At 47.3% G+C, this 51564-nt stretch overlaps 1 protein-coding gene, 1 non-coding gene and 1 pseudogene across 2 annotated transcripts; 1 reads left to right on the top strand and 2 right to left on the bottom strand.

Moving 5' to 3' along the window:
- Positions 1–658: 658 nt before the first annotated feature.
- ST6GALNAC1 (ST6 N-acetylgalactosaminide alpha-2,6-sialyltransferase 1) lies at positions 659–18323 on the bottom strand. Its single transcript, XM_030827922.1, has 9 exons — positions 18032–18323; positions 5440–6139; positions 3670–3838; positions 3322–3493; positions 2556–2694; positions 2193–2296; positions 1910–1999; positions 1723–1822; positions 659–1431 (listed from the first exon to the last, which is right to left on the bottom strand). Exons 1-9 carry the CDS (start codon positions 18160–18162, stop codon positions 1234–1236), a joined length of 1803 nt encoding a protein of 600 aa, XP_030683782.1. The 5' UTR covers positions 18163–18323; the 3' UTR covers positions 659–1233.
- Positions 18324–25537: 7214 nt separating this feature from the next.
- On the bottom strand, positions 25538–26229 carry LOC100601922 (annotated as a pseudogene).
- Positions 26230–33492: 7263 nt separating this feature from the next.
- On the top strand, positions 33493–33595 carry LOC115838530. Its single transcript, XR_004033545.1, has one exon. It is a non-coding gene; the product is annotated as a U6 spliceosomal RNA (small nuclear RNA).
- The last annotated feature ends 17969 nt before the right edge of the window (positions 33596–51564 follow it).

The raw sequence follows: 51564 nt of genomic DNA on the forward strand, positions 1-51564 counted from the left end.
GAGCTGGCACTGCACCCTTTTAGTGCAAAGCAAATCCCTGTCCCATTGGTCCCCACCTTCCCTGACCATGAAGTCTAAAGGGAAGCTCCCCTCTCTCCCTTCCACTCTCCTACCAAGCGTCCTTTATTCTATTTATTTATTTATTTGTTATTTTTATTTTTGTTATTTTTTGAGACAGAGTCTTGCTCTGTCGCCCAGGCTGGAGTGCAGTGGTGTAATCTTGGCTCACTGCAACTCCACCTCCCAGGTTCAAGGGATTCTCCTGTCTCAGCCTCCCAAGTAGCTGGGGTTAGAGGTGCCCGCCACCACGCCTGGCTTACTTTTGTATTTTTAGTAGAGACGGCGTTTCACCATGTTGGCCAGGCTGGTCTCGATCTCCTGGCCTCAAGTGATCTGCCTGCCTTGGCCTCCCAAAGTGCTGGGATTACAGGCCACTGTGCCCGGCCACTTTATTCTATTTAGAATTGTTAGGGTTGTCCCAGGCTCCAGTGTCCAAATCCTGCAGATAGAGCTCAAAGGGTAAGGTGAACTGAAACGTCTTTGGCTTAGCTCAATTCTCGTCGTGGGGGTTTGAGAAAGAAAGCAGGTTAATGGGGAGAATAGAAGAATGAAAGGGACCACGTGCAAAACCGGTCCCTATCCACGGAGTAACAACTAGTTGCATCTTCGCTGTACGAAATTTATTTGCCTTTCCATGGACAACAATCATTTGTATTATTACCAGTTTTCTACAACACGTAGAGCTGTCAAATAGCTTAAAGACAAGGACAAGTATAGACCCTTCTAGAATCAGATAACCCCTAGAAAGGTCTTCTAGACAATCTGTAGTGAAGTTAAGTAATACCTTCAAGATTTCACCACTGTAAACTCGATCTGGAATTCAAACCAGATCTATATGTTTCTGTAAATCCAGGCTCTTTTTTTCTGTATCAAGAAGCCTTTGGACTGGGAGAGCGTTTTTCAGCAGGAATTGTGGTATTGACCACTCATCACCCCATTTAGTTAAAAATCCCTGGCCTCAGGCCCTACAGCAATGTATTGAAGAACTTCAGAACCTCAGTTAGCCATCTGCCATCTTGACAGAGTCTTGTCCGCAGTTCAGGTGGTCCCTCGGAACTCCTGAAGGGCTTGGAGCTTGGTCCGAGCCCTGGGGAATGGCCGAAGAGCCTCAAGATTCCCACTGTACCCTGTGCCTTGGAGCAGGCAAGGAGACCACGGCAGCCCAGGCCCGGGTCAGTTCTTGGCTTTGGCAGTTCCGGGACCGGGACGCTGGTACAGCTGGATTATCCCTTCATCGTGTAGCCGCTTCCAGACTTCTCTCTCCAGTTTGAAGTCATGGTTTATGTAAAAGATCAGCCGCTTCCATGACGTATCATAGTAGTGATCAGAAAAGCGCTCGTGGCCCTCAGTGATGAAGCCATAAGCACTTACCTACATCACGGTTGGAGGAGAAACACGGCCTTTAGTTGCTGTTGCCCAGGCTTCTTCTCATGGCTAATTCTGTGTTGAGGGGTGGGGGTTCTTTTCCCTGGCTCCAGCCCTAGCGGTCTGGGTGCAGGTCCCTGGATACGCATGCATAGCTGCATGCACCCATACTCATGGCCACCCTCCTTCCCACCAGAGGTGTGCACCCAGCCCATGCATTGTCCTACACTCAACAGGCCCAGGAATAGCCTCAGAGCTGTTTCTCCAGGTATTTCTGCAGCTGCAGTGGAGCCTTACCTGGTCACAGAGGTGAAGGGCAGTGAGCAGCAGGAGGGCCCCAGTGGTGGGGCGGTATATCCTCCAGTGGGCACCATCCAGGGTCTTAGACCTCAGAAACCTGTGAAATGCCCCAAACCCCCAACTGTCAGGAGGCTGCAAGGATAACAGGGACCTGGGCTACGTGTCACGTGCTTTCTGCTCTAACCTGTTCTTCGTGTATCGGAGAAAGTCTGGGTGCAGCAACAGGTACCTGTCCATGTGCAGGGCTTCCCGAAAAGCTTCCTGGGGTCTGTGCCTGTGGTTAGGAAGGGGTCGTTCAGACTCAGCTTCCTTACCTGGCCTGGGGTGGGCCAAGTCAGGGTCATGAGCATGACTGGTATCCCATCTCCAGGTGATAGCTAAGGCTGTCCCCACCTGTCCAACCCTTTAGAGCCACTCACGACATGGCTCAGCCTGGGATAAGGGGATGGCAGGAGGACAGTGGGTACCTGAACCAGAAAAGGTTTTTTGACGTCACCGTCTGATTCATAAGCAGTGCTTCCAGCCACTCATAGTCCCGGGTGCCTTCCAGGAAGTGCAAGTAGCGGACGTCCTGAGGACCAAGGACAAGGAGTGGGTCCAAAAGTACTGCCTTCAGGAGCACCAGCTGGGGGGGCCCAGCTCTGACTTCAACTGCTCACTTGCTCTCCTCTGGACTGGTCTGACTGTCCTCCCCACTCCTGCCCTTATAGGAGGGGAGCCTGTACCAACCACAGACTCCATCCGGATGAAAGCCTGTCCTCTCCCTTCTCACCTGTTGTGCTCCCTCATCCAGAGTCTGGGTGTGACCAGGCTCCTTCCTCTTTGCTCACCTTCCCGAGAGGCACGTTCTTGAAACCCCGATTGCCCAATATAAGGAGTGACTGGGTCAGGGAGAAGGCGGTAAAGCCGTAGAAGGATGTCCGAGTCCCCACATCCTGTTCGTAGCCTTTAATGAGAGCTCCGCTCAACCTGTGCAGAAATACACACTCAGACGGAGCAGGTGAGCAGAGGACAGAGATTTGTGTAGGTGGATGGGGAAAGGAAGGAGAAATGGGGGAGGCAGCAGTTCTGTGGTGAATCTCTGGAGAGCCTAGGAATTCCACCTTCCAGATGCAGGCATGGAACACCCTATGGGTCTCTCAGAAGAGTCCATGTCTGCAGAAGAGGGGCAGGAGAGGGGCAGGAGAGGGGCTGGAGGGGGCAGGAGGGGGGCTGGAGGGGGCAGGAGAGGGGCAGGAGAGGGGCTGGAGGGGGCAGGAGGGGGGCTGGAGGGGGCAGGAGAGGGGCAGGAGAGGGGCTGGAGGGGGCAGGAGAGGGGCTGGAGGGGGCAGGAGAGAGGGGGCAGGAGAGGGGCTGGAGAGGGGCAGGAGAGGGGCTGGAGAGGGGCAGGAGAGGGGCTGGAGGGGGGCAGGAGAGGGGGCAGGAGAGGGGCAGGAGAGGGGCTGGAGAGGGGCAGGAGAGGGGCTGGAGGGGGCAGGAGAGGGGGCAGGAGAGGGGCTGGAGAGGGGCTGGAGAGGGGCTGGAGAGGGGCAGGAGAGGGGCAGGAGAGGGGCAGGAGAGGGGCTGGAGAGGGGAGCTTGGGTGGGGACAGCTTACCGGAACACGTAGTCATGACTGTCTATCTCCTGGCCCATGTGGGAGTTGTTCAGGATGCCCCCATTGCCCACCACAGCACAGGTGATGCACCGGAGGCTCCCAGCGGGGAGGCTGGCCAGGAGCAGCTGCTGCTGGGGCACTGGAGGGAAGCGTGTCACGACCTTCTGCACCACTGGAACAAGAGCGGGGGTGCTCCATTCAGAGCCCTGAGAGGGACAGGAGTCCGACCCATCATTCCTCCCAGGTCTGGCAAACCCCAGGGAAGAGGCAGACCAGAAAGCCAGCTGCCCTCTGCCCTCTGCCCCGGCCTACTGTGCACCCACACCTTCCCCTGGGGTAAGGACTCACAGGAGTAGTTGAGCTCCATGAAGCCAAAGGGTGGTGCAAAGTGTTCCAGGCGGTCCCACTCACTCTGGTTGAAGTGTCTGGAGTCCAGGAAGAGAGTGAGGTTGGCCAGAAAGAGTTTCTGGAGCCACAGCGACTTGGAGGCTTTGATCTTCACAGAGTCAGGGCAAGTCTATATGCAGGAGGACGAAGTCAGGAAGGGAGAGACCCAGAAAGGCCATCGACCAGGGGCTGCACCACTGGAGCGAGGGCTGGGGCTCGCGGTTTGGAAGGCACGGCCTCTGCTACCTCTTCCATCCTGTTCTCAGGGTCTGCTCACCCTCCCCTCCCCATTGTCTGGGCTCACTGTGGTCCTGAGGTTTCCGGAAAACGGGTGTTCTCGGCTGTGAAGGCAAATGCATCTAGGCTGGGAGCAGTGGCTCACACCTGTAATCCCAGCACTTTGGGAGGCCGAGGTGGGCGGATCACAAGGTCAGGAGATCGAGACCATCCTGGCTAACATGGTGAAACCCCATCTCTACTAAAAATACAAAAAATTAGCTGGGTGTGGTGGCAGGCGCCTGTAGTCCCAGCTACTCAGGAGGCTGAGACAGAAGAATGGTGTGAACCCGGGAGGCGGAGCTTGCAGTGAGCCGAGATGGCGCCACTGCACTCCAGCCTGAGCGACAGAGCGAGACTCCGTCTCAAAAAAAAACCAAAAAAACAAAAAACGCAAATGCACCTTTGTAAGTGTGAGAGGGGCCACATTCTGGGAATGTGGCATGTGTCCAGTGTGCTCTCAGGGCCATGCTTGTAGTCATATGTGTGTAAATGTGTGCATTTTGTGGGCCTTCTCCCTCCCTCCCTCCCTCCCTCCCTGCTTCCCTCCTTCCCTCCCTCCCTGCTTCCCTCCTTCCTTCCTTCCTTCCCTCCTTCCCTCCTTCCCTTCCTTCCCTTCCTTCCCTTCCTTCCTTCCCTTCCCTTCCTTCCCTTCCTTCCCTTCCTTCCCTTCCTTCCCTTCCTTCCTTTCCTTCCTTCCTTTCCTTCCTTCCCTCCCTCCCTCCCTCCCTCCCTCCCTCCCTCCCTCCCTCCGACAGGGTCTCACTCTGTTGCCCAGGCTGAAGTGCAGTGGTGCCATCATAGTTCACTTTATCCTCAAGTGATCCTCCCGCCTCAGCCCCCTGAGTAGCTGGGACTACAGGCATGTGCCACTATACGCAGCAACATACACATTTTGGATACTGCCCCTCTGTGCAAGGACAGGTGAGAAGGACCATGCGGGTGGGTGTGGTTCAGTCAGACTGTTTCCTTAGGATTGGGAGAGAGTGAAGGTTGTGGAATTGACTTTGCCGGGAAGACAAGGCATTCCTGGAGGACAGAGCTGGGCGTGAGGTTGGGGTGTCCTTGTCTGTGAGTCCCTCCCCTGCAGCCTCTGCAAGAGGGTGGGGATTGAGGGGCCAAGCCCCAGAGTAGATCACACTCTGTCACCCCAGATGGATGACCTCCAGGCCTCAGGAGCTCCAGGGCAGGCCCCATCTCACTCACCCCTCTTAGGCTGTTCACACCAGGGGTCCGGGGCCTGCCTGCTCCTCCTCCGCCACTGTGGCCATCATTGGAAAGACAGGTGGGGCAGAGTCTTGTAGGGCTGAGCTCTGCCTCATAGTGAGCTTGGGGCAGGATAAGACAAAGTCTAGAAGCAGAGCCCAGGAGGTGAGGAGAGGGTGGGCTGGGCTGTTTCTCAGGAGGGGCTTCAGAGCTGGGAGCCAGAGGGAAGGGATGGTGGCAAAAACTCACCGTCTGAAGGCCCCCCGTTTCGAAGCTGTATTTTTCCTCAAAATCCCACCGAGGCTCAGACTTGAAGTTGGCGGCCTTCAGTCTTCGGTTTCCCTGCGTCGTGGGGCCCTGGGAAGGGGCAGGCGGTGGGGTGGCCTGAGCTTTCTTCCCCTTGGGTGGGATGACTGCCGTGGTCACTCCTTTCTGTCTCGTCCTTGTTGACACTGCTCCTGTGGGAGCCAGCATTCTGTGCCAACTTTTGGGAATGAGCGTCTTGGCTGTGGTCGCCGCTTTGCCCTGGTGCTTCACCGACACCGTTCTGGAGGCCGTCAGCTTCCTGGTCTGGCCCCCATTTCCTTGGGTCGTCTTTGTGTCCTGGCTCTTCCATGATTGTGCCTCTGTCCTGCCAGAGGCCATCCCTGTGTCTTGCCCTCTGGGTGACAGTGTGTTCACCATGGTTTTCTCTTTCTCTGGGCTCTTCCATGCTGCCCTCTGTGCTGTGTCGGGCGCCTTGTCCTGCTCCTCCGGCGGTGCCTGGTTGGCCTCCTTTCCTCTGTCTGTGGCGGTGTGGGCCTTGGGCTGCATTTGTGTGTTGAGGGCATTGTTCTCTGGCTCTGGCTCTGCATAGATGGTTGTCCTCCTTGCTCTTGCGGGTGCCTGGGACTTAGGCTTTGCCAGGGACTGTGGAGACCTTTCTTTAATGTTCTCTGTGTGTTGATGCCTAGGGACAGAGATAACCTTTGATGAAGGCTGAAGATTGTGGAAACAGGTCAGAAGCATAAGTAGTTGTTTTTTTTTGTTTTTTTGAGACAGAGTCTTTCTCTGTCACCCAGGCTGGAGTGCAGTGGTACGATCTCAGCTCACTGCAACCTCCATCTCCTGGGTTCAAGTCATTCTCCTGCCCCAGACCCCTGAGTAGCTGAGATTACAGGTGCCCACCACCATGCCTGGCTAATTTTTGTATTTTTAGTAGAAATGGGGGTTTCACCATGCTGGCCAGGCTGGTCTTGAACTCCTGACCTGCCCAGTGATCCACCTGCCTCGGCCTCCCAAAGTGTTGGGATGACAGGCGTGAGCCACCATGCCTGGCCAGAAAATAGATTCAAACAAAAGCGGAATAGAATTTGAGATATGTACATAGGACATACCGGAGAGCATCTCATCCAACAAACGTTTACTAAATGGCTATTCTTTTATTATTATTATTATTATTATTATTATAATACTTTAAGTTTTAGGGTACATGTGCACAATGTGCAGGTTTGTTACATGTGTATCCATGTGCCATGTTGGTGTGCTGCACCCATTAACTTGTCACTTAGCATTAGGTATATCTCCTAATGCTGTCCCTCCCCACTCCCCTGTGCAGTGTGCTGTGCAGGCACCGGCAATACAAATTTGAATAAGACACAGACCTTGGACCTATGGAATACACGATTATTGTTATTCAAGGCAGGAAACAAAGGTCTTTGCTCACTGGAGAAAGGCAGGGCCGGCCAAGGCAATATGGGAAGCAGGCTGATTACCTATGCAAGCCCTTCCTCCATTAGGGCCTCCCAGCCTGAGCTGCGCTGACCCTGAGTGGTATTTCCAGCCTTTCTCAGCCTCAAAGCAACACATTTATTCAGGGTTTCCAGTGGGGGCACTCTCTATTCTGACCTTGAAACTGAAGCCTAAATTTCCCAAGGGTGTTAGGAAAGGGCTGACAGTTCTTCCTCCTTACCTCCCAGGGATCCTTCCTGCTTGAAACATATTTTTTTTTTTTTTTTTGAGACGGAATCTGGCTCTGTCGCCCAAGCTGAAGTGCAGTGGCGTGATCTCGGCTCACTGCACCCTCAACCTCCCTGGTTCAAGCAATTCCCCTGCCTCAGCCTTCCGAGTAGCTGGGATTTCAGCGCATGCCACCAGGCCCGACTATTTTTTTTTTTTTGTATTTTTAGTAGAGATGGGGTTTCACCATGTTGGCCAGAATGGTCTTGATCTCTTGATCTCGTGATCTGCCCACCTTGGCCTCCCAAAGTGCTGGGATTTTACGGGCGTGAGCCACCGTGCCCAACCTTTTTTTTTTTTTTTTTTCTTTAAGAGACAGGGTCTTGCTCTGTCGCCCAGGTTGGAGTGCAGTGGCACAATCATAGCTCACTACAGCCTCAAACTCCTGGGCTCAAGCGATCCTCTGGCCTCAGCCTCTCGAGTAGGTGGGACTACAGGCATGCAGCACCATGCCCAGCTAATCTGTGTGTGTGTGTGTGTGTTTAGAGACTGGGTCTCACTCTGTTACCCAGGCTGGTCTCAAATTCCTCACCTCAAGTGATCCTCCGGCCTTGGCCTCCCAGAGTGTTGGTATTACAGGCTTGAGCCACTGCGTCTGGCCTAAACACACACATTTTTAACTGGACTTGCATAGAAAATGCCTCTGCCTTTGTTATATGACTCAAAGACGTAGCTTGGATGAGAGCTATTTCTGACTAGAAAGGAGAGATGGGCCTCAGGGCAGGGTTGGACTGAGATATGGAGCATCCCGAAAAGGCTAATGGGCTTCAAACCCTAATTCTTTCTGTATTTTTCATTTTCAACTAAGCAAAAGAAAAGGAAAAATTTATTATAAGAATAGAAAGCATTTCAAGGAACCCAAGAGCAGGAAGTAGTTGAGCCTCTGGGAGGGCTTGGAACCCGGAATCTCTCTCTAAGGCTTTGTCTCCATCTCACCTCTCCCTCTGAATCAGCTTGCTTCTACTCTTTCTTTCTGCCTCTGCAGACAGGCCTCCTCTGCTCTCCAGCCCACAGGCTGGTGGAAGACTGCCACTCATAACACCTGTGCTGGGGACTGTGGACTCTCTTTGCTCCCAATTTTTCACTCTAGCAGGAGAAGACTGTGGCCCCCTTGGGTCCTATCTCCATCCCTTTCCAGGGGTCTTGGTCACATACTACGTGACATTCTGGGGCCCACTCTGTGCATGGGAGGAGGACACTTTCAAGAGGAAGAGGGGGTTATTGGTTCATGAACTGGGAAGAGACCCCCAAAGTATCCATTCTGAAAGAATGCCACTCAACACAGAGTGAAAAACCTGAGTGAGTGAAGAACACACTCTTGATCAACTCATTCCGCATTTGCCTAGTAGAAGGTCTGGGTGCTGTGCGGGTGGGTGTGAGGCTCACCACTCCCCTTGGTCTGACTACTCAGTGTGAGCTCCAAGCTCGTGTGGGCCATTCAGCAAAAACCAAGCTGTTCACCTGGTTTAACAAACAGCTCTTGTTACCCAGCAAAACCTCTTGGTGGATTCACCCTGACCTCCACTTCCCAACCCCCAGCCTCAAGAAGTCTATGGAAACTTCCCTTCCAAACTCCGGCAGCACTCTGCAGAGAGGAATTCTGCTGAATGACATTTTCTGTATCTCGAACATTTTCATGGATGTAGCTGCCTGGCTGGCAGGCACCTTAACTTGGCCGCGGCGGGGAGAGATGATGAGGCAGGGCTGGTTTTTGACATCACACATCTCAGGCCACATAGCATGGACAGCTGGCCGTCTGCTTAGTGGCCACGCTGACCCTGAAGAGGTAAGGCACTCCTCTCTGGAACCCTGTCTAGCAGCAGGAATGGCGCAGTGACTCCTGGAAGGCCTATTCAACCACAAATCTACAATTGATTGATGACTCGTTTAGGTTTTGCAGGAAGTCACAGCAATAACCCAGGTAGTGATAAAATTATGTAATTAAGTTTCATTGAATTCCCTATAATTACATACACCTATGATTGCTAGGGCTGTGGGTGTCGAGATAGGCATTTCCTTATTCTCATGCATGGTATTTACTAAATGCTCAAATTGTATCCTTATGCTGAGTGCCCCATATTCAACGCGTTCGGCCCTGTGTGGTCCTGACCCTGTGAGCTGGGCTGGGGTGTGGGAAAGCTTTCTTCTATTAATGACTTCTAGCCCAGAGGCACAGGCAAATTAATCATGGATCATACCGAAACAACAAGCAACTTAACTGCATAATTCTGATCGACTAAGGAAGTAAAAATATAAAATGTTGCACTTTAAGAAATGAATTTATTGGCTGGGTGAGGTGGCTTATGCCTGTAGAGCCAGCATTTTGGGAGGCCGAGGCGGGCAGATCACCTGAGGTCAGGAGTTCAAGACCAGCCGGGCCAACATGGCAAAACCCCGTCTCTACTAAAAATACAAAAAAAATTAGTCGGGCATGGTGGCACACACCTGTAATCCCAGCTACTCGGGAGGCTGAGGCACGAGAATTGCTTGAACCTGGGCAGCAGAGGTTGCAGTGAGCTGAGATAGCACTACTGCACTCCAGCCTGGGTGACAGAGCAAGACTCTGTCTCAATTAAAAAATAATAATAATGGCCAGGCGTGGTGGCTCACGCCTGTAATCCCAGCACTTTGGGAGGCCGAGGTGGGTGGATCACCTGAGGTCGGGAGTTCGAGACCAGCCTGACCAGCATGGAGAAACCCCATCGCTACTAAAAATACAAAATTAGCTGGGCATGGTGGTGCATGCCTGTAATCCCAGCTATTAGGAGGCTGAGGCAGGAGAATCGCTTGAACTCGGAAGGCAGAGGTTGCAGTGAGCTGAGATTGCATCACTGCACTCCAGCCTAAGTGATATAGCAAGACTCTGTCTCAAAAAAGCAAAAACAAAAAACAAAAAACAAAGTTTATTTTCCTTGGAAGATCCTGAAAGTTTTCTAAAAGTGAATGAATGCTTGATTTTTATGACTTTACTTTGATTTTAGATGTGTCTATACGCTGCTTCCATGACTAAAAGCTGTATGATTGCCTTAATTCTCTTTGTATGCTGGAAAAAAATGGCAGAAATCCATATTCTCTTGTTATTCTGAGTATTCTTTTTTCAAATCAAAGCCTGTGTGGTGGTTTTCAGCCACCTCAATCTTAGTGGGGAGATCCTAGTGGGGATGTTATGTTCTGGGACTCGAGAGAAAACAGAGGGAAGATGAGTCAGTTGCTCCTCATCATACTTCAGTGGCTGGATCCAGTTTCCAGAGCTCCCCCTGAACAGACAGGTCCCCAGCATTCTCAGAGATGCCCTTCGCCTAGCTGAATTCACTGTGGGCCAGAATGCCAGTCAGCTGGTTTGAAAGTTAGATGTCCTCTCCCCGTAAAATACACAAACAGGCCAGGAGTGGTGGCTCATGCCTGTAATCCCAGCACTTTGGGAGGCTGAAGCAGGCGCATCACTTGAGGTCAGGAATTCAAGACCAGCCTGGCCAACATGGCGAAACCCTGTCTCTACTAAGAATACAAATATTAGCCGGGTGTGGTGGTGCACGCCTGTAATCCCAGCTCCTCGGGAGGCTAAGCCAGGAGAATTGCTAGAGCCTGGGAGGTGGAGGTTGCAGTGAGCAGAAATCGCACCACTGTACTCCAGTCTGGGCAGCAAAGACAGACTCTGTCTCAACAACAACAACAACAACAAACCAACTCAATGAGACATCTTATGGAAAGTTCTACGAGAATTTGAAAACACAATGCAATGTTTATTCTGCAATATTCATTGAGTGGCCATGACATGACAGGCATTCAGAGGTATCTGCTAGAGATTAAAGATAAAAAAAGCAATGGTCACTGGTTTTAAGAGGCTCACAGTCTATCAGAGAAACAGACATGAGTATAAGCAGCTGCCTTAAAGTGTCATCGGTATGATGATATTAGTTATACGTATGCGAGGCAGTGTGACAGCTTGGGGAGGCAGTTCTGCTTGGGGGGATACTTTGGTATGTAGGGGTTACCTAAGCTGAGTTTTTTTCTCCTGAGTCTTCAGAAGTGAACTTTTATGAATTTTTATTATTATTATTATTATTATTTTTTTTTTTTTTTTGAGACGGAGTCTCGCTCTGTCACCCAGGCTGGAGTGCAGTGGCGCAATCTCGGCTCACTGCAAGCTCTGCCTCCCGGGTTCACGCCATTCTCCTGCCTCAGCCTCTGCGAGTAGCTGGGACTACAGGCGCCCGCCACCACGCCCGGCTAATTTTTTGTATTTTTAGTAGAGACGGGGTTTCACCGTGGTCTCGATCTCCTGACCTCGTGATCTGCCCGCCTCGGCCTCCCAAAGTGCTGGGATTACAAGCGTGAGCCACCGCGCCCGGCCGAATTTTTATTTTTATAAAAGCAATGTGTGCTTATTGCGGAAAAAGCAGAAACTGCCTTCAAACATGAAAGGATAGCAGCCTCCTATTATCTCAGTCCCTTCAAAGAATCTACTGTTAGTACCTCAGGGCATGAACAGCCGGATCCCTTTTCTACGCCTGTCATAGTTTTGAATATATATAATATTTTGAAATGTTACTTGTTTCCTTCTCCACCCTACCCCCATGCCCCCAGCAGTTAAGATTTGGTTTCATGTTCAAGAGGTAGTAAAACAGATCAATCTTGGAGAAGTTATGAGGAGGAAAGACTTTACGACTTCTTACTACCATTGTCCTTCCCCTGGAAAGATTTACTCTGGTGGGTGGCGGAAATGAGAGAAGGAGGGATCTGTGAGTTCCAAGGCCGGAGGACTCTGCTTCCTGGCAGTGTTCCAAGGGTCTAACAAGACCCCTGAAAAAAAAAAAGACTCCCGAGCCTAGGAAGAGAGGACCACAGACAGAGTCAGAAAAGTCTCACACCAAGCCGAGATCACGCCACTGCACTCCAGCCTGGACGGCAGAGGGAGACTCCGTTTCAAAAAAAGAAAAAAACAAGAAAAGTCTCTCACACATAAACCAGGTGGACCTGAAAGAGCCAAGGGGCAGGAACAATGGCTGTTTCAGCAGCTACTCTGTAGCTAAGAGTCAGCGTCCCACTCCTGTGCCTTGGCACCGCATCAGATGTCCTGGAGCCCTTGATACCATCCTGCAGAGGAGCAAGAAGAGCTAAGATTAAGTTTTCCTGAAGCTTGGTGGATGGGAGTTCAGAATCAGAAATCAGGAGGTGATAGAAAATAAAGTTCTGTTCTTTTCTTCTTGGACACAGAGGCTCACTCTGCCGTCCAGGCTGGAGTGCAGTGACATGATCTCGGCTCACTGGAAGCCAGTGCCCAGGTTCAAGCGATTCTTGTGCCTCAACCCCCTGAGTAGCTGGGATTACACGCACGTGCCGCCGTGCCCGGCTAATTTTCATATTTTTAGTAGAGATGGAATTTTGCCATTCTGGCCAGGCTGGAGAAAATAAAGTGACAACAAGAAAATGACAAACACAACCCATAGGTCTGTTTTTACAGCTCACTCTTTTTTTTTTATAGAATGCTTCACGAATTTGTGTGTCATCCTTGTGCAGGGGCCATGCTACACAGCTCCCTCTTAATTACCATCTCTAAAGCTAAAACAAGCATAGATCTTCCAAAACATATTTATACCAGACTACGGAACATCTGCACATCAGTGAACAAATGATGCACGTGCGTGTGTCTTAATATGATATGAGAGATGGCCCAATGGGTGTGAAATCATAGAATTGTCTTTTTTATTTTTTTTGAGACAGAGTCTTGCTGTGTCACCCAGGCTGGAGTGCAGTGGAGCAATCTTAGCTCACTGCAACCTCTGCCTCCCGAGTTCAAGCAAGTCTCCTGTGATAAAAGTGATAATACTCAGCCTCCCGAGTAGCTGGGATTACAGGCAACTGCCACCACGCCTGGCTAACTTTTGTATTTTTATTTATTGATTATTAGTATTTTTTTGAGATGGAGTTTCACTCTTGCTGCCCAGGCTGGAGTATGGTGGCGTGCTCTTGGCTCACAGCAAGCTCCGCCTCCCAGATTCAGGCAATTCTCCCTGCCTCAGCCTCCCAAGTAGCTGGAATTACAGGCACCGGACCATGCCCGGCTAATTTTTGTATTTTTTAGGAGAGACAGGGTTTCACCATGTTGGTCAGGCTGGTCTCGAACTCCTGACCTCAGGTGATCCGCCCACCTCGGTCTCCCAAAGTGCTGGGATTACAGGCATGAGCCACCGTGCCTGGCCTCATAGAATTGTCTTGAAATGCTTCCACTACACTCCTCCCACCATCCTATTTGTTGCCAAGTCCAGCTGATCTGACTTCTTCTCAGTCCTTTCTTCCTATTCACGCTGTCCTTGCTCACGGTCTCATTAATGCTATCCTAAATCATTGCAATGACCTCTAAACTATCCCCTCTAAAACCATGTTCCCCCGATCATCCATCCTGTAATCTATCGACAGAGTGCTCTGCATAAAGCATGAATTTACTCCAGCTAACTCCCTTATGCTAAAGTTTTTGAGAGCCATAAAGTTTAAACGTTTTGGCATGTTTTTTAAGGTGACAAATTCATTCTTTCATTAACAAGCATTTATAAAGCACCTCCACTGGGTCCAGGCCCTGTTCATAGCACTGAGGAAACACAGACAAATAAGACAATGCCGGCTGGGTGCGGTGGCTCATGCCTGTAATCCCAGCACTTTGGGAGGCTGAGGCAGGTAGATCACTTGAGGCCAGGAGTTCAAGACCAGCCTGGCCAACATGGCGAAACCCTGTCTCCACTAAAAATACAATCATTAGCTGGGCGTGGTGGCGTGTGTCTGTAGTCCCAGCTACTCTGGAGGCTGAGGCAGGCTAATTGCTTGAACCTGGGAGTTGAGGTTGTAATGAGCCAAGATCGCGCCACTGCACTCCAGCCTGGGCGACAGAGCCAGACTCCATCTCGAAAAATAAATAAATAAAAGAAATTACATAACTCATGTAATCTCACAAATTCATATAATTACATGATACACACACACACACACACACACACACACACACACACACACACACTAGGTGCCTACCTACCTCTAAGCTCTTTTATTCCACCAAGCCAGCCAGGCCAGAGCTCAGACCTTGGCTGCTGGAGGTGGGGAGTGGGGGTGGGAGACGTGGGGGATGAGATGAGGGGGAGATTGGGGAAGCTGGGGAGAGGGGGGCAGTAAAAATCATAGGCACCGAGCAAACTCCCCCTCTTTTTTCAAGTCGTGACTCCTCCGGTATGGTTACTTAAGTGAGCGCCTGTCTTGGAGGGTGGGGCTGGGGCGTCCCTGCCTGCCCTGAGGTTCATTCGGCTTCTGTCTGATGTTGGGGGCCCCTGTTGACTTGGTGATCTCTGCACATTAGTAAATGTGGTTTCTCTGGGGAGGGGTTCTCCTTTACACCGAGAATCCCCGCAGGAGGGTCCTTTCTAGGATCACGTCTCCCACTGCCCCCTGCGGCATTTGGTGTCCCCAAACACTGTTCTGGAGTGAGTGACCCATTATTGCTCCGGCAGGTAACTGGGCAGTTGAGGGTTCTGGTCTCTGCCCACCCACCAGGAAGTGCAGAACTTCCCTTCCACTGCCTTCTGGGCTGTGAAGACCTGGGAGGGAGGGGCAGGGTGGTTCTGTCTCTTCCCAGGTACATTACATCGTGGACAGTTCCAACAACTTCCTGCCTTCAGAAATCTCTAGACCAGAACCAGACACTGCTCTACTTAACATTTGCCCCTTAACTCCAGGGCATGTGGCATCTGCTGGGAAGGCCAGGCCCAGTCACTATGAGTGACTCTCGGGCAGCCCATTCCCACCCCAAAACATCGCCCCAGGAGGACTCTAACCCTCTGAGCTCCTCTCCTCCCCTGTCTTCTTATCTAAGCTAGCTTATCTTGGGTTTTTGTCAGTTGCAATCAAGTGTTCCAACAAATACAAACCTATATTCACATCATACACAAAAGTAAATTTCTGATGGGTTCTTATTAAGCTTAAAGAACAACAGTACAGAAATATTAGTAGAAAGTGTAAAAGAACATGTATATAATGTTAGGGGTGGGAATGACCTTCCTAAAAATTGCACAAAGTCCAGTGACCACAAAGGAAAAGATGGACAAATTTTATTGATGTAACAATTACTTCTGTATGACATAAGATATCACAAACAATGAAATAAAACCAAACAAATATCAGGCTGAAGAAGATATTTTGAAACAGGAATTAAAAGCAATTAAAGAACGTGTAAGCAAAAACTCAGATGTATGTAAAAAAACCCAATTCCCCCTAAGAAAGAAAAAGAGGTGGAATCCTTTAAAAATTAACTGCCTGTTTTTCTGTCTGTGGCCAGTGAGCCTTATCTCTCCCTTTCCCAGGCATTGTGAAGACCTTGTTTCTCCAGCTGTGCAGCTGCAAGGTCCCTAGGCGGATAAACTCAAGTCGTAAAACACATTTTTCCTTGAAAAGTAAGAAATGATGTAATGCATGTCTCAATTGAGTAACTGTCTTTGTTTCTTGCTTCTGTAATGTGCTTCCCCCTGCACAGATCTCCCCCTGCCCCATGAAATGCTTAAAAGGTAACCTGACGCTTTGTTCGGGCTCAGTTTTTTTGGATGTTAATCTGACTGGGCCGGTGCACCTTAATAATGATAATAAATCCTCCTCAACCCCTCGGTCTCTCTGATCCCTAAATTATCCCACTGCATTTAGAAGTATTGTAACATATATGATAAAAAGGTTAATATCCCTAATACACAAAAAGCTCCTACAAATATGAAAAAGATAAATAACTTAATAAAAAGGAAGAAAAGATATGAACAGGTCATTCACAGAAAAGTACAAATGACTAATAAAGTTAAGATTCTCAAATACATCAGTGATCTGAGAAATGCAAATTAAAAAGAGAAACACTTTCACCTATCAGATGATTAAGACTTCAAAACCTTAATGAAAGCCAGTGTGGTCCGGGGAGGTAAAGTGAACTCACACCTGTCAGTGTAGCATTCTGAGAGAACAATTCAAGGGTGTCCATTGGCATTTCATGTAAACATACCCATTGTCTTGGCAATTCCACTTCAAGAAATCCACCCGGAAATCACTTACGCAAGTGCTCAAAGGTATGTGAGAAACTTGATAGGGGTTGGTTAAGTAAACAGTACCTACCCTGTGGAATGCTAAGCAACTGTTGAAAGAAGGGAGTAGACCTGTATGTCCCGACACGGAAAGATGTCCATGATATAGTGTGACTTACAAGGTCAACCTGTGGAACGATATGTAGCATGAGATACATATATACGTATATACATATATACGTATATATACATATATATGAGATATATATAGCTCTCGTGCATATATATGTAAATCTATGATATATGTGTGTATATATCTATATCTCTCTATATATACAATATATCTATATATACATATATCTGTCATGCTACATATTGACATATAGTATATCAATATATAGCGTATATATTGTATATCTATCTCCATACTATATATAGATATCTGTATCTCCATCTATCTATCCATCTATCTGTCCATCTAGCTGCCTGTCTATCTCTCTCTGTCTCTCTCTCTATCTGCCTGCCTATCTATCTATCTATCTATCTATCATCTGTCGGGCTTGTATAGCATAAAGGTAATGAGCACAGGGTATGGCACCAAAATGCCTGGGTTTGAATCTTGGCCCTGCCATATACTAGCAGGGTGATCTTGGGAGAATCACTTCAGTTCTGTGTGTCTCAGTGTCCTCCTAATAATGAGAATTAGTGAGTTAACGTACATTAAGCATTTAGAATAGGGGCTAGCTCGTAGTAAATACTATAGCAGTGTTAGCTACATAATAATAGAATTCTGTGTACCCTCAAGTGTCAAGAGTGGTCACCTTGAAGAGTGGATAGAGGTGGAGGTATAATAGGGAGACCCTCACTTCCTGCTTCACCTTTCTGTATTTTTTTTAACTCCATGAGAACCTGCATTACTTTCAACGTTTAAGAACAGTGAAATGAAATTATTGCTGGGCGCAGTGGCTCACGCCTGTCATCCCAGAGCTTTGGGAGGCCGAGGTGGGTAGATCACTTGAGGTCGGGAGTTCAAGACCAGCCTGGCCAACATGGTGAAAACCTATCTCTACTAAAAATACAAAAACTTAGCCAGGCCTGGTGGTATGCAGCTGTAGTCCTACCTACTCAGGAAGCTGAGGCTTGAACCTGGGAGGTGGAGGTTGCAGTGAGCCGAGATCACGCCACTGCACTCCAGCACTCTGGCAACAGGGTGAGACTCCATCTCAGAAAAAAAAAAAAGGGCCTCTCACTGCTGGAGATGTGTGTATTTTCTAAGAAAAATGGTCTAGAAGGTATTTTTGAAGGATTAACTTGGCGTCCACAATTGAAACTGCCTCCCTAAGAGGGAGGCTCTCCATTTTACCAACAAACTTAGGGTGAGTCCGCGTCTAAAGCAAGTGGAACACACAGGATGGCTCTTTTGCTTCAGGACGTAGAGAATGGTATGTAAGAACTAACACAACGCTGCTGCCATTACTCACAGTCCCTGAGGGGAAAGCAGTCACGTCTTCTGTCTGCACTCTGCAGACCTAACCCATCAGTTCTCAAACTCCTGTACATGTCCCACGGTATCTGGACATGTCCATCCCATGGTGTCTTGGTTCCCCACCGCCACCCTTTCTGTTCCCTGCAAGTCTTCCCATTAGTCTTTCTTCCCAGTGGTTCTTGAGAACATTCCTGACCCCTGACACTCCCATGTGGACACACAGGTAGCTCAGACTTCCCCAGTCCTCCCTGGGCTATCATTTTTCTGTTTCCTCAAATGAATGAAATAAGAGGAGTGGAAAGGACGAGAATCTTACCTGGAAGGCTTTGTTTGAGGCTCCTTAATAAAGGAGGGCAAGGCGAAGAGAAAGAAGACCAGGACAGCCAGGAGCAAGGACCACTGGACGCCTTGGCTCAGGTGCCTGCATCTCCACAGGCGGGACCTCATGGTGGTGGGTCGGGTTCTAGAGGAAGGTTCTGCATGTCCCGGGGCCTTGATGTAGGCAGCTGGGAGTCTCACCGCTCAGGTTTCCTGACGGGGAAGTGCACACCCTTTGTCTTAACAATGAGCCACTCCGGCAAGTACCGAGTTTATCAGTCTCTGCCAGGGAAGGGAGGAACCGCCTTCACTGCTGTATGAAGGCTTATAGGCTGGCGTGGCTTGAAGGAAGGGAAACTCCTTGTGTTCAAACTTGTTCACCTTCCTTTTTTGTCTCTGAAGCCAATATCTGAAAGTCAAGCTTTATGAGAAATATAACCACATTATATGCATTCTCATCTTGGTCAGGTTACTTAACCCGTCTGCTGCCATATAAATGGAAAAAGGCAGTTATCTTCCTTGTGGGATTATCATGAAGATGCCTTGAGGCCACCATGCACAGGGCTTTGTCTGTGGTAGGCACCCAACACACATGTTCAACACTTTAGCTCAACCTTCCCTGTTTCTCATCTGAAATCATGACCCTTACAACAATGACCAGCACGTATGAGGGCTCACTCTGAGCTGGGCACTGGGGAGTCTTCACAGGCACTCATGGAACCCTCACTGCCACTCTAGGGGCTGGGTACTGTCATCACTTTCATTTTACAGAGGAGGAAATGGCCTCCAAGAACAAGCCCAAGATCACACAGTGAGCCACTGGCTTGGGGTCCAGATCCAACTGACCTAGAGATTGCATTCTTTTTTTAAGAAATAGAGATGGGTCTCAGTATGTTGCCCAGGCTCGTCTCAAACTCCTGGACTTAAGTGATCCTCCCACCTCAGCCTCCCAAAGTGCTGAGATTACAGGCATTGGCCACCATGCCCGGCCGTGATTGCATTTTTCTTTCTTTCTTTTTTTTGAGACAGTCTCGCTCTGTTGCCAGGCTGGAGTGCAGTGGCGCAATCTTGGCTCACTGCAACCTCCGCCTCCCGGGCTCAAGTGATTCTCCTGCCTCAGCCTCCTGAGTAGCTGCGACTACAGGCGCCCGCCACCACACCTGGCTAATTTTTATATTTTTAGTAGAGACGGGGTTTCACCATGCTGGCCAGGATGGTCTCGATCTCCTGACCTCATGATCCACCCGCCTCGGCCTCCCAAAGTGCTAGGATTACAGGTGTGAGCCACGGGGCCTGGCCGATTGCATTCGTATCCACTGCTTAGTAGCACCTACGAGAAATCATTAACTCTACCTTGATCAAAGCAATGCAACACAAAACCCACATAATTCTTGGGAAAAAAAAGTACACCTCAGAGGAAAAACATCAAGACCATTTGTAGAAAACTTTAAAAATTCAGAGAAGCAGCCCTCCATAAAGCACTGTGGGTTAGTAATTCTATAAAAATATTGTCCAGGGTGTTGAACTGTGGGAGAGGTTTTGGGGCCTGGGCTCGCTGTTCATACCTGGCAGTGGGCATTTCTCCTAATGTACAGTTTTCAGTTCTGTACACAAGGCTCTTGGCCTTCACCCATGGCATGCACCGATAAATGATTAAACCACCTTCCTCAGGGAGGACGAAAAAGGCAAGAACATATGTCTGAGCAGCTGAGAGTAATACAGACGACTGATGGTTTCCTTTATCCCCTACTATACACTGCAACTTACAGCACTGTTCCAAGGCATGGGCTGGTAGCAAGGAGAAACATCTCTATTAGTACTGATTCAGCCTCTCTCTTTCTCTCTCACCGTGCCTAACCTACAGATGCTCGTATGTTAACTCTATAAACATTTTCTGAATTGATCTGTATCAAGTCATAACTCTTTGTCCTAACTGGCCCCTTATCTTGAGTTCCTTTATGCACTTGACATGTACAATTATATTGCTGTATCCTGGTGCCTGCTTGCAACGCTATGCAAATAAGTGCACAGTGAAAAGGCATTTTCTTACCCACAGCACTGGTGTGACTAAACAGAGTATCTCTTTCATCACGCCCTATGTTCTGAAGAAGGCACTGGCTGTCAGGGCTCGCTGCTTTCCGCAGGGCATGGAGATCCAGTTGAGCTCCTGGGTGCAAGCTAAGCTACTGTGGACAATCTGTCCCTCTCACCACATTAGAGGCAGGTTGAACTTGAAGACCTTGAGGCCAGCTGGTGTGGCAGGATAATCCAGAGTCCTAGTTTCCTGGTTCTCAGGTTCCAGCCCACTGCTGCTGTAGCATGTGCCTGGGCAGAATGCGGGATCCAGAGGTGTGTGTTTTAGGAGAAACTGACTTTCCAATTATTTTGTTTTTGCTTTTTGAGAGAAGGCCTCTTTCTGTCACCCAGGCTGGAGGGCAGTGGTGCAATCATAGTTCACTGAAGCCTTGAATTCCTGAGCTCACAAGATCCTCCTGCGGCAACCTCCCTCCAAAGTAGCTGGGATTACAGGTGGGTGCCACCACACCTGGAAAATTTTTTTTTGTAGAGATGGGGGGGTCTTGCTATGTCGTGCAGGCTGGTCTTGATCTCCTGGTCTCAAGCGACCCCACTTCGGCCTCCCAAAGTGCTGGGAACACTTCGTGTGAGCCGCCATGCCCAGCTGCCAGTTATTTTTTAAACATCATCACAATTTTGTGTTTGGTAAGATCTACCTTTCTATCCTTTTTATTATTTTATTTTATTTTATTTTATTCTCTTAAGCTCAATGGCAAAAACTTTTTCTCCTTTTTAAACTAAAGCTTTGAACTTTAGTCTACATCAGCTGATGGGACATGTAAGAACTTACATGCATATAAGAGTTGTTAAAAGATAATTTTCAGTAAAAGGTAAAATCATTACTCAAATAGACATAAGACATAAAAATGTGCTAAAGATTTGATTCTACTCATGGGAGGACCAGGCAGATATAATAACCAATTCAAAAGAGAAGTGCATGAGCACAAAGTAATTTAGATTGTTTTTCTTTTGCTTCTTTCAAGATTTTTCTCTATCTTTGGCTTTCAGTATTTTGACTATGATGTGTCTGTATGGGTCTCCTTGCATTTATTCACTTGGAGTTTCTTGGATCTATGTATTAGTGTTTTTCAACAAATTTCAGAAGTTTTCAGGTATTATTTGTTTGAATATTTTTTCTCTCTATCTCTGCCTCTTGAGCATTCTTTCCCAGGATGAGTATGTTGGTGTGCTTAACAGTATTCTACATTTCTCTGAGGCTCTATTCATTTTTACTTATTATTTTTCTTAGTGTCCTTCATCTCTATTAATTGAGCTTCATGTTGGCTGATTCTTCCTTCTGCCAACTCAAATCTACTATTGAGCCCCTCTAGTGAATTTTTCATTTTGATTATTTATTTTTTAACTTCAGAATTTCCATTTACTTCATAATTTTTTTCTATCTTTTTAGTTAACATTCTCTATTTCATGAGTCATTATTATCATGCCTTTCTTTAATTCTTTAAACATGGTTTACATTAAAAACTTTTTTTTTTTTTTTTTTTTTTAGAGACAAGGTCTTGCTTTGTCACTCAGGCTGAAGTACAGTGATGCAATGATAGGTCACTGTAACCTTGAACTCCTGGCCTCATGTGATCCTTTCTCCCCAACCTCCCTAGTAGTTAGGACTACAGACTAATTTTTATATATACATATATTGTAGAAACAGGTTTTCACTGTGTTGCCCAGGCTGGTCTTGAACTCCTGGCCTTAAGCAATCCTCCTGCCTAGAATTCCTGAAGCATTGAGATTACAGGCGTAAACCACTATGCCTGGTCTACTTCGATTTATCATAGCTGCTTTGAAGTCTTTTTCCAATGTGTCCAACATTTAGGTCCCTTCAAAAGCACTTTTTATTGCCTGACTTCTTTTCCTGTGTATTTGTCACAGTTTTTTTGCATGTCATAATTTTTTGTTGAAAAGCAGACATTTTAGATAATATATTGTAGCAACTCTAGATGCTGAATTCCCCACTACATTGGGGCTTGTTGGTGGAACTGTTGTTTGTTTGGGCATTTGTTTATTTAATTCTGAACTAATTCTATGAAGCCTATTTCCTGGTTTGTGTGCAGAGTGTACAATTTCTGATGTTTCTGCTGAGTTTCTTTCTTTTCTCCTCTTTTTTTTTTTTTTTTTTTTTTTTTTGACACAGAGTCTCGCTCTTTCACCAGGCTGCAGTGCAGTGGCGTGATCTTGGCTCACTGCAACCTCTGCCTCCCGGGTTCAAGCGATTCTCCTGCCTCAGCCTCCCGAGTAGCTGGAACTACAGGCGCGTGCCACCACGCCCAGCTAATTTTTGTATTTTCAGTAGAGACAGGGTTTCACCATGTTGGCCAGGATGATCTCAATCTCCCGACCTCGTGATCCACCCACCTCGGCCTCTCAAAGTGCTGGGATTACAGGTGTGAGCCACCGCACCTGGCCTTCTGCTGAGTTTCTTAACCACTGTGTCTGGTACAGAGTTTCCACCCTACAAGTGGGGTCTGGGTCGGGGAAGGGAGCCCCAGCCCTCTTGGCCACACCTGCATGGAATACAGTTTTTGCAACACAGAGCTGGAAGGGATGAGAGACACCAGTGACACACCCTTCTTAGAGTGAAACTGCAGCCTGGAGTGGAGGCAGAGGGAGCCCCCCATCTTCTTGGGAAGCCACACCTGCTTGGGAAGAAGACAGGAGTGGGATGTGACTCAGGTGCCACAGACTCTTTATTCTTACGGGATTCAGGAGATTTTCTTGAATAAATATTTCTTCATTTGCTGTATGTCCTTAGGACAACATAATTTTATTTTAATTATTTAAATAATTTTCACCAATTAGGTCAGGTGCAGCAGCTTACACCTGTAATCCCAGCACTTTGGGAGGCTGAGCTGGGAGGATCACTTGAGCCCAGGAGTTCGCAACCAGCCTGGGCAACATGGTGAAACCCTGTCTCTACAAGAAGTACAAAAATTAGCCAGGCGTGGTGGTGCATACCTGTAGTCCCAGCTACTTGGGGGGCTGAGGTAGAAGGATTGCTTGAGCCTGGGAGATCAAATCTGCAGTGAGCTGAGATGGCACCACCGCACTCCAGCCCGGGTGACAGAGCCAGACCCTGTCTCAAACAAACAGACAAATAATTTTCACCAATTAAATGGCTGTTTTGTAGGGAAAGGTCTGCTGAGTTCCTTACATAGCCATCTCAGATAGTCTACCCATAACTCTTGTAGTGAACTGACATGAGCATAAAAGAAGGCCACGTGGCCTATTGTTCCATGAAGGGGCCGTATCTACAAAGCAACCTCCAAATGCTGAAGGAGCCAATCAACCAGAGGAGGAGGCAGACAAATCCAGTTTGTCGGCATAGGATGATTTACTGGGTAAATTTACAGATAGAAAAGCATGGTCTTGGGGGCTGCAGACATGTAGATCTCTGCAATGCAACCCCTCAAATCTAGGGCTTCTATCTTGGGGAAAAGTATATGTGCTCTGGAAGGAATGTGTAGGTGGCTATGAGTATCACTACACCTATGATGTCTGCAGCAGCATCTCGGATTGTCTTGGAGGAAAAGTGAAAGTTAAAATGAATAGGTGTTCCTACCTAAAGAGTAATACATCAACTACACATTTGGAAGGTATTCTCGGACTCAGGGTCGGTCAGGCAGATTAGCGTTTAAAATAAAGTTGCTCTTGTCCCCGCACATATGTTTTAGCATATAAAAGTTACATAGTGAATTTTAAGTCAAAGTTACTTAAATAAAACTGAAATTTTACATTTGATTTTGAAAATGTAATTAAATATTTTAAAAGCATACCTTGGAGATATTGTGGGTTTGATTCTAGACCACTGCAACTGCAGCAAAGTGAGTAACAGAAATTTTTTTATATAAGATATGTTTACACCATAATGTTTTCTTCCTTCCTTCCTTCCCTCCCTCCCTCTTTTTCTTTCCTTCCTTCCTTCCTTCCTTCCTTCCTTCCTTCCTTCTCTCTCTCTCTCTTCCTTCCTTCCCTTCCTTCCCTTCTTTCCCTCTCCTTCCTTCCTTCCTCCCTCCCTCCCTACCTCTCTCTCTCTCTTTCTCTCTTCTTTCTTTTCTTTTTCCTTTCTTCCCTCCCTCCCTTCCTTCCTTCCTTCCTTCCTTCCTTCCTTCCTTCGACTGAGTTTAACTTCTGTTGCCCAGGCTACAGTGCACAATCTTGGCTCACTACAACCTCTGCCTCCTGGGTTCAAGCTATTCTCCTGCCAAAGCCTCCCAAGTAGCTGGGATTACAGGTGTCCGTCACCACGCCCGGCTAATTTTTGTATTTTTAGTAGAGACAGGGTTTCGCCATGTTGGCCAGGCTTGTCTCAAACTCCTGACCTCAGGTGATCCACCCGCCTCGGCCTCCCAAAGTGCTGGGATTACAGGCGTGAGCCACCGCACCCGGCCTACAAAGTGTTTTGAAATTAACATATGTACATTGGTATTTTAGACATAATGCTATTGCACACAAAAGAAACATATACGTGTGAAACAATGTCTAACAATAAACAGAAATTTTATTTAGCTGAGTTCTAAAAAAAAAAATGAAAACAAAGAATAAATAATATTACATAAACTTAGTTCATAAAGCGGCAGCAGGGTTTGAGAGGATTTACTTCAATTTTGAAAGAATTTCTACTATGGATGGGCAAAATGGCATAAAACATCACGTTACAGAGAAAACTTCCTTTTTTTTTTTTTTTTTTTTGAGATGGAGTCTCGCTCTTTCGCCCAGCCTGGAGTGCAGTGGCGCGATCTCAGCTCACTGCAAGCTCCGCCTCCCGGGTTCACGCCATTCTCCTGCCTCAGCCCCCCGAGTAGCTGGGACTACAGGCGCCCGCCACTGCACCCGGCTACTTTTTTTTTTGTATTTTTAGTAGAGACGGGGTTTCACTGTGTTAACCAGGATGGTCTCGATCTCCTGACCTCGTGATCTGCCCGCCTCGGCCTCCCAAAGTGCTGGGATTACAAGCGTGAGCCACCGCGCCCGGCCTTTTTTTAAAATTTTACTTTAAGTTCTGGGATACATGTGCAGAACGTGCAGGTTTGTTACATAGGTATACATGTGCCATGGTGGTTTGCTGCCCCTATCAACCTGTCATCTAGGTTTTAAGCCCCGCATGCATTAGGTATTTGTCCTAATGCTCTCCCTCCCCTTCCCCGACCCCCCACCCCCGCCCCGAGAGGCCCCGGTGTGTGATGTTTCCCTCCTTGTGTCCATGTGTTCTCATTGTTCAACTCCCACTTATGAGTGAGAACATGCAGTGTTTGATTTTCTATTCCTGTGTTAATTTGCTGAGAATGATGACTTCAAGCTTCATCCATGTCCCTGCAAAGGACATGCACTCATTCTTTTTTATGGCTGCATTTAAAGTACTTTGAAGAAAAAAAGCAGGCCTGGGAAGTTTTGGTTCTTTTTTCCTCCCTTGTTGCAAATTCTCATGGTTTGAGTTGGGTGGTGGAGAGCACGTGTCATCTGCGGGCGGTCTCTCTACTTGAAGGTGACTACGTTTGGATTCTGAGACAGGAAGTGGAGAATGACTAGGTCGCAGTCATTTTTTTTTTTTTAGTTTAATTTTTCCTTTTTTTGCTGTCTAGTTGTCCTCATCAATCTTCTGCTTCTTGGTATTGACATCATCATCCTCATCATCTTCAGCTGCTCACTTGCCCGTAGCAAACTCAGCTTCCTTGTCTTTATCTCCATCCTCTTCCTCACCATCACCTTCTTCCTCTTCATCTACCTCATTGTCAGCCTCCTGCTCCCAGTTTTCCTCATTAGTGTTCCCATTAACAGAGGCATCTCTTCCATTTCTGCCTTCTCCACAACTTCCTTCTTCTCCTTTAAGTCCTTGGTGGTGATCTTGGAGCTGGTGTCTATGGCTACACCTGACATGATGGGGCATGCCGGTGATCTGATGCAGGGGATTAAAAACGAATCGAGAATTCGAGGACTCTGGTAATAAAGCTGCTGGAGTCCATGGAGGAGGAGCCAAGGAGCTAGATGAGGAATAACGCAAAGATGCCTTTCAGAGCAGCCAGCGGGGGCTGTTTTCATTTCAACAGTGTTCACAGGAGTATAGAAACCCTCTTGGTGCATGCATAAGAGAAACTTCTAATTGGTAGAAGTTTGATCATGAAATTGCAGCAACTCAGCCACATCTTCAGGCTCCACCTCGAATTCTGCTTCTTTTTTTTTTTTTTTTTTTTTTTGGAGACGGAGTCTTTCTCTGTCCCCCAGGCTGGAGTGCGGTGGCGCGATCTCGGCTCACTACAACCTCCACCTCCTGGGTTCACGCCATTCTCCTGCCTCAGCCTCCCAAGTAGCTGGGACCACAGGCGCCCACCAACACGCCCGGCTAATTTTTTTGTATTTTTTAGTAGAGACGGGGTTTCACCGTGTTAGCCAGGATGGTCTCGACCTCCTGACCTCGTGATCCACCCGCCTCGGCCTCCCAAAGTGCTGGGATTACAGGCTTGAGCCACCGCACCCGGCCGAATTCTGCTTCTCTTGCTCTTTATACCACATCTGCGGTGGCTTCTTCTACTGAAGTCTTAAGTCCCTCAAAGTCGTCCACCAAGGTTGGAACCAACTTCTTCCAAACTCCTGTTAATGTTGATATTTTGACCTCTGGCCACGAATCATGAATGTTCTTCAGGGACTCTAAAATGATGAATCCTTTCCAGAAGGTTTTCAACTTACTTTGCCTAGATCCATTAGAGAAATCACTATCTATGGCAGCTATATCCTTACGAAATATATTGCTTGAATAATAAGACTTGAAAGTTAATATTACTCCTTATTCCATGGGCTGCAGAATAAATGTTGTGTTAACAGGCATGAAAACATTAATCTCCTTGTATATCTCCATCAGAGCTTTGGGTGACCAGGTGCATTGTCAATGAGCAGTAATATTTTCAAAAGAGTCTTTTCTTCTTAGCAGTAGGTCTCAACAGTGGACTTAAAATATTCAGTAAATCTGGCTGTGCTTGGTGACTCATGCCTGTAATCCCAGCACTTTGGGAGGCTGAGGTGGGCGGATCATGAGGTCAGGTGATCAAGACAATCCTGGCTAACACTGTGAAACCCATCTCTACTAAAAATACAAAAAGTTAGCCGGGCATGGTGACATACACCTGTAATCCCAGCTACCCAGGAGACTGAGGAAGGAGAGTCAATTGAATCTGGGAGGCGGAGGTTGCAGTGAGGCAAGATTACACCACTGCACTCCAGCCTGGGTGACAGAGTGAGACTCTGTCTCAAAAAAAAAAAAAAAAAAAAAAAAAAAAAAAATATATATATATATATATATACATATATATATTCAGTAAATCATTCTCTAAATGAGATGCACTGTCATGCAGGCTTTGTCATTCCACTTCTAGAGCACAGGCAGAGTAGCTTTAGCATGATTCTTATGAGCCATAGGATTTTTGGAATGGTAAATGAGCACTGACTTCAACTTAAAAGTCACCAGCTGCATTAGCCCCTAACAAGTCAGCCTGTCCTTTGAAGCTTTGAAGCCAGGCATTAACTCCTCTCTACCTAGAAAAGTCCTGGATGGCATCTTCCAATGTAAGGCTGTTTCTTCTAAATTGAAAATCTGTTATTTCCTGTAGCCACCTTCATCAGTGATCTTAGCTAGATCTGGATAACATGCCACAGGTTCTACAGCCAAACTTGCTGTTTTACCTTGCACTTTCATGTTATGGAAATGGCTTTCCGTAATCTCTATGAACCAACCTCGGCTAGCTTCTAACTTCTTTCTGCAGCTTCCTCACCTCTCTTAGCCTTCATGGAATTGAAGAGAGTTCCAGCCTTGCTCCAGATCAGGCTATGGCTTCAGGGAATATTGTAGCTGGCTGGATCTTCTATCCAGACCACGAAACTTTCTTTGTAACAGCGATAAGGCAGTTTCACTTTCTTTTTTTTTGAGACAGATTCTCGCTCTATTGCCCAGGCTGGAGTGCAGTGGCACGATCTTGGCTCACTGAAACCTCCACTTCTCCAGTTCAGGCAATTCTTGTGCCTCAGCCTCCAGAGCAGCTGGGATTACAGGTGTGCACCATCACGCCCAGCTAAATTTTTTTGTGTTTTTAGTAGAGACGGGGTTTTGCCATGTTGTCCAGGCTGGTCTCGAACTCCTGACCTCAAGTGACCTGCCCACCCACCTTGGCCTTCCAAAGTACTGGGATTATAGGTGTGAGCCACTGTGCCCAGCCAAGCTGCCACACCCAGCCATGTTTCACTTTCTTATCATTTATGTGTTCCATGGAGTGGCACTTTTAATTTCCTTCAAAAATTTTTCCTTTGAATTCACAGCTTGGCTAATTGGTGCAACAGGCCTAGCTATTAGCCTGTTTCAGGTTTCTATATGCCTTCTTCATTTCTAGCTTAATCATTTCTAGCTTTTGACTGAAAGCAAGAGACGCATGACTCTTCCTTTCACTTGAGCAGTCAGGCTACAATATTTATTAAGTTTTGCTGTCTTATTGGGCATGGTTCCTGGTGCCCCCCAAAATTACAATAGGAACATCGAAGATTACTGATCATAGATTACCATAACAAATAGAATAATAATGAAAAAGTTTGGGCTGGGCACTGTGGCTCACGCCTGTAATCCCAACACTTTAGGAGGCCGAGGCAGGTGGATCACGAGGTCAGGAGTTCAAAACCCACCTGGCCAAGATGGTGAAACCCCATTTGTACTAAAAATACAAAAAATTAGCCAGGCGTGGGGACAGGCACCTGTAATCCCAGCTACTTGGGAGGCTGAGGCAGGAGAATCACTTGAACCCAGGAGGCGGAGGTTGCAGTGAGCCAAGATGGCAACATTGCACTGCAGCCTGGGCGAATAGAGTGAGACTCCATCTCAAAAAAAAAAAAAAAAAAAAAAAAAGCAAAAAAAAGGAAAAGAAAAAGAAAAATGTTTGGTGGCCGGGCGCAGTGGCTCATACCTGTAATCCTAACACTTTGGGAGACGGAGGTGGGCAGATCACTTGAGGTCAGGAGTTCGAGACCAGCCTGGCCAACAGGGTGAAACCCCGTCTTTACTAAAAATACAAAAATTAGTCAGGCATGGTGGCATGCACCTGTAGTTCCATTTACTGGGGAGGCTGAGGCCGAAGAATCCCCTGAACCCAGGAGGTGGAGGTTGCAGTTAGCTGAGATCACGTCACTACACTTCAGCCTGGGCAACAGAGCGAGACTCTGTCAGAAAAAAAAAAAAGAAGCAGCAGAAAAGAAAGAAAAAAAGAAAAAAGAAAGAAAAAGTGTGAAATATCGCAAGAATTACCAAAATACGACACAGACATGAAGTGAGCACTTGCTGCTGGAAACATGAGGCTGATAGACTTACCTGATGGAGGGTTGCTATAAACCTTCAGTTTGTAAAATTGCACTATCTGCAAAATACAATAAAGTGAAATGCAATAAAACAAGGTATGCCTGTAAAAGTATTTTTATAAAAAAAGAAACTGTCCACAATTTTAGTGTTCGATGTCCATCTAGTTGCCAACATAAAGAAATGGCATCACATTTCACACATGTTATGTCTAGATCCAATTTATCCAAACCTAGGAGCAATATGAGGTTTTTACTATTGCAAAATTTAGTTTAATTTAATTTTTTAAATTTTTGTAGCAACAGAGTCTCAGTAGGTGTTCCCAGGCTCGTCTGGAGCTCCTGGGCTCAAGCAGTCCTCGTGCCTTGGCGTCCCAAAGTGCTGGGATTACAGATGTGAGCTACCACGTATAGCTGCAAAATATTCTTTAGAACTGTGACAAATAGTGCACTGATTTGGGAGTACCTCCAGAATCAGGAATTGGACAATCAATACAAGTGGGAAAATGTGGCCGATTGCGGTGTCTCGCGCCTATAATTCCAGCAGTTTGGGAGGCCAAGGTGGGCAGATCACCTGAGGTCAGGAGTTCGAGACCAGCCTGGCCAACATGGTGAAACCCGTCTCTACTAAAAATACAAAATTAGCCAGGCGTGGGGGCGCAGGCCTGTAATCCCAGCTACCTGAGAGGCTGAGGCAGGAGCATCGCTTGAACCCAGGAGGCGGAGGTTGCCATGAGCTGAGATCATGCCATTGCACTCCAGCCTGGGCAACAAGAGCAAAACTCCCTCTCAAAAAAAAAAAAAAAAAAAAAGTAGCCGGGCTTGGTGGCAGGCACCTGTAATCCCAGCAACTTGTGAGGCTGAGGCAGGAGAATTGCTTGAACCCGGGTGGCAGAGGTTGCAGTGAGCCGAGATCATGCCATTGCACTCCAGCCTGGGCAACAGAGCAAGACTCTGTCTCAAAGAAAAAGAGTAGGGAAATGTATGTTGTTATGCAAAAATCAATTGTATTTCTGCTCTCTGAAAGTAGGAATTGACAAGCTAATTAATTAGTCCTTTTTATTACCAAGCACCTGTGCTGCTCAAATTCTTCCCATATCTTGAGTCAGTGCTTGCCTCTGAAGAACCCACAAATCTACATAGCATCCAGACACTGTCATCTTTGATTTTGAAGACACAGGGCAAGTGATGTGGAGAAGCCTTTCTTGGGGACTTGAACAGTGTGAGTCATAAATGCCCGTGTTGAAGGCTCTAGATTGAGCTGCACTATCACTGTTCACCAGATCCAAGCAACATAAATGCCTGTCGTTCTTTTTTTATTTTTTATTTTTTTGAGACGGAGTCTTGCTCTTTCATCCAGGCTGGCGTGCAGTGGTGCTATCTCGGCTCACTGTAAGCTCCGCCTCTAGGGTTCACGCCATTCTCCTGCCTCTGCCTCCCGAGTAGCTGGGACTACAGGCACCCGCCACCACGCCCGGCTAATTTTTTGTATTTTTAGTAGAGACGGGGTTTCACCGTGTTAGCCAGGATGGTCTCGATCTCCTCACCTCATGATCCGCCCGCCTCAGCCTCCCAAAGTGCTGGGATTACAGGCGTGAGCCACCGCGCCCAGCCAGGTTCCTGTTGTTCTTTAGTAATTTTGCATTTGTACATTTGTGATTTGGGGCTTTCTAAAGAGCGAAGTCCAGGAATGGCACTCTTCTTGTCCAAGTATAAAGGTGAGATAGTTTTACACTCCTCTTCGGCCAGTGTTTTCTTTTTTCTTGTTTCCAACAATTCTGACAATGCCCCTGGCTCCTAAAACTGCAATATTTGTCCTTGTAACAGGCTCAACAGGCATATCTATTTCTTAGAACATTTGCACAGTAACACAAAGGCAAAAATAATGCCATTTGGTAAAAAGAGAAAAAAAGTTAATTTATGACTCTGTTGTTTAATAAAGGAGTAGAGGATTAAGGTGCCCCAGGCAAGGATTCAATATTAAGTGAGCTTTCTGGTATTTCCTCCTTATCGACTGTTCTACCTCCTGGATGGTCGTGATTGGCAAGTGTAGCTGACTTGGAAGACGGAGCCTGGGCTGGACGGCGGATTGAGGTCGCTTTGGGCTGCAGCAGCTGTTCTTTCTTTCTTTTCTTCCTTCCTTCCCTCCCTCCCTCCCTCCCTCTTTTCTTTTCTTTTCTTTCTTTTTTTTTTGACAGAGTCTTGCTCTGTCGCCCTGGCTGGAGTGCAGTGGCGCAATCTCGGCTCACTACAAACTCCGCCTCCCAGGTTCAAGCCATTCTCCTGCCCCAGCCTCCCCAGTAGCTGGGACTACAGGCGCCTGCCACAGTGCCTGGCTAATTTTTTTGCATTTTTATTAGATACAGGGTTTCACCGTGTTAGCCAGGATGGTCTCAATCTCCTGACCTCGTGATCCGCCCGCCTCGGCCTCCCAAAGTGCTGGAATTACAGGCGTGAGCCACTGTGCCCAGCCCAGCAGCTGTTCTTTCAGGTAGCTGAAAAAGTCAGACAGGCCCTAATAGACTTGTTTGACAACATTTCTTTGGTCTCTGAATACAACTGCCATATATCTTGTTCTCCTAAGGCTCTAATAATGACCAAAGAACCCTAGTTCATTTTCTCTTTTTTTGAGACGGAGTCTCGCTGTGTCACCCAGGCTGGAGTGCAGTGGCATGATCTCAGCTCACTGAAACCTCCTCCTCCCGGGTTCAAGCGATTCTTCTGCCTCAGCCTCCCAAGTAGCTGGGACTGCAGGCACACGCCACCATGCCTGACTAATTTTTGTATTTTTAGTAGAGATGGGGTTTCACTGTGTTGGCAAGTCTGGTCTTGAACTCCTGACCTCAGGTGATCTGCCCACCTCAGCTTCCCAAAGTGCTGGGATTACAGGCATGAGCCACCATGCCTGGCCTCATTTTCTTTTTTTTTTTTTTGAGACAGAAGTCTCACTCTGGGCCAGGCGCGGTGGCTCACGCTTGTAATCCCAGCACTTTGGGAGGCCGCGGTGGGCGGATCACGAGGTCAGGAGATCGAGACCACGGTGAAACCCCGTCTCTACTAAAAATACAAAAAAAATTAGCCGGGCGTGGTGGCGGGCACCTGTAGTCCCAGCTACTCGGAGATGCTGAGGTAGGAGAATGGCGTGAACCCGGGAGGCAGAGCTTGCAGTGAGCCGAGATTGCGCCACTGCACTCTAGCCTGGGTGACAGAGCGAGACTCTGTCTCAAAAAAAAAAAAAAAAAGTCTCACTCTGTTGCCCAGGCTGGAGTGCAGTGGTGCCATCTTGGCTCACTGCAACCTCTACCTCTCGAGTTCAAGCAGTTCTCCTGTCTCAACCTCCCAAATAGCTGGGATTACAGGTGAGCACCACCATGTCCAGCCGATTTTTGTATTTTTAATAGAGAAGAGGTTTCACCGTGTCGGCCAGGGTGGTCTCGAACTCCTGACCTCAGGTGATTCGCCCAGCTTGGCCTCCCAAAGCGCTGGGATTACAGGCATGAGCTACCATGCCCGGGCCCTAGTTCATTCTCTAAGTTTATAGCCAACCATTTTCTGAGACATGGGAAGTCCTTCCACCTTCCCATGTACTCTCCTTTTGGAAGAATGAGTTTGATAGCAAGGGAGACCTACACCACAGCCCAGTATCGTGGTAACGGGTGCAATCTAAAAGAAATGTGACACGAACTCAAAAGGTTTTGCTTGTGAATTAATTCAGTTCACATTTCCTAAGAGTTTACTATACACTGACTCCTGGGCTAAGTACTGTAAACTGTTGTGTCAATGAGTGACAGAAAACACACGGGGCCAGTAGAGACACAGAGGAGGGGCACTTGGCCAGCTGAAGTACTGGAAGGTTCCCTATCCAGTGTTCCCTACCTGACCAGTGAGGCTCACGGAGTAACACAGGGCATCAGCACACGAAAGGCAGAGGGTGAGATTCTAGCAGGAAAACTCTACCCTGGCCACCAGTCCCCAGAGAGGAAGGGTTGAAAATTAATGGCCACATTGCACTTAGCCAGCCTGCAATATTAATAACCTGTGCTGTGCCTGCTTCAGCAGCAGATATACTAAAATTGGAACGATACGGAGAAAATTAGCATGACCCTTGTGCAAGGATGACACGCAAATTTGTGAAGCACTCCATATTAAAAGGTAGTAACAATCATACTAGCTGTTGTGCTGAAGGCACCTTTGTGGAGAAGTTTTCTGGAGTAGCAGGAGACTTATTTTTAATGATTATTTCTCCAACACCAGGCACTATTGGTGCCATGGACACAGTGATGAACAAAATATAGCAGTCCTGCCTTCACTGAGGTAAGCTCCTAGAATAGAGACAGTGGAGAATCAATTAAACAGATAATAATCCATGCTATGAAGAAAAAGGGCGCCAAGGCTCACGCCTGTAATCCCAGCACTTTGGGAGGCCGAGGCAGGAAGATCGCTTGAGTCCAGGAGTTTGAGACTAGCCTGGCCAACATAGTAAGACCCTATCTGTACATAAAATTTTAAAAATTGGTTGGGTGTGGTGGCTCGTGCCTGTGGTCCCAGTTGCCGGGGAGGCTGAGGCAGGAGGATTGCTTGAGCTAAGGAGTTGGAGGCTGCAGTGAGCTGTGATCGAACCATTGCACTCCAGCCTGGGCGAGAGAGTGGGACTCTGTCTCAATAAATAAATAAACAAATAAGAAAAAGGAAGCATAGAGTAAGAGCTGTGGTCACGGAAGTCCTCTCTGAGGAAGTGACCAGGTAAAAGGAGGAAGTAAGCCATGAGAAATTTATAAAGGCTGGGTAATGTATAAAGAAAAGAGGTTTAATTTGCTCATGGTTCTGCAGACCGTACAGGAAGCTTGGTGCCAGTATCTGCTTCTGATGAGCCCCTCAGGTGGCTTACAGTCATGGCGTAAGGCGAAGGGGAACAGGCACATCACGTGGAGAAAGCAGGAGTGAGAGAAGGCGGAGGTGCCAGACTCTTAAATAACCAGATTTCTTTTCTTGTTTTTTTTTTTTTTTTTTTTTTTTTTTGAAATGGAGTCTCACTCTATCGCCCAGGCTGGAGTGCAGTGGCGCGATCTCGGCTCACAGCAACCTCTACCTCCTGGGTTCAAGTGATTCTCCTGCCTCAGCCTCCCAAGCAGCTGTGACTATAGGCGCCTGCCACCATGCCTGGCTAATTTTTGTATTTTTAGTAGAGACAGGGTTTCACCATGTTGCCCAGGCTGGCCTCGAACTCCTGACCTCAGGTGATCTGCCCACCTTGGCCTCCCAGAGTGCTGGGATTACAGGCGTGAGCCACTGTGCCTGGCCAAAAACATGTCTTTTGAGGCCCCTAGTTTGCTCTTGTCCTGGACATACTAGCCTTCTTACTGATTTTAAAAAGGGTGTAAATGATTTGGTGTGTCTTGATAGGTCTCATTTTATCTTGCTTCAAAGGCCACAAGCTATAATTATCATTGATTTTTGTTCTGTTGAAAAGGTCTTTGTTAATATCCCTGGAGGTATACAGCTTGTGAAAATCATCCAAGATGAAAAGAATGTCTGCCCCCTTGATATTTACTTAGGGAGTGAGGACAGTGATCTCTTTGCAACTGATAGTCTGCTTCAGAATATCATTTCTACCCAAATCAGACCAAAAAATCATTTGTTTTTTTCTTCAGGCTTTCCATCTGGGCCCTTTGTACCCACCTCTTTTTCTATGTGACGATTTGCCAGTAGAATACTCCATTTCAACAAACAGGTCTATGGAAATAAGCAAACTAATTACATGCAGCTTCTTTTATGCCGGTGGCCCAGATTTAGGAGTTCCAGACCAGCCTGGGAAACAGATTTAGAAATGGAATCAAGTATTGACAGTGCTGTGATTGCTGAAGGCAGTCTACCTATCCACCAGCGCCGCCCATATGCTGGCAGGGTTCGAAAACCTTGTCTGAGTTGAGGAACAAGAAGGGGGCACCCCCACGCCATCTCTCATGACCTTTGGAATGTGCAGAAAAGCCTCGACGTCTCCATAGGAAGAAGCACAAAGTTGAGAGGAAGGGCAGGGCTCACACGCTGTCCAGGTGGCCTCTGAAGCAAATAATAGGGCCCTCCCTTTGGAGATTGGAAAGTGGATTTCCTGGTGGGGCCAGGGAAGACTAGGCTGGGTTTTCTGAGCAGGGCTTCGTTAAAGAGGGGACACCATCTGTGCAGAGTCCACCCTCTATCCTCAGAGGCCAGCAGCAATAGATGGAACCAAGTCCAGCTGGATCTGGGGCCGCTTCACCTTGGACCTATTGCCAGCTACATTAAGGCACCTCTGCTGTCTTCTTCCGTGTCCTGACCACTTCCATTTCCTGCTCTCCACACCAGGGCAGCTACGAAGCAAGGCTTGTAAAGAGAGGAGGCAGCAGGTATCACAGAACTAGACCAGGCCCACTCCCCAATCTCCTCATTCTCCCAGCAAGCAGTGTGAGTGCCCAGCTTGTGCTGGGAAGAGCAGGTGAAGCACTGTGAACCAGATATGTGAGTGGGGCTTGAAACAGGGCTGGCCTGAGCTTTACCAGGCTAAAGTGATGAATCTGCCCAAGATATTGCTAAGGGACCAAAGGGAGTTGGCATAAAGTGATTGGAAGCAGTGATTAGAAAATAGAAAATAGGCTGGGCACCATGGCTCATGCCTGGAATCCCAGCACTTTGAGAGGCCAAGGAAGGCAGATCACTTGAGCACAGGAGTTCGAGGCAAGCCTGGGAAACATGGCAAAACTCCATCTCTTGTTTTTTTTTTTTTTTTTTTTCTTTTTTGAGACAGCGTCTCACTCCAGCACCTAGGCTGGAGTGCAGTGGCGTGATCTTGGCTCACTGCAACCTCTGCCTCTTGGGTTCCAGCAATTCTCCTACCTCAGCCTCCTGAGTAGCTGAGATTACAGGTGCCCACCGTCATGCCCAGCTAATTTTTATGTGTTTAGTAGAGATGGGATTTCACCACATTGGACAGGCTGGCCTTGAACTCCTGACCTGAAGTGATCTGCCCACCTTAGCCTCCCAAAGTGCTGGGATTACAGGGGTGAGCCCCCATGCCCGGCCAAAACCCCATCTCTACAAATACAAAAATTAGCCAGGCATGGTGGTGTGTGCCTTACTACAGGTACTTGGGAGGCTGAGGTGGGAGGATGGTTTAAGCCCAGGAGGTGGAGGTTGCAGTGAGCCAAGATCACCCCACTGCACTCCAGCCTGGGCAACACAGCCAGATCCCATCTCAAAAAAAAAAAAAAAAGAAAAAGAAAATGGTTTCATGTTGCTACCTCAATGAGGTGAGGCTTCTCAAGAAAACAACTGCACTTACACTCCCGTATGGATTTATTTCCCCCTCTCCTTTGATGTCCCCAGTCTGCCTCTTCTCTGACACTGGCAGTTCTGTCTTGAGGCCCTCTTCTCAGACAGCCCTGCAGCACTTTCTGCTGCCCTTCTGTTTGGAACACTCAGAAGCCAAAGGTGCGACAACCTGTTGTTGACCTTTTCCTGCAGACTCCCCATTTCCTTGGGAGCTGTGGTCCAGGAATCCCGTAGTGGTAGGAATCTAGCCCCAAGACTGAAGATCACTTAAGAGTTTCTTCTGTGAGAACATTCACAAAAATCAGAGACAGGATTTTGCCAGTGAGTGCAGCCATTCCCTGTGAGTCAGTAACCCTCTGCCCTGCATCCATCCCCGCAGGAGGGACCTGCCAAGAACAAATCACCTCCATGGATGAGCAGCCACCCGCACCGCCCGGGACAAGGCAAGTCCTCTGCGGCACGGTGCATTCACCATGGAATTAAGAGTCTGAGTTGTTTTGCTGAGTCACCCTATGTTTATCCCATATTTTGACACTTCCTTGACAGCATGCGGATGCCCAAATTTTGTGTTTGCCCTGCTGGCGGTTTCAGTAAATCAATAATAGTAGATAAGAAAAAACAAGTAAACCTCTCAAGCCCTAAAATGCAATAAAATCTGTCATTAAAAAAAAACGGGTAGGAGGAAATTTGAGGGTTATCCTGCATGAGCCACACCCAGAGCCATGCAGGGAACGAGGTCTGCAGGTCCCCCTCTCTACGTTGGTATCACCCAGGCATTTGAGAAACTCATCCACAGAGACCAGCCTGAAGCTGCCATTCCCCAGAATGAGGAGTCTCCAGGGCTGGAGGAGAGGCAGTCCCGGGATGCTCGGCTGGTTGTGACCCCTGTCCCCATTTGCATCTCACCCCAATCAATAGCACTATCATCAGGATTCAGGTACTTTTGTGTTTTTTTTTGAGACAGAGTCTTGCTCTGTCACCCAGGCTGGAGTGCAGTGGTGTGATCTCGGCTCATTGCAACCTCCACCTCCCAGGTTCTCCTGACTCAGCCTCCTGAGTGGCTGGGATTACAGGTGCCTGCCACCACGCCCGGCTAGTTTTCGTATTTTTAGTAGAGACAGGGTTTCATCATGTTGGCCAAGCTGGTCTCAAACTCCCGACTTCAGGTGATCTGCCCGCCTCGGCCTCCCGAAGTGCTGGGATTACAGGTGTGAATCACCTTTCCTGGCCTCAGGTCCCATTTCTTTCCCATGCAAGAAATGGTCGTTGAGAATCAGGACCAGGAAATGTACATGGGTGTGGGCATCCTGTTATGTCAGAAAGCGACGAAATTATCAAAGACAAATTTGTTCCAGGTTCACAGATTCTATTAAATAACTGGCCTGTATTCTTAGGAAATGTCAAGGTCACAAAAGACAAAGAGACTGAGGAGCTGTTCCAGATTAAGTGACACTAAAGAGACAGAGATAAATGCAGTGTTTAATCATGGATTAGATCCTGGAACAGACTTTTTTTTTTTTTTTTTTTACATTAAAGACATTGCTGGTCAACTGGCAAAGTATGAATACACTCATAGATTAAATAATAGAATTGTATGAATGTAAGTTTCCTAATATTGATCATTGCTCACGATTATTTGACAGTATGTTCTGTTCTTTACTGCAATATTTACAGGAAAAGGACACTGTTTGTGATTCATTCTCAAGTGGCTAAAGCGATGTATATATGTATGCCTATATATGAGAGAGAAAAATAATTAAACAAATGTGGTAAAATGCTAACTACTGGGGAATCCGGGTGAAGGGCAGATGGGCGTCTGTTGTACTAGCCTTGCAACTTTTCTGTAAGTTTTATTTCAAACTAAAAAAAAATTACCAAAGGAGGCTGAGTGTGGTGGCTTACGCCTGTAATCCCAGCACTTGGGAGGCTGAGGCAGGCGGATCACCTGAGGCCAGGAGTTCGAGAAATAAAAATACAAAAATTAGCTGGATGTGGTGGTACATGCCTGTAATCCCAGCTACTCAGGAGGCCAAGGCAGGAGAATTGCCTGAACCTGGGAGGTGAACTTTGCAGTAAGCTGAGATCGTGCCATTGCACTCCAGCCTGGGTGACAGAGTGAGACTCCATCTCAAAAAAAAAAAAAAAAAAAAAAAAAAAAAAAATCCAAAGGAAAAAGAAGTTCCCAGGAGCCAACACAAAAGCTCCCCTTTCCATACAAACTATATTTTAGTGAAACCACATAACCAATGAGGGAAAATTCTTTATAGAATGTATACAGTTCATTGCAAGAGGAATAATAGAATCAGAAAACCATCATTTTACCAACTCCTATGACAATGATCATAAATGAACACTAAGACCTTACGGCAGAAGCTCAGGTTGATGGAGGGAACAGGCTGACTTCATTGGCCAATCCCAGTGTCATCAAACTTGGGGTGACAAATATAGCCCTGTGAAGAATTGTGGTCACAAATTTGAATGCATTTGAATACAGTCCAGCCTTTAGAGCTAAGTGCAGGAAGCGCATCGCGTGGGGGAATAGGAGACACTATACCCTGACCACCCCCTCAGCCAAATCCAGGTGAATATTCTGTAAGACCTGGCTTCTCTAGCAAATCAATGTCAGTTTTTTTAAAAAATGAGAAGACTTGGCTGGGTGCAGTGGCTCATGTCTGTAATCCCAGCACTTTGGGAGGCTGAGGTGGGCAGATCACCTCTGGTCAGGAGTTCGACACCAGTCTGACCAACATGAAGAAATCCCATCTCTACTAAAAATACAAAATTAGCCGGGCATGGTGGCATGTGCGCCTGTAATCCCAGCTACTCGGGAAGGCTGAGGCAGGAGAATTGCTTGAACCCGGGAGGTGGAGGTTGTGGTGAGCCGAGATCGCACCATTGCACTCTGGCCTGGGCAACAATAGCAAAACTCCGTCTCAAAAAAAAAAAAAAAAAAAAAAAAAGATGAGAAGACTGTTGTGGAATAAAAGAGACTTGGAGGCACAACTAATTGCAGTGGGTGGCTCTTGTTTGGATTCTGATTTGAACAAACCAACCAATTTCTTATTTTTTAAATTAAAAAAAATTTTTTTTTCAGACAGAGTCTCACTCTGTCACCCAGGCTGGAGTGCAGTGGTGCAGTCTCGGCTCACTGCAACCTCTGCCTCCCAAGTTTAGGCGATACTTACGCCCCAGACTCCCAAGTAGCTGGGACTACAGGCACACACCACCATACCTGGCTAATTTTTGTATTTTTGGTAGAGGCAGGGTTTCCCCATGCTGCCCAAGCTGGTCTAACTCCTGAGCTCAAGTGCTGGGATTACAGGCGTAAACCACTGCGCCCTAAACCAACCAATTTCAATAATCAGATATTAAATAACATTAAGGAATTGTTACATGCATTAAAGGTGACAATGATATGGTAATTATGTTTTTTTAAAATGCTCTTATTTTAGAAACAGGGTCTCACTCTGTCACCCAGGTTGGAGTGCAATGGCTTAATCATCGCTCACTGCAGCCTCAAACTCTTGGGCTCAAACAATCCTTCCCCCTCAGCCTCCCGAATAGCTGGAACTACAGCAACACCACAATATCCAGCTAAATTGTTTATTTTTTGTAGAGATGAAGTCTCACTTCATTGCCCAGGCTGGTCTCAAACTCCTCTGCTCAAGTGATCCTTCTGCCATAGGCATGAGCCACCACACCCCACCATGACTGCAATTTAGATGATCTTATTTCCCTTATTTTTTTTATTTTTTATTTTTGAGACAGAGTCTTACTCTGTTGCCCAGGCTGGAGTGCAATGGCGTGATCTCAGCTCACTGCAACCTCCACCTCCCGGGTTCAAGTGATTCTCCTGCCTCAGCCTCCCAAGTAGCTGAGATTACAGGCATGTGCCACCACGCCTGGCTAATTTTTGTAGTTTTTAGTAGAGATGGGGTTGCAACGTGTTGGCCAGATCTTGAACTCTTTTTTTTTTTTTTTTTGAGACTGAGTCTCTCTCTGTCGCCCAGGCTGGAGTGCAGTGGCGCGATCTCGGCTCACAGCAAGCTCCGCCTCCCGGGTTCACGCCATTCTCCTGCCTCAGCCTCTGCGAGTAGCTGGGACTACAGGCGCCCGCCACCACGCCCGGCTAATTTTTTGTATTTTTAGTAGAGACGGGGTTTCGCCGTGGTCTCGATCTCCTGACCTCGTGATCCGCCTGCCTCGGCCTCCCAAAGTGCTGGGATTACAAGCGTGAGCCACCGCGCCCGGCCAAGATCTTGAACTCTTGACCTGAAGTGATTTGCGTGCCTTGGCCCCCCAAAGTGCTGGGATTACAGGCATGAGCCACCGCGCCCAGTCTAAATTCTCTTATTTCCAAATACGAATTCGGTCCTTTTTTTCCCACCAGTCAAGGCTTTAGAAAATACGGCTGCCATGTCCTTCTCTGTCCTTGCCTGGTGGTCTGGTGTCTGCTTTGACCCCTCCCGCCCCGCCAAACCCCATCACCTGCCCTTCAACAAAAAGTAACTCAATATGTGGCCAAGACCTCCAGCTTACATAGCATGGTCAAAAAAGACCAATAAAGTTGTAGATAAGTGATAGGACAAAAGTAAGTGGCTGTAGGCTTTTAAGGGTGGGAAACTGTGGGAGAACACGAAAGGAGGAAGGAAGGTTTGTAGATTCCTCTGGTGCCCTCTCTGGGCTGGTAAGTCTCGAGTGGTCTCCAGTAAAACAGAATTTCTATGCCTGTCTTTAGGCAAAAAAGGGAAGGGTAGAGAAAGCTTTTCCTGTGTTTGCCGCTTTTGTTTTTGTTTGGAGATGCAGTCTCACTCTGTCGCCCAGGCTGGAGTGCAGTGGCGCCATCTCGGCTCACCGCAACCTCCGCCCCCTGGGTTCAAGTGATTCTCCTGCCTCAGCCTCCCGAGTACCTGGGATTACAGGTGCCCACCACCACGCCCAGCTAAATTTTTTGTATTTTTAGTAGGGATGGGGTTTCACCATGTTGATCAGGCTGGTCTTGAACTCCTGACCTCAGGTGATCCACCTGCCTCAGCCTCCCAAAATGCTGGGATTACAGGCGTGAGCCACCACACCCAGCCTGTTTGCTGTTTTTTAATTGCCTTTAGCTCAAAATAATTTTTATGCCACAGTGGCATATGTCGGGGTATAATATTCTGGTTTCTTACACTTGCAAGTGTCGTTCCCAAGTGCGCGCCCCACTAAACTGCTTGTGCACAAATCTCCATAAGGCCTGTTTCCAGGTGACTCAAGCTCAGGCACTCAGTCCCAGGAGTGGACCTAACAAACAGACTCTAACATGGGATTTGAAGCTGGATCACCCTCTGACAGTGAGGACCCCATCACTAATCTATGTAGGGTACTGATAGCCCGAAGTTGTCAAAACTTTCCCTGAAGGTAGCCTGGATGGAATCATGGTGGAACAGAACCGACTATCTCCAAGGCCTCCAACAGGAGAGTCATTTTATACCTCCTTATGCGCCAGTGTGGAGTGGAAGAGTCCGGACACATTCCAGGATAGGGGGAGAGGACACAGTACCCTTGAAATTTGTTTATTTTGATGACTGAAGGAAGACAGGATTTATATTCTCAGGGTAAAAAGTTCAAACATTAGAGATAAAGCTAAAGCCTTTTCCTTCCCTCCCTCCCTCCTTCCTTTCTTTTCTTTTCTTTTTTCTTTCTTCTTTCTTTTTCTTCTTTTTGAGACAGGGTCTTACTCTGTTTCCCAAGCTGGAGTGCAGTAGTGCAAACAGGGCTCACTGCAGCCTCAACCTCCTGGGATCAAGGGATTCTCGCACCTCAGCCCCCTGAGTAGCTGAGACTGTAGGCGTGCACCACCACAGCTGGCTAATTTTTAAATTTTTCTTTAATTTTTACTTTATTTAATTATTCGTATAGAGATAAGGTCTTGCTATGTTACCCAGGCTGTTTTTGAGCTCCTGAGCTTAAGTGATACTCCCATCTTGGCCTCCCAAAGTGCTGGGATTACAGGCATGAGCTACTGAACCTGGCCTTTTGATTTTTCTGTAGAGACGAAGTCTCACCATGTTGCTGAGGCTGGTCTCAAACTCCTGGATTCAATCAATTCTCCCACTTTTGTTGTGGTAAACTGAGGAACAGAGAGACCAATATGGCCTCCCAAAGTTTAAAGCCTTTCTTTACTATCACACTTGTCTTTAAGGGTCGGGGGGAGAGCCTTTCTTGGCAACCATTTCAACCCCACTGTTAGTAGTATGTTATATACCCCTCTCTATAGAACTCTCTAGGTAATATTTATGAGCGTGTAACATAAATGAGATCATATTACACCACTGCTGTGCAATTGCTTGTTTTACTTAACCGTGTGTCTTTTTTCTTTTTCTTTTCTTTTCTTCTTTTTTTTTTTTTGAGGCAGTGTCTTGCTCTGTCGCCCAGGCTGGGGTGCAGTGGCACGATCTCAGCTCACTGTAACCTCCATCTCCTGGGTTCAAGAGATTCTCCTGCCTCAGCCTCCTGAGTAGCTGGGACTACAGGCACCCGCCACCACACCCAGCTAATTTTTGTATTTTTAGTAGAGATGGGGTTTCACCATGTTAGCTAGGCTGGTCTCAAACTCCTGACCTTTGGATCTGCCCACCTCGGCCTCCCAAAGTGTTGGGATTACAAGTGTGAGCCATTGCACCCGGCCAACCATGTGTCTTAAGGATCTTTCCTTGTAGGTAGGCAGCATGGCTTCATCCCTTTTAACTGCTGCTAACTGCTGCATAGTAGCCTGTATGTTAGGCTGTTCCTAATTTTTCTTATCACACAGATGTTGTGAACATCCTTGGACATATTTCCATGGACTCCAAAATATTTCTCTAGGGCAGATATAGGTAGGATTATTGCATCATAGCATATCTTGTTTAAATTTTAATAAATTATATAAAATTGCTTGACCATTTATTAAAGTTATTTGATACAATGTTAATAATTATATCATATTACTATTAGCGGAGTATAATATGACTTTCCCTATACCCTTGACAAAATATGACATTATCAACCTTTCAATATTTTGCTGCTCTGATAGTTTAAAAATTTTTAAAAACATTATTGCTTTCAGTTGCATTTGTCTGATTACTGAGGTTGAGCATCTTTTTCATATTTATTGGCCATTTGCTTCAATGAATTTTCATACCCTTTGCTATGTTCTTTTCTTTCTTTGCAATTTAAAATAGAAAATAAAACACCTAGGTAAACAAAACCTAGAAATTTTTGTGTGTGTATAATTTTTTTTTCTGTTTTGATAAACTGCAACTGCAGTTTCTCAAATGCCTTCAACCTGAAATAATCAATTTACTAAATCTGCGTTTTTCTTTTTTGAGACAGGGTCTCACTCTGTCACTCAAGCTGGAGTGCAACTGATCACGGCTCACTGCAGCTGTGTCCTCCTGGGCTCAAGCAATCCTTCCACTTCAGCCTTCCCAGGTAGCTGAGACTACAAGCATGCGCCACCACGCTCAGCTAATTAAAAAAAAAATTTTTTTTTGTAGATTTGGGGTCCCTCTATTGCTCAGGCTGGTTTTGAACTCCTGGGCTCAAGTAATCCTACTGCTTCAGCCTCCCAAAGTCTTGGGATTACAGGCATGAGCCACTGCACCTGACCCCGATCTGCATATTTTCAGGTTGATCACCCTTAACTCCTTCAGCGGACAGCATACATTCACATTGTTGTGCAACCATCAGCACCATCCATCTCCAGAACTTTTTCATCTTCCCCAACTGAAACTCTGTAGCCATTAGACAATAACTCTCCAGGCCAGGTGCGGTGGCTCACGCCTGTAATCCCAGCACTTTGGGAGGCCGAGGTGGATGGATCACTTGAAGTCAGGAATTTGAGACCAGCCTGGCCAACATGTTGAAACCCCATCTCTACTAAAAATACAAAAATTAGCCAGGTGTGGTGGCACGTGCCTGGAATCCCAGCTACTCTGGAGCTTGAGGCACGAGAATGGCTTGAACCCGGGAGGCGGGGATTGCAGCGAACCGAGATCACACCACTACACTCCAGCCTGGGCAACAGAGCAAGACTGTGTCTCAAAAAAAAAGATAATAACTCTCCAGTTTCCCCTCCTCTCAACCCCTGACGATCACCCTTTAACTTTCCGTCTGTATGAATTTGTCCAATCTAGATACCTTGTATGAGTGGAATCATAGAATACCTGTCCTCTTGTGTCCGGCTTATCTCGCTGAGCGTAAGATGAGGGCTGCTTGCTTTTTGGCAGATCCAAAGCCTTGCAGGTTGTGGAGGATCCACTGGCCTGATACCTCTAGGAAGTGGGCAGTTGTCCCAATGGAGCCATGCTCCAGGGACCCCTCACTCCCAGCTGTGCAGCCCCCCTGGAGGGGGACCCCTCACTCCCAGCTGTGCAGCCCTCCTGGTGGGGGCAGTCCTCTTCAGTATGCCTGGAGAGGCGTTCCCTTCTTCATGCCTCTCAAGGACTCCTCAGGGTGGAAGCAGTACAGCCTCAAAGCTAAGAGCCCCCAGTTCTGCACCAGGCAGAGTGGATTTGAATGCCTCCTGCTTCTTATTCACTAAGTTGGGCTAGTTACTTAGCTTCTCTATGCTTGGATTTTCTTACCTGTAAAATGCAGAGGTCAGGTGTGGTGGTTCATAACTGTAATCGCAGCACTTTGGGAGGCCGAGGTGGGAGAATCACCTGAGCCAAGGAGATTGAGGCTGCAGTGAGCTGTGATGATGCCACTGCACTGCAGCCTGGGCGGTGGAGCAAGGTCCTGCCTACAAAAAAAAAAAAGGCAGATGCTAACACTAATAATCATAGTGGATACTTTGCTGTGCCACCCATATCTCTCATTAGGAATGAAGGATCTTTAAGGATCTTTCCCCCCATTCTTGCAGTGCTGTTGTCAAAAAGGCTCCACTGTCAGCATCTATGGGGGGGTGGGGGTGCTACTTCACTGGGGAGAGTAGCTTCACAACTACTCCCCACAGTGTCTGCTCAGCCTCTCCTGAGACTGCATCACAGCTCTCCCTCCTCCCTGCGCTGAGTCCCTCCCTTTCCTCCTCCTCCTGCAGGTCTTGACCTGGGAGCACCCCTAACAAACCTCTTACATGCCAACCTCCACCTCCGTTGGTTTCCTGGAGACTTAACCTGCCACATATCATGTTTCTCACAAGGACTAAATTACATAGAACACAAAGTTCTTTTTTTTTTTTTTTTTTTTTTTTTTGAGACGGAGTCTCGCTCTGTCGCCCAGGCTGGAGTGCAGTGGCGCGATCTCGGCTCACTGCAAGCTCCGCCTCCCGGGTTCGCGCCATTCTCCTGCCTCAGCCTCTCCGAGTAGCTGGGACTACAGGCGCCCGCCACCACGCCCGGCTAATTTTTTGTATTTTCAGTAGAGGCGGGGTTTCACCGTGGTCTCGATCTCCTGACCTCGTGATCCGCCCGCCTCGGCCTCCCAAAGTGCTGGGATTACAAGCGTGAGCCACCGCGCCCGGCAGAACACAAAGTTCTAAGCTGGGCGCTGTGGCTCACGCCTGTAATCCCAACACTTTGGGAGGCAGAGGCGGACAGATCACTTGAGGTCAGGAGTTCAAGACCAGCCTGGCCAACATGGTGAAACCCTGTTTCTACTAAAAATACAAAAATTAGCCAGGCATGCCTGTAATCCCAGCTCCTCAGGAGGAGGATGCACGAAAATTGTTTGAATCCTGGGAGGCAGAGGTTGCAGTGAGCCAAGATTGCACCACTGCACTCCAGCCTGGGCGACAGAGACAGACTTCATCTCAAAAAAAAAAGAACATAAAGTTTTTACCCCGGAGCCAGACACAGCGAACAATAAACATTAGTTGGTCTCATTGTACCTTCTTTTCTCTTGTGGTTACAGATGAAAAAATAAATAAAATTCCTCTCAAGAGGCCAAAGGGGGTTGGGTGTGATGACTCATGCCTGTAATCCTAGCAATTTGGGAGGTGAAGGCGGAAGGATCACTTGAGGTCAGGAGTTTGAGACCAGCCTGGCCAACATGGTGAAACCCTGTCTCTACAAAAAATACAAAAATTAGCCAGGTGTGGTGGCATGTGCCTGTAATCCCAGCTACCTAGGAGGCTGAGGCAAGAGAATCGCTTGAACCTGGAAGGCGGAGGTTGCAGTGAGAGGAGATCGCACCACTGCACTCCAGCCTGGGTGACAGAGCGAGACTCTGTTTCAAAACAAAAAAAGTCCCAAGGAGAGACCACAATATGTGCTCATGATGCCATTCTGACTGGGATCTTTTATCTTCAATGCTATATACATGTATATACATAGGTATATATACACTTTATTGAGATATAATTAACATACCATACAATTCATCTATTTAAAGCATACAATTCAATGGCTTTTTATATATTTAGAGTTGTGCAACCATCACGCTAATCATTTTAGAACATTTTCATTACCTGTCCTCCCCCACCAAAAACCCCTGTACCCATCAGCAGTCACTTCTCTTCCCTCCACCCCGCCCCCAGCCTCTGGCAACCATAAGTCTACCTTCTGTCGCTATAGATTTGCCTGCACCTTTCATGTAAATGGAATCATACACTATGTGGTCTTGTGTCTGACTTCTGTCACTTAGTGTGATGTTTTCAGAGTTCATCCATGTTGCAGAATGTATCAGTACTTCATTCCTTGTTGCTGTTGAATATTCCATGATGTGGATAGATCACATTTTGTTTATCCATGCATCCAGTTGATGGATGTTCTTTCCACCTTTTAGCTTTGTTTTTTTTTGAGACAGAGCCTCCATCTGTCACCCAGGCTGGAGTGCAGTGGTGCAATTTTGGCTCACTGCAACCTCTGCCTCCTGGGTTCAAGTGATTCTCCTGCTTCAGTCTCTGCAGTAGCTGGGATTATAGGCACACCATCACGCCCAGCTAGTTTTATTTTTATTTTTGTATTTTTGCATTTTTTTTAGTAGAGAAGGAGTTTCATCACGTTGGCCAAGCTGGTCTTGAACTCCTTACCTCAGGTGATCTGCCCACCTTGGCCTCCCAAAGTGCTGGGATGACAGCCGTGAACCACTGCACCTGACCACCTTTTAGCTATTATTTCCGCTTTTTGGCTATCATGAATAATGCTGCTCCAAGCATCCATGTACAAGTTTGTACGTGGACATATGTTTTCATAGGTATATGCCTAAGAGTACATACATATTCTTTTGGGTATACACCTAAGAATGGAGTCGCTGCGTCATTTGGTATCACTTTAATATTGGGAGAAACTGCCAGTTTTCCAAAGCAGCTGCGCCATTTTGCATTTCCATGAAGAGTGTGTGAGGGTTCCAATTCCTCCACTTCCCCACCACTTGTTATTATCCGTCTTTTTTATTATAGCCATCCTCGTGATGAAAAGCGGTATCTCGTTGTTGCAGCTTTCGATTTGCATTTGATTGACATGTTGAGCATCTTTTCATGTGCTTATAGGCTATTTGTGTATCTTTTCTGGGAAAATGTCTATTTAGATCTTTTGCTCATTTATTGAGTCTTATTCAATGTTTTGAGTTTTGTTTTCTTCATCTGTAAAAGAATGTTACAGCCTTCATAGAGTAGTGATTAATGAGCACATTTATTTGCAAGGCACACAGCACAGTGCTCTGCAGGGCACTTGGCATACACTCCAAAAAGTTATCAAAACTTCCTGTCACTTTGCCTTGCAAGTAGAAACCAAGTGGAGTTCGTTCTGCATTACGTCACCTACCATAGTGTTTTGCATGAAGGCAGGCTCAATAAATGTCTGAGAGTAAATGGGCCAATTCACAACATTCAATATTCAAATCTGAATCCTCTGTGCTTTGCCCCCTTTCTCCGATTTCTCTCATTGAACCTTTTCTTCCTGGAACAATTTTCTTAATTTTATTCCCCTTGCCAGCTGCCTCCTCTTCTGAAATTTAACTTGCAGTATCATTGAAGCTGAGTTCAAAGAGAACCAAAGACACCACCTATGGCAGTCCCGAGGTGAATGTGATAAACCATTGAAGGAGTTGAGCGTCTGACAGCCTGTGAGCATAGCCTGTCCCATCTTAGCGAGCTCCACAAAAAGTAATTAAAATACTGAAAAGAATGAGAAAAGGGAGATTTTCAAAAAACGCTGATTGCAGACTGAGTTATTTAACACGGTTCAGCAACCCTGGTCTGAGGAATTTTCACTCGTAGAGGACCCAGGCCGCCATCAGGCCCAAAGAGTCCAGGTTGGTGGGGCCACCCCCCCACGGTGTGGAGCCTGCAGGGGGCCACGACTGGGTGGAGAAAAGGAATGTGGTCATTCAGCCGAGTGGTAAGTCCAACCCATTTCACACGCACTCAGCCTGCACTCTACGTGCTCTGGTAAAGCCCAGCTGAGGTGCCTGGGGCAGGACTTGAAAGGACAAGCACAGGTGAGGGAAGGTGTGACTGTCAGCCCAGTACCAGACACCACGGTGAGATGTGAAGCTGGGTGTGTATGGAACTGCTGGCTTTTACCTTAGGCCTGGGACAATAGGGAATGTGAAAAGCAAGGGGTGTGTGTGTGTGTGTGTGTGTGTGTGTGTGTGTGTGTGTGTGTGTGTGTGTGGTGTGTGTGTGTGTGTGTGTGTGTGTGTGTGTGTGTGTGTGTGTGTGTGTGTGTGTGTGTGTGTGTGTGTGTGTGTGTGTGTGTTGGCGCCAGCTGTAGTACCGCCGTCTGAAACCCTGGGCCACCCTCTGAATCTGCTCGAGGGCAAGCCTGGGAGCGTCAGGGGGAGGAAGGTGGGAGACACAGGTGTCCCAGAGGGCAGGGACTGGTTTCAGCTCATCTTGGTGCCCAAGGACCGTTTGTGGAGCTCGTGAAATGCTCCCCTAGGCCAGGCATGGTGGCTCACTCCTGTAATCCCAGCACGGGCTGGGCCGCATTCTCATTGGACGATGGCCCTTGTCAATCACTGAGGGAACTGGACCTTGGGTGTGGCCGGACATCCGGGGCTTTCCACCCTCGGCGTGGGGCGGGCTTGAGGTGGGGAAGATGGAAGGAAGCGATACCCAATGGGAATCAAGGCCTTTGGCTTCGCGGCAGATTGGCAGGTACTTGAACCACTGAAATGCCGCAGAGGGATACCGGCGCTATGGCAGTGATTGGTTCACTTCGCGGGTGGGTGGTTTTCTCCGTGCGTTTGTCCCTACAGTAGATAAAATGGGCACAGTAGCTAAAATTAACGCGTAAGTAAAACCGTTGCCGGTGAGTTTTAGGCTTATTTTCGCTTTTTTGAAAGTTAGTATTTTGGCTCTCGCAAAGCCTTTTGATTTTAGTAGGCTTTCCCTGGAATGACTCAGATTCCCTTTCGTTACCTTAGTTAAGGCACCCCCTCCCCGTGCAGGGTCGAGGTTGGAGAACTACCGCGCTGAGCCCAAATTACCGCCAAGATCGTCGGAAATGTGCGCAACTCAGTGAGCTAAAGCGGAAATTTAATGGATGGTATTCAGTAGAAAATGGGACAAGACATGAATGGACAGTTTACAGGAAAAAAAAAATGCAAGGGGCCCCTAAACATTTAAGTGGGTGCTCAGCCTTTTTCATAATCAGAAGAATGCAAACGAAAACCTCACTGAGCTAAGGCTTCTGATCCATCAGATTGTCAAAAATCCAAAAGTTTAACGAGTGAAGTACGCTGTTAAGGACAATACAGGAACCTGATCTGTCCTGCATTGCTGGGAGGAAGTGCAAATTTACCTTTGACCCGCAATCCACCTCTAGAATCTACTCCGAAAGTAAACTTGCACAAATACGAAACAGCATACGTGCAAGGTTTTATTTGTAGTGGCACTGTATGAATTTGCAAGACTGGAAACCATGCAGATGTCCATGAGAGGGGGAGTGGCTGAGTAAACTGGTACATCCGGGCTGGTTCTACAGCCCAGCTGACTCTGTGGCGTTAAGAAAAATGAGGAAAACGACAATATTTTCTATGGCGTGATCTGTGTCCAGAGGTGATGTATATTGGCTGCTACCGTTAGCAAAACGAAGCACTGAAACGATTAAACCAAAACTGATAAAATTGATAGCATAAATGGTGGAGAATCTGGTGGAAGCCCTAGAGGGGTTCCATCAAAAGAAAAATAAGGTGACAATAAAAAGTAAAAGTAAAAAGAATCTGTGGCAATAGGAATGTGCCAGGCTTCCTGTTCTGGAACCCAGCACTAGACCCGGAAAGGCATGTTTGGCTGGGTGGGCCTCAAGTTACTTATAACTGGAGGCCATGCTATATAGCCTGAGTGAAGGATTTCTGGTACCCTGCCCCTCTCCAAAAAGACGTCTCCTTGGGAACTCTAGAACTGGAATGGTCCATCAGCACTGTCCTTTTGGCAGACAGGGCAGGACTTTGTACCCCACTAGTGACTTGGTTTGGAGGTGGGCTGCCCCCAGAACAGGATGTAATCTTGGGCAAGGCAGCTGCCGTCAGGCTGGGCACAACCTCCCCCTCAAGGCTGTGAGGAGGGAAGAAAGGAAACAACTTCTACCTGCTTTAAAGTAGGAAACCTCCTCATCTGCCACCTCTCCTGCAGTGAGAAGTAGAGACTAGGCGTGGATACTCCCACTTAGGTGTGATTCACAGGCAGCCTCTCGCTGCTGTTCTTCAGCAGCCTGATTCCATGTGGACCATGCTGTTGCCTTCAGAAATCATGGTCTGCCTGGACCTGGCCATGCTTACTGTTGAAGTCTTGTCTTGTGCTCTTCCTTCCAGGCCCAGAGAGCTGCCCAGTAGATCAACTTGGGCTTTGTATCAGGCTCTAAGTACAGGCAGGTCCTTAGGACAAATTAGAATAAAACAATCTCAGAG

This window comes from Nomascus leucogenys, chromosome 14 (genome assembly GCF_006542625.1).
Source record: "Nomascus leucogenys isolate Asia chromosome 14, Asia_NLE_v1, whole genome shotgun sequence".
NCBI lineage: Eukaryota > Metazoa > Chordata > Mammalia > Primates > Hylobatidae > Nomascus > Nomascus leucogenys.

What these genes read in the sequence shown, in the direction of transcription:
- ST6GALNAC1 (XM_030827922.1), bottom strand. Translation starts at nt 18,162, where the DNA reads ATGAGGTCCCGCCTGTGGAGATGCAGGCACCTGAGCCAAGGCGTCCAG. An exon ending in AAACGGGGGGCCTTCAGACG is followed by an intron (nt 3,839 to 5,439) that starts GTGAGTTTTTGC and finishes TCCTGCATATAG; the next exon opens with ACTTGCCCTGACTCTGTGAA. An exon ending in CATGGAGCTCAACTACTCCT is followed by an intron (nt 3,494 to 3,669) that starts GTGAGTCCTTAC and finishes CTCTTGTTCCAG; the next exon opens with TGGTGCAGAAGGTCGTGACA.